Genomic DNA, 72,089 nt, shown 5'->3' on the forward strand with positions numbered 1-72,089 from the left:
TCAAGATGATTGTGACTTGCAGTAAAGGCCTTTTAAATATTCCAAAGGTGTGTGATTGGCTGTGTGTCTAATTGGTGTTTCTCATTCACAGGATAGTTTAAGGTGGTATATACTTCTTCCTCTATTTCAAGTTAAAGTATCTCAAAATAAAAACATATTAATAGTAAAACAGAATCCTATGGTACATATCTTTACAAATACACAAAATCTATATTACAGTGTGTTCCCTACAAGATTTCCTATTTTAAGACATTGTATATTAAAATTGCAACATGCCAAAATTGAATATAAATGAAGTTGGTTTATCCAATGTATATACAGATCTTATTGATATGGTACATCCTTCGTAGAAAACATACGAAACCTAATGTCATTCCGACATATATATACACATAGATAAAATATTTACATATGCCCTATTTTAAAAGGTAAGCAAACTTGTTCTAAATTTATGAAACACGATATACAGTTTAGTTAAATGACAGTGCTACCCATAAGTTAATGTGATATTATAAAAAATAATGATAAAAAATAAAAATAATAAAATGAAAAAGATATAAATGAAAAGAGAGAAAGAGAATGAAGAAAGCAAGTGAGGTTTAATTATAAATTTAAACGTGGTTCATTCAAATAAAAATGGTGAAAGATCTAGTTCTGAGTTAAGTCCTAGTGGATATAAAGTGCTATATTTATAAATTAATTCCGCTTCTTTAATTAATAGAGTTTTCTCTGTGTTACCCCCCCTCCAGTGTCCTTTAATTTTTTGTACCCCCCAATAGTTTAGATCTTTGGTATTCCCATGATGAGTGTCTTTAAAGTGCTTATATAATGAGGTGTCATCTCTCCCTTTTTCTATGTTTAACAAGTGTTCCCTTATTCTGTCTTTAAGACATCGGGTAGTTTCACCAAAATAGAACAGATTGCACGAGCATTTCAATACGTAAATAATATTTTTGTGTGTACATCTTATGACTTCTTTTATGATAAGAGTATTTTTGGAGTTATTAATTATCAGAGCCTTCATTTTTGAGCTGTGTTTACATGATTTGCATGTATAGCAGGGAAAGAAACCGGTAGGTTTCTTTCCCATCATATCTGTCTGAGAGTTGATTGTTGTGCTTCTCCTAAGTTCACTTGGAGCTAGCATTGTTCTAAAATTCCTTGCTTTTTTAAAAATAAATGTGGGTTTATCTTCTAGTTGTGCACCAATTATGTTGTCTTCTTTCAGCAAGTACCAATTTTTTCTTATTATATTTTTGATAATGGAATGATCAGCATTGTAATCAGTAATAAAAGGGACTTTGATTTTGTCAGTAATATCTTTAGTTCTAATTTTGTAGTCCAAAAGATTTTCTCTATTTGTCTTTCTGGCTTTGTCAATAGCTATATTTACATTGTTAGCTTCATAACCTCTGCTGTGGAATTTTTCTGTCAAGATTGTAACCTGGTTCTCAAAGTCCTCTACTCTAGAGCAATTTTTTTTAATCCGTAAGGTCTGTCCATATGGAATATTATCTTTCCATATTTTCAAATGGCAGCTTTCTGCGTGTATTAAGTTATTGCACTCTACTTCTTTAAAGTGCGTTTTGGTTTCTATCTCGCCATTAATGACCATAATTTCAAGATCTAGAAAATTGACTTGCTCTTGACTATACTGGTTAGTGAATTTGAGACCATAATTATTTACATTCATTTTTTTAAAAAGCTCAATTAAATCTTTCTCTGGACCTCTCCAAACGATCAAGAGATCGTCTATGTACCGTTTATACAGTACGAGGCTCGCACCGAGTATGTCATCTTTGAAGAAATTCTCTTCCCAAAAACCCATAAAGAGATTGGCATAACTCGGTGCGAACCTCGTACCCATGGCGGTCCCTTCCACTTGTATATAAAATTGGTTATTAAAAGAAAAGAAATTATGTTCTAAAATGTATTTAATGCTATCAAGAATAAAATCTTTTTGTTGTTGTTCCATATTTTCGTCTTTGTCTAAGTAATATTTTATTGCCTGTAGTCCTTGTGAATGATTTATCACAGTATACAGAGACGATACGTCACAGGTAGCTATTAACATTTCTTTTTCCCATTTTAGTGAATTCAAAGTATTCAGTACCTGAGTTGAATCTTTAAGATGTGATTTAAGTTTGGACACATGTGGCTGTAAGAACCTGTCGACATACTGGGAGAGGTTGGCTGAGATGGAATTAATGCCAGATATGATCGGCCTACCTGGTGGGTTTGTGAGGCTTTTATGGACCTTGGGTAGAAAATAAAAAATTGGTGTTTTAGAGTGTTTTGGAGTTAAATAATTAAATTCTTTTTCATTTAATACACCTTTTTTACTTCCTTCACTTAAAATTTTGTTTAGAGTGTTAGTAAACTTCAAAGTTGGATTTAGGGGTAATTTTTTATAAGTTTTCTCATCTCCCAAGAGACGATATGCTTCTACCAAATATTTTTCTGTATCCATTACAACAACCCCCCCACCCTTGTCCGCCGGTTTTATAGTTATTTCAAGGTCTTTTTGAAGTCTATTTAATGCCTCCCTTTCTTTTTTGTTTATATTTTGTTGTCTTATTTTAGGTAGTTGACATTTCTTTACTTCATTAAGTACTATTTTTTCAAACGTATCAATGTAGTTCCCCTTAGCATATGTTGGGTAAAACTTAGATTTTGTTTTTAAATTGGTATGTTGAAATTTATTTGTCTCAGTATTATGTGTGATACTTTGTTTCTCTAGTGGACTTTTCATAAAGAATCTTTTGAGTGTTATGTTCCTAACAAATTTTTTGATGTGAATATGTGTGTTAAACTTGCTCATCCTTACTGTTGGAGCAAATGAAAGTCCTAAGTTAAGTAATTTTTCTTGTTCCTGTGTTAGTACTTTTTTACTTAAATTAAAGATTCCACTTTTATTTTTATTTATCTCCATCTTTTTGCATCTTTTGGTGTTTCTCCCTCCTCTCTTTCCTCTAAATTTCTTTTTCGTCTTTGTTGATGTTCTGAGTCGATTTGTTGTAATTTTATAGAATTGCCCTCTTTTAGAGGGCTGGGACCTAAAAAAGAACTTTGTTCAACAGTGGACACTTTGTCAAAGGTTATGGACTCATCTCTTAAAGGTAGGAACCTATTTTGTGTAGGTGTATTGTATTCTCTTTGTTCTTGTCTATTATTTTTCCAACCATTACTGTTTCTATATTTGGGGTATTCCCATTCATTATCTCCGAATCTTTGTTCAGAATGAAAATGACTATTATAATTTTGATTATTTTGATGATAATCATATTGCCTAGGTGTAAAATTACGGCTATGATAATTGGGATGATTATATTGATTTTGTCGATTAGAGTAATAGTAATTTCTATTTTGACCATTATAGTTTTGTTTATTATAATATGGTCTATTATAATTGTTTTGACCATTGAAACCCTGTTTGTGATGATATGGTCTATTATTATCATTATAGTGCATATTGTTGTGATTATAATGATGGGATTGGTTTTGGTAGTCATTACTTCTTACCCCATTCTGAATATTTTTATTGTGAGTATTATTAGATCTTTCAGTATCTTTTTGTTCTCTTTGTTCATTGGTATTAGCTGTTGGCTCTATACTGTCTTTAATATCTCTCTCCATTTTGCCCCATTTGGATCTTAAAAGATCTTTATTTAAGTTATCTAACTTATTTATGATTACTCTTTGTTTTTCTTTAAATTCAGATTCATCTTTCATCCCTTTTAATTTTTCTTTTAAATCAGTGATATTTCCTTCTATGACCGTTAGGGTTTCTTTCCGTGATTTTTTGAGTATTTCAATCAACCCTATAGATGCATTTTTTAAAGTGTTTTTCCATTCCAACTGTAATTCTTCACTTAAGGTGAAGGTGCAGTTTTTATTAAATTGTAGTCCCCTTGGAATAATTCCTTTATTAATGTATCTATTTAAAAACACTAACTCCATTTTTTGTTTAAGTTCTTTCGTCATAGCTGTTTCTAGATCTGTCATTAGATCTGATAAATTCATAAACTGTTTGTGGCTATGTGAACTAGGAATACTTTCATTGTCTAGCTCCAAATATATTTTATCTCTAAAATCAAAAAGGTCCTCCATAGAAAATATATGTATTGTATGGATATAGACAAAGGATTTGCCAAATGGTGGCCTATGCTGCACGACTAAGAAGGGATAAAACAAGTTAAGAGAAAGCGAGAGTTTAGAAGTGCGCTTAGGAACTAATACCAAGCACCTCTCTAAGAGACACTATCCCTAAAAAGTGTCAAGATGTGATAAAAATGGTGTGTTAAGCTTTTTAGGGCTTATAGATAGAGAGGGCGCCAAGGGCTAAAGGTATCAGACACCAATATAGTGTAAAAAATTATTTATTTAATAAAAATCAAACTATAAACATAAGAATCAACAAATAAACATAAAATCAACCAATCTAAATAGGGACGTCTCCCTAGGTATTTATAAAATCCTATGTAACGGCTAGTTGCTAAAATGTATTAAATATAAGAGTTCAGATAGACAAAAAATACATGTATGATCTGTAAAATTGCATAAATCAGTCAATAGCTAAAACTCAAGATAGATAAAACAAACACCTTTATGCATAGGTTAAAAAATTAGAAAAGCATATGCCCAAAGGATACAGCAGATATTCACTGTATGATATAGATTAGCGTGTTATTTTCCAATAGAGGAGATTAGTCCTGTATATGTCCAGTATATTTGAAAACGTAAAGTGCTTAGTGTCAAAGTTATAACATTGTTGAAGCAGTATTTTACTTTACTTTACCACCTGTGAAGTCTTCAGTCACACCAGGGACTAATACTAATGAACAAAGAGAACAAAAAGATACTGAAAGATCTAATAATACTCACAATAAAAATATTCAGAATGGGGTAAGAAGTAATGACTACCAAAACCAATCCCATCATTATAATCACAACAATATGCACTATAATGATAATAATAGACCATATCATCACAAACAGGGTTTCAATGGTCAAAACAATTATAATAGACCATATTATAATAAACAAAACTATAATGGTCAAAATAGAAATTACTATTACTCTAATCGACAAAATCAATATAATCATCCCAATTATCATAGCCGTAATTTTACACCTAGGCAATATGATTATCATCAAAATAATCAAAATTATAATAGTCATTTTCATTCTGAACAAAGATTCGGAGATAATGAATGGGAATACCCCAAATATAGAAACAGTAATGGTTGGAAAAATAATAGACAAGAACAAAGAGAATACAATACACCTACACAAAATAGGTTCCTACCTTTAAGAGATGAGTCCATAACCTTTGACAAAGTGTCCACTGTTGAACAAAGTTCTTTTTTAGGTCCCAGCCCTCTAAAAGAGGGCAATTCTATAAAATTACAACAAATCGACTCAGAACATCAACAAAGACGAAAAAGAAATTTAGAGGAAAGAGAGGAGGGAGAAACACCAAAAGATGCAAAAAGATGGAGATAAATAAAAATAAAAGTGGAATCTTTAATTTAAGTAAAAAAGTACTAACACAGGAACAAGAAAAATTACTTAACTTAGGACTTTCATTTGCTCCAACAGTAAGGATGAGCAAGTTTAACACACATATTCACATCAAAAAATTCGTTAGGAACATAACACTCAAAAGATTCTTTATGAAAAGTCCACTAGAGAAACAAAGTATCACACATAATACTGAGACAAATAAATTTCAACATACCAATTTAAAAACAAAATCTAAGTTTTACCCAACATATGCTAAGGGGAACTACATTGATACGTTTGAAAAAATAGTACTTAATGAAGTAAAGAAATGTCAACTACCTAAAATAAGACAACAAAATATAAACAAAAAAGAAAGGGAGGCATTAAATAGACTTCAAAAAGACCTTGAAATAACTATAAAACCGGCGGACAAGGGTGGGGGGGTTGTTGTAATGGATACAGAAAAATATTTGGTAGAAGCATATCGTCTCTTGGGAGATGAGAAAACTTATAAAAAATTACCCCTAAATCCAACTTTGAAGTTTACTAACACTCTAAACAAAATTTTAAGTGAAGGAAGTAAAAAAGGTGTATTAAATGAAAAAGAATTTAATTATTTAACTCCAAAACACTCTAAAACACCAATTTTTTATTTTCTACCCAAGGTCCATAAAAGCCTCACAAACCCACCAGGTAGGCCGATCATATCTGGCATTAATTCCATCTCAGCCAACCTCTCCCAGTATGTCGACAGGTTCTTACAGCCACATGTGTCCAAACTTAAATCACATCTTAAAGATTCAACTCAGGTACTGAATACTTTGAATTCACTAAAATGGGAAAAAGAAATGTTAATAGCTACCTGTGACGTATCGTCTCTGTATACTGTGATAAATCATTCACAAGGACTACAGGCAATAAAATATTACTTAGACAAAGACGAAAATATGGAACAACAACAAAAAGATTTTATTCTTGATAGCATTAAATACATTTTAGAACATAATTTCTTTTCTTTTAATAACCAATTTTATATACAAGTGGAAGGGACCGCCATGGGTACGAGGTTCGCACCGAGTTATGCCAATCTCTTTATGGGTTTTTGGGAAGAGAATTTCTTCAAAGATGACATACTCGGTGCGAGCCTCGTACTGTATAAACGGTACATAGACGATCTCTTGATCGTTTGGAGAGGTCCAGAGAAAGATTTAATTGAGCTTTTTAAAAAAATGAATGTAAATAATTATGGTCTCAAATTCACTAACCAGTATAGTCGAGAGCAAGTCAATTTTCTAGATCTTGAAATTATGGTCATTAATGGCGAGATAGAAACCAAAACGCACTTTAAAGAAGTAGAGTGCAATAACTTAATACACGCAGAAAGCTGCCATTTGAAAATATGGAAAGATAATATTCCATATGGACAGACCTTACGGATTAAAAAAAATTGCTCTAGAGTAGAGGACTTTGAGAACCAGGTTACAATCTTGACAGAAAAATTCCACAGCAGAGGTTATGAAGCTAACAATGTAAATATAGCTATTGACAAAGCCAGAAAGACAAATAGAGAAAATCTTTTGGACTACAAAATTAGAACTAAAGATATTACTGACAAAATCAAAGTCCCTTTTATTACTGATTACAATGCTGATCATTCCATTATCAAAAATATAATAAGAAAAAATTGGTACTTGCTGAAAGAAGACAACATAATTGGTGCACAACTAGAAGATAAACCCACATTTATTTTTAAAAAAGCAAGGAATTTTAGAACAATGCTAGCTCCAAGTGAACTTAGGAGAAGCACAACAATCAACTCTCAGACAGATATGATGGGAAAGAAACCTACCGGTTTCTTTCCCTGCTATACATGCAAATCATGTAAACACAGCTCAAAAATGAAGGCTCTGATAATTAATAACTCCAAAAATACTCTTATCATAAAAGAAGTCATAAGATGTACACACAAAAATATTATTTACGTATTGAAATGCTCGTGCAATCTGTTCTATTTTGGTGAAACTACCCGATGTCTTAAAGACAGAATAAGGGAACACTTGTTAAACATAGAAAAAGGGAGAGATGACACCTCATTATATAAGCACTTTAAAGACACTCATCATGGGAATACCAAAGATCTAAACTATTGGGGGGTACAAAAAATTAAAGGACACTGGAGGGGGGGTAACACAGAGAAAACTCTATTAATTAAAGAAGCGGAATTAATTTATAAATATAGCACTTTATATCCACTAGGACTTAACTCAGAACTAGATCTTTCACCATTTTTATTTGAATGAACCACGTTTAAATTTATAATTAAACCTCACTTGCTTTCTTCATTCTCTTTCTCTCTTTTCATTTATATCTTTTTCATTTTATTATTTTTATTTTTTATCATTATTTTTTATAATATCACATTAACTTATGGGTAGCACTGTCATTTAACTAAACTGTATATCGTGTTTCATAAATTTAGAACAAGTTTGCTTACCTTTTAAAATAGGGCATATGTAAATATTTTATCTATGTGTATATATATGTCGGAATGACATTAGGTTTCGTATGTTTTCTACGAAGGATGTACCATATCAATAAGATCTGTATATACATTGGATAAACCAACTTCATTTATATTCAATTTTGGCATGTTGCAATTTTAATATACAATGTCTTAAAATAGGAAATCTTGTAGGGAACACACTGTAATATAGATTTTGTGTATTTGTAAAGATATGTACCATAGGATTCTGTTTTACTATTAATATGTTTTTATTTTGAGATACTTTAACTTGAAATAGAGGAAGAAGTATATACCACCTTAAACTATCCTGTGAATGAGAAACACCAATTAGACACACAGCCAATCACACACCTTTGGAATATTTAAAAGGCCTTTACTGTAAGTCACAATCATCTTGATAAAGCCCACAGGTGGGTGAAACGCGTCGATTACCTTGTGACTTTGTAGCAGCTTACTAAGAGTGAATAAAGTTCACCCCATCTAGGAACAATATCGCTATTTTTAACCCGGGTTAATTTCTTCACTACAAATTTCTGACAGTGTGGATGAATCTGAATATCCAACTGTACCTGCAAGCTTAAACCTATGAATAGAGGGCTTGTGCATCGAAGAAGCTGAAAAAATCTACAATTTGGTTACACTGAATATCAGTACGCTACTATACAGCCTACATAAGAAACAATACGGACCAGGCGTGACGTCAGACGCCGTCCGTAAACGGCCGTTCATACACACGTGTGAGATCTGTGTTTGCAACTCGGGAGAGACTGTCTTGGCTCCCGCAGCGGTCCCTGGTGTGACTGAAGACTTCACAGGCGGTAAAGTAAAGTAAAATACTGCTTCAACAATGTTATAACTTTGACACTAAGCACTTTACATTTTCAAATATACTGGACATATACAGGACTAATCTCCTCTATTGGAAAATAACACGCTAATCTATATCATACAGTGAATATCTGCTGTATCCTTTGGGCATATGCTTTTCTAATTTTTTAACCTATGCATAAAGGTGTTTGTTTTATCTATCTTGAGTTTTAGCTATTGACTGATTTATGCAATTTTACAGATCATACATGTATTTTTTGTCTATCTGAACTCTTATATTTAATACATTTTAGCAACTAGCCGTTACATAGGATTTTATAAATACCTAGGGAGACGTCCCTATTTAGATTGGTTGATTTTATGTTTATTTGTTGATTCTTATGTTTATAGTTTGATTTTTATTAAATAAATAATTTTTTACACTATATTGGTGTCTGATACCTTTAGCCCTTGGCGCCCTCTCTATCTATAAGCCCTAAAAAGCTTAACACACCATTTTTATCACATCTTGACACTTTTTAGGGATAGTGTCTCTTAGAGAGGTGCTTGGTATTAGTTCCTAAGCGCACTTCTAAACTCTCGCTTTCCCCTGAAGATCTCCCTACCTTGAGTCGTCTTCACTCAGCCGAGCCGAATTCTTCATCCAAGGTGTGCAGAGGAGGTCCATCATCCGGTAGAAGTCTTCATCCAAGCGGGGCAAGAAGAGGTCCTCCATCCGGTAGAAGTGTTCATCCAGGCGGCGTCTTCAATCTTCATCCATCCGGAGCGGAGCCATCTTCAAAAGAGCCGACGCGGAGCCATCCTCTTCTACCGACGGACTAACGACGAATGAAGGTTACTTTAAGGGACATCATCCAAGATGGCGTCCCTTCAATTCCGATTGGCTGATAGAATTCTATCAGCCAATCGGAATTAAGGTAGAAAAAATCTGATTGGCTGATGCAATCAGCCAATCAGATTGAAGTTCAATCCGATTGGCTGATCCAATCAGCCAATCGTATTGAACTTGCATTCTATTGGCTGTTCCGATCAGAAGAAGACCTAGAAGAGGATGGCTCCTCGTCGGCTCCTTTTGAAGATGTCTCCGCTCCGGATGGATGAAGATTGAAGACGCCGCCTGGATGAACACTTCTACCGGATGGAGGACCTTTTCTTGCCCCGCTTGGATGAAGACTTCTACCGGATGATGGACCTCCTCTGCGCACCTTGGATGAAGAATTCGGCTCGGCTGAGTGAAGACGACTCAAGGTAGGGAGATCTTCAGGGGGTTAACGATAGGTTTTTTTAAGGGGGGTTTAGGTGGGTTAGAGTAGTGGTATGTGGGTGGTGGGTTATAATGTTGGGGGGGTATTATATTTTTATTTTCATGCAACAGAGCTGATTACTTTAGGGCAAGGCCCTGCAAAAAGCCCTTTTAAGGGCTGGTAAAAGAGCTGATTACTTTTGTATTTTAGAATAGGGTAGAGAATTTTTTATTTTGGGGGCTTTTTTTATTTTATTAGGGGGCTTAGATTAGGTGTAATTAGTTTAAACTGCTTGTAATTCTTTTTTATTTTTTGTAATTTAGTGTTTGTTTGTTTTTGTATTATAAAATAGTTTATTTTATTGTATTTTATTTTATGTAATTGTAGGTAATTTATTTAATTAATGTAATGATAGTGTAGTGTTAGGTTTAATTGTAACTTAGTAACCTATTTAATAGCTATTGTACCTAGTTAAAATAAATACAAAGTTGCCTGTAAAATAAATATAAATCCTAAAATAGCTACAATGTAACTCTTAGTTATATTGTAGCTATGTTAGGGTTTATTTTATAGGTAAGTATTTAGTTTTAAATAGGAATAATTTAGTTAATTTTAGGAATATTATTTTGTTTAATTTAAATTATATTTATGTTAGGGGGATGTTAGGGTTAGAGTTAGGTTTAGGGGTTAATGAATTTATTATAGTAGCAGCGAAGGTGTTTGCGAGGCGGGTGTGCGACGGTTTAGGGGTTAATACATTTATTATAGTAGTGGTGAGGTCCGGTTGGCAGATTAGGGGTTAATAAGTGTAGTTAGGTAGCGGCGACGTAGGGGGGGCAGATTAGGGGTTAATAAATATAATATAGGGGTCGGCGGTGTTAGGGGCGGAAGATTAGGGGTTCATAGGGATAATGTAGGTGGCGGCAGTGTCCGGTCGGCAGATTAGGGGTTAAAACAATTATTACAGTGGCGGCGATGTGGGGGTCCTCGGTAATACTTACCTATAAAATAAACCCTAATATAGCTACAATATAACTAAGAGTTACATTGTAGCTATTTTAGGATTTATATTTATTTTACAGGCAACTTTGTATTTATTTTAACTAGGTACAATAGCTATTAAATAGTTAATAACTATTTAATAGCTACCTAGTTAAAGTAACTACAAAATTACCTGTAAAATAAATCCTAACCTAAGTTACAATGAAACCTAACACTACACTATCATTACATTAATTAAATAAATTACCTACAATTACATAAAATAAAATACAATAAAATAAACTATTCTATAATAAAAAATAAAAAAAACACTAAATTACAAAAAATAAAAAAGAATTACAAGCAGTTTAAACTAATTACACCTAATCTAAGCCCCCTAATAAAATAAAAAAGCCCCCCAAAATAAAAAATTCCCTACCCTATTCTAAAATACAAAAGTAATCAGCTCTTTTACCAGCCCTTAAAAGGGCTTTTTGCGGGGCATTTCCCCAAAGTAATCAGCTCTTTTGCATGAAAATAAAAATACAATACCCCCCCCAACATTACAACCCACCACTCACATACCCCTACTCTAACCCACCCAAACCCCCCTTAAAAAAACCTATCACTAACCCCCTGAAGATCTCCCTACCTTGAGTCGTCTTCACTCAGCCGAGCCGAATTCTTCATCCAAGGTGTGCAGAGGAGGTCCATCATCCGGTAGAAGTCTTCATCCAAGCGGGGCAAGAAGAGGTCCTCCATCCGGTAGAAGTGTTCATCCAGGCGGCGTCTTCAATCTTCATCCATCCGGAGCGGAGCGGAGCCATCTTCAAAGGAGCCGACGCGGAGCCATCCTCTTCTACCGACGGACTAACGACGAATGAAGGTTACTTTAAGGGACATCATCCAAGATGGCGTCCCTTCAATTCCGATTGGCTGATAGAATTCTATCAGCCAATCGGAATTAAGGTAGAAAAAATCTGATTGGCTGATGCAATCAGCCAATCAGATTGAAGTTCAATCCGATTGGCTGATCCAATCAGCCAATCGTATTGAACTTGCATTCTATTGGCTGTTCCGATCAGAAGAAGACCTAGAAGAGGATGGCTCCTCGTCGGCTCCTTTGAAGATGTCTCTGCTCCGGATGGATGAAGATTGAAGACGCCGCCTGGATGAACACTTCTACCGGATGGAGGACCTCTTCTTGCCCCGCTTGGATGAAGACTTCTACCGGATGATGGACCTCCTCTGCGCACCTTGGATGAAGAATTCAGCTCGGCTGAGTGAAGACGACTCAAGGTAGGGAGATCTTCAGGGGGTTAACGATAGGTTTTTTTTAAGGGGGGTTTAGGTGGGTTAGAGTAGTGTTATGTGGGTGGTGGGTTATAATGTTGGGGGGGTATTATATTTTTATTTTCATGCAACAGAGCTGATTACTTTAAGGCAAGGCCCTGCAAAAAGCCCTTTTAAGGGCTGGTAAAAGAGCTGATTACTTTTGTATTTTAGAATAGGGTAGAGAATTTTTTATTTTGGGGGCTTTTTTTATTTTATTAGGGGGCTTAGATTAGGTGTAATTAGTTTAAACTGCTTGTAATTCTTTTTTATTTTTTGTAATTTAGTGTTTGTTTGTTTTTGTATTATAAAATAGTTTATTTTATTGTATTTTATTTTATGTAATTGTAGGTAATTTATTTAATTAATGTAATGATAGTGTAGTGTTAGGTTTAATTGTAACTTAGTAACCTATTTAATAGCTATTGTACCTAGTTAAAATAAATACAAAGTTGCCTGTAAAATAAATATAAATCCTAAAATAGCTACAATGTAACTCTTAGTTATATTGTAGCTATATTAGGGTTTATTTTATAGGTAAGTATTTAGTTTTAAATAGGAATAATTTAGTTAATTTTAGGAATATTATTTTGTTTAATTTAAATTATATTTATGTTAGGGGGATGTTAGGGTTAGAGTTAGGTTTAGGGGTTAATAAATTTATTATAGTAGCAGCGAAGGTGTTTGCGAGGCGGGTGTGCGACGGTTTAGGGGTTAATACATTTATTATAGTGGTGGTGAGGTCCGGTTGGCAGATTAGGGGTTAATAAGTGTAGTTAGGTAGCGGCGACGTGGGGGGGGCAGATTAGGGGTTAATAAATATAATATAGGGGTCGGCGGTGTTAGGGGCAGAAGATTAGGGGTTCATAGGGATAATGTAGGTGGCGGCAGTGTCCGGTCGGCAGATTAGGGGTTAAAAAAATTATTACAGTGGCGGCGATGTGGGGGGGCCTCGGTTTAGGGGTACATAGGTAATTTATGGGTGTTAGTGTACTTTAGAGCCCAGTAGTTCCGCTCACTTCTCCCAAGACTCCAAATACCAGCGTTAGGCAGATCCCATTGAAAAGATAGGATACGCAATTGACATAAGGGGATCTGCGGTAGCCTGGAATCGCGGTAGGTAAGTGAGCGGTAGACCTGTACCTGCCTGACTCTAAATACCAGCGGGTGGCCAAAAGCAGCGTTAGGAGCCCTTAATGCTGCTTTTGACGGCTAACGCAAAACTCTAAATCTAGCCGAAAGACTTTAAACCATTATCTTTACTAACCATTTCGCACTCGCCAGTCCTATTGTTATTCTTATAGGAACATTGTTTAAAGAAAAATAATCCATCATCCATATAAAAATAATGATAATTTATATATATATATTTTATATATATATATATATATATATATATATATATATATATATATATAGTAACAATATATAAACACATAGCAAGCTGAGCCCTCCTCAGGGCCGCCATCAGGGGGTGACAGGGGTGACTCCTGTCAGGGGCCCAATGGGGCAGGGGGGCCCCATGAGGCAAGAACTAAAAAAAAAACTACATTTCTGAGTGTGCAATAAACCACTATGCACAGTGTGAGACAGACTTGGCACTTTGTTTGTACAGTGTGTGCCTGAGTCAGATGGCAGATCACTTTCATTTGCAGAGGAGGTAGGACTTACTTAGCAAATGTTTTTTTATTTCTTTGTGCAATTTCGGATCGTAACTTCAGTGTGGTAGTATGGTGGGGCCAGGGGTCCATAAAAACACATTTTTTTAGCAGCAGTGAATTTATGATTATTTGACAATGCTGTAGAAATTCTATATTTAAAACCATGCAGAAATAGTTCTTCTTCAATACACAAATGGTAGGTGCCCTTTTTGCAGATATGCATTTTTTAATTTATATATATATATATATATATATATATATATATATATATATATATATATATATATATATATATATATATATATATGTATATATATATATATATATATATATATTACATTCCAGTTTACTGCCCCTTTATGCAAGGACTTTCCAGATGCAAGTTTATCTAATATTTTTACATCTGCATAACATGTTATACTCTCAGACTAAAATTGCTCAGTGTTTGAAATGAGGTTAACTTAAAACTGTTCAGTTTATACTACAGCTGACTAAATTTTGAAATACATACCAACAAGCCTAAATCCTGCATTTAACCATATCTAATGGTATGAGTACCACAGCTTATGGTTCCACCAAGACCATATAGAGTACAGCATTTTCAAAATCCATAAGTACAGCTGACAGATGGAAATATTTGTACACTATATTTGAAGTGGTGCTCTTGGTTGGGGGAAAAATAAAAAAAACATATGTCAACCTTTTAAAAGAATTTTTCTTCATCTAGCCATCTACCCAGATCTTTAATGTACAATTTTGAATTCACAGAATTATTTTTGTTTGCACATTTACAAATATGATTCTTTAAAAAAGTGATCTCTTAATTTCTGCTATTTTTTTTATCATGCATGTCACACACTGTTGATCTAGGCCGATGCAAGGTGCATAAGTGTTTCCTCCTGTTGAGTGTTTCTGTGGGTGTCTGTGTTTATGTCTTTGTGCTTTGGTTTGTGTCTCTATGAGTGTGTATGTATTTTTTCTGTGGTTCTCTCTGTGAGGGTGGGTGTGTATGTATTTGTGCATTTTCTGTGGATGTCTGTGAGGGTGTGTGCATATGTCTTTCAGCTTTTTCTATGGGTGTCTCTGTGAGGGTGTGTGCATGTTTTTCTTTGTGTATTTTCTCTGGATTCCTCTGTGAGGGTGGGTGTATATGTCTATGTTTTCTGTGGGTGTCTCTGTGAGGGTGTGTGTGTATGTATGTATGTCTGTGTTTTCTGTGGATGTCTCTGTGAGGGTGTGTGTTTTCTGTGGGTGTCTCTGTAAGGGTGTGTGTATGTCTTTGTGTGTTTTCTGTGGATGTCTCAGTGAGGGTGTGTGTATGTATGTCTTTGTGTGTTTTCTGAGACTGTCTCTGTAGGTGTTTCCTTGGGTGTATATATGTATGTCTTTCTGTGTTTTATGTGGTTGTCTCTCTGTGTGTGTATGTCTTTCCTTGGGTGATGTACAAGTTTGAGTTTGTGTGTGTGTGTCCATTGTCTGTTCCTTTTTAGGACATTTTGACCTTACTACTGATTATTCACATCTTTCTACAGACTTTGAGACTAATGAGACCTTTACGGAAGTCACCAATCTACCATTTAACCTTTAAATTACTGTTTAGGCAGTTCAGGGTCCTTCCTTTCAGTCACTGCATGCTGTTGTCATCATTTAGTTGCCATCTTCCTTTACAAAAAGATAATCAGAACTCCATATTTTGTTTTCTAAATCTCCTTTTTTTACAAAACTGTAGTTTACCTCATTACTTGTCAGGTCAATGTAAACCAGTGCTAAGTGTCTGTTTGGATGTCTGTGTCTGAGTGTGTTGCTTTGCGTTTCTGCTAGAGTGTCTATATGTGAATCCTTATGGTCAAAAATTGCACATGTCAAAGGAGGGGGGGGGGGGGGCTGATCAATGGTTAAGTCAGGGGCCCCAAAATTTCTAGTGGTGGCCCTGGCCCTCCTCCTTTACTATATTTGTTTAGTCTCATATCACAATTTCTTGTCATTGTATACCCCTATTTCTGTGCCCAGTGCATAAATTAGCCAAAAGCTTTAGAATGTGGAGTTCTTAACCACCTCACACACTTTTTTTCTCTTGTAGCCTCTCCCAATACTTTCATGCCCATGAATGGCCCAATTGTGCCCCTAAATTGCCCAACCAATAACAGACTTACCCTTACTCATTCCTTCTTACAACTTAGACACATTTTTTTTAAATGTTGGAGGTATGAGAATGTTTTCCTAGTTTCAATATCTTTAGAGCTAGTAATCTTAAATGGTAAATCAGATGCAGCAAGATTACAAGCCGCACGGCAAATCCATTGCAAAAACCCCTGTGTGCGACATGGCTTTTCACATTTTGCATAACGCTGCCATTACAAGTTTGGAAAAAAAAACGTATTTAACATGTGTCTTATGCTGCATACCGCACAGAAATCAAGTTTCAACTTGGCGTGTATGTGCATGTGTTCCCCCATAGAGATCAATGGAGAAATGCTGAAAAAACACCTGTGATTGCGAAACCGCCATCCCATTTTCGCATTCCCCATTGAAGTCTATAAAGAAAAAGTGGACCAAATACCTAACACCCTACCCCTAAACAACCATCCCTTGTGGTTATTATAAATGTATATCTAGATTTTTAAATTTAAACCACTAAATATATAATTCTATGTAAAAACCCACTTAACCATTACAATTAAGTGAAATAAACACTGTAAAAGGGTCTCCATTGTTTCCAAAGAATTTATTAGGAATCAATATATGTTAACAATAAGAGAAATATTTACAGGTATATATACACATCTATTTTACAGCAAAACAGTCTAAATAATTAATACAGGGCAACTGTGCAACACTGCTAAAATAATCCCAGGAATATACTTAGCCAAATTCTTTAATGTGTGCTTTCTTGCCTTTCCAATATCAGCCATTTTCATCCGGAGATGGAAGAGGAAAGAGAGAAATATAGGTTTTGGTGTTCCATTTTTTTATACCCCAATTCAATAGGGAGTGGTTTATCAAATGCCATTCAAAGGCTATTGGGAGTGTCCTTCTTAGACAGAGACTAGGCCAAAGCCTAAGTCTATAGTTTTACATTTGTTTGAATAAGAATTAACTACTTGAATATTCAATTTTAAAACCAGCTATGTGAATTGCCAGGGATAAAATCTGTGAGCTATATTTTAATAACAGTTAGATTAATATTCCAGTGATAAAATGTCACCACTTCCCCCCACATCGCAAAGTATCTAAATACATCTATTAACCCTTAATCAACCTTCCCCCCCACATCACAAACAATAAATAAATCTATTAACCCCTAAACCGCCATCCCCCCACATCGCAAACAATAAATAAATGTATTTACCCCTATTAAGAGAGAGAGTGCTATGAAACCCTAATCTTTTTTCCTAAATCTCTGTTTTTAGGGTGTTGCTTCTAGTAGTTATTACTTAAGGGTAGCACCGGTCCTGTCTGTCTCAGTAGGGCCATATTTTCTCTATGTTCACTGTATCATAGTGCTAGTTATAACCACCATTCCCCCCACATCGCAAACAATAAATAAATCTATTAACCCCTACACAGCCATCCACAACACAAAGTATTAAACTAATAACTAAATCCCCTAACCTAACACCCCATAATTTAACCCCAATTAAAATACACATAAATTACCTTAAAATAATTTTAAAAAATAGTATTTGTGATGTAGGGGGATCGCGGTTTAGGGGTTAATAGATTTATTTAGTGTTTGCGATGTGGGGGTGGCGGTTTAGGGGTTAAATTGTAGTTCATGGGTGTTAGAGTACATTCAGCTAGATTACGAGTTTTGAGCGCTAAAGGGAAATTAACGACCGCCACAAAAGCGGCGATATTTCACTTCCCTATAGCGCTGATATTACAGGTTTTGAAAAAGCAGGCTTGCGCGGGTGATATGGTGGCGTTGAGCTCCATACCTCACCCAAATATAAGCGCTGCTTTGACGTGCTCATGCACGATTTCCCCATAGACATCAATGGGGAGAGTAGGCAAAAATGCCTCGTAACGCAGCCCCATTGATGTCTATGGGGAAAGAAAGTTATGTTTAAACTTAACACCGTAACATAAAAACCACGTCTAAACACCCCTAATCTGCCGCTCCCGATATCGCCGCCACCTACATACAGTTATTAAACCCAAATCTGCCACCCCCAATGTCGCCGCCACTATACTAAAGGTATTAACCCCTAAATCTCTGGCATCCAACATCACTAACACTAAATAAATATATTAACCACTAAACCTAACCCTAACGTAACCCTAAGCATAACCCTAACCCTAACGTAAACCTAACACCCCCTAACTTAAATATAATTAAAATAAATCTAAATAATTACCTAAATAATTTGTATTTAAAACTAAATACAAACTTACCTGTAAAAAGAAAACCTAAGCTAGCTACAAAATAACTAATAGTTACATTGTGTCTATCTTAGGTTTTATTTTTATTTCACAGGTAAGTTTGTATTTATTTTAACTATGTAGACTAGTTAGTAAATAGTTATTAACTATTTACTAGCTACCTAATTAAAATAAATAGTTACCTGTAAAATAAAACCTAACTTGCCTTACACTAAAACCTAACATTACAATCAAATAAAATAAATTAAATTATTAAAATACAATTATCTAAATTACAAAAAAAAATAAACACTAAATTACACAAAAAAAATCTAATAGCCCTATCAAAATAAAAAATCCCCCCCCAAAAAAAAAAAAAAAACCCTAGCCTACACTAAACTGCCAATGGCCCTTAAAAGGGCCTTTTGCGGGGCATTGCCCCAAAGAAATCAGCTCTTTTACCTGTAAAAAAAATACAAACAACCCCCCAACAGTTAAACCCACCACCCACCCAACTAAACCCCCCAAATAAAAACCTATCTAAATAAATCTAAGCTAACCATTGCCCTGAAAAGGGCATTTGGATGGGCATTGTCCTTAAAAGGGCATTTAGCTCTTTTACATTGCCCAAACCCTAAGCTAAAAATAAAACCCACCCAATAAACCCTTAAAAAAACCTAACACTAACCCCCGATAATCCACTTACAGTTTTCGAAGACCGGACATCTATCCTCATCCAGGCAGCAGAAGTCCTCATCGAAGCCGGCAGAAGTCTTCATCCAAGCGGGCAGAAGTCCTCCTCAAAGCCGGCAGAAGTCTTCATCCAAGCAGGCAGAAGTCTTCATCTAAGCGGCAGAAGTCTTCATCCAGACGGCATCTTCTATCTTCATCCATCCGGTGCGGAGCGGGTCCATATTCAAGACATCAGGCGCGCAGCATCATCTTCTTCCGATCGTCGCTGGAAAATGACGTTTCTCTTTAAGTGACGTCATCCAAGATGGTGTCCTTTATATTCTGATTGGCTGATAGAATTCTATCAGCCAATAGGAATTAAAGGGGAAAAAATCCTATTTGCTGATCCAATCAGACAATAGGATTGAGCTTTAATCCTATTGACTGATCCAATCAGCCAATAGGATTGAGCTTGCATTCTATTGGCTATTCCAATCAGCCAATAGAATGCGAGCTCAATCCTATTGGCTGATTGGAATAGCCTATAGAATGCAAGCTTAATCCTATTGGCTGATTGGATCAGCCAATAGGATTAAAGCTCAATTTTATTGGCTGATTGGATCAGCCAATAGGATTAAAGCTCAATCCTATTGGCTGATTGGCTCAGCCAATAGGATTTTTTCCCCTTTAATTCCTATTGGCTGATAGAATTCTATCAGTCAATCGGAATGTAAGGGACGCCATCTTGGATGACTTCACTTAAAGGGAAACTTAATTTTCCAGCGACGATTGGAAGAAGAGGTTGCTCTGCGCGGGATGTCTTGAAGATGGATCGCTCCGCGCCGGATGGATGAAGATAGAAGATGCCGCTTGGATGAAGACTTCTGCCTGCTTGGATGAAGACTTCTGCCAGCTTTGAAGAGGACTTCTGCCCGCTTGGATGAAGACTTCTGCCGGCTTCGATGAGGACTTCTGCCACCTGGATGAGGATGGATGTCCGGTCTTCGAAAACTGTAAGTGGATCATCGGGGGTTAGTGTTAGGTTTTTTAAGGGTTTATTGGGTGGGTTTTATTTTTAGCTTAGGGTTTGGGCAATGTAAAAGAGCCAATAGGATTGAGCTTGCATTCTATTGGCTATTCCAATCAGCCAATAGAATGCAAGCTCAATCCTATTGGCTGATTGGAATAGCCAATAGAATGAAAGCTCAATCCTATTGGCTGATTGGAATAGCCAATAGAATGAAAGCTCAATCCTATTGGCTGATTGGATCAGCCAATAGGATTAAAGCTCAATCCTATTGGCTGATTGGATCAGCCAATAGGATTTTTTCCCCTTTAATTCCTATTGGCTGATAGAATTCTATCAGCCAATCGGAATGTAAGGGACGCCATCTTGGATGACGTCATTTAAAGGGAAACTACATTTTCCTACGACGATCGGAAGAAGAGGATGCTCCGTGCCGGATGTCTTGAAGATCGACCCGCTCCGCTCTGGATGGATGAGGATAGAAGATGCCGTCTGGATGAAGACTTCTGCCGCTTGAATGAAGCCTTCTGCCCGCTTGGATGAAGACTTCTGCCGGTTTCGAGGAGGATTTCTGCCCGCTTGGATGAAGACTTCTGCCGACTTCGATGAGGACTTCTGCCGCATGGATGAGGATAGATGTCCGGTCTTCGAAAACTGTAAGTGTATCGTCTGGGTTAGTGTTAGGTTTTTTTAAGGGTTCATTGGGTGGGTTTTATTTTTAGCTTAGGGTTTGGGCAATGTAAAAGAGCTATATAGGTTTTTATTTGGGGGGTTTGGTTGGGTCGGTGGTGGGTTTTACTATTGGTGGGTTGTTTGTATTTTTTTTACATGTAAAAGAGCTGATATCTTTGGGGCAATGCCCTGCAAAATCCCCTTTTAAGGACCATTGGCAGTTTAGTGTAGGCTAGGGTTTTTTTTATTTGGGGAAGCTTTTTTGTTTTGATAGGGCTATTAGATTAGGGGTAATTTGTTTTTGAGTAATTTAGTGTTTTGTTTTGTTTTTGTAATTTAGATAATTGTATTTTAATAATTTAATTTATTTTATTTGATTGTGATGTTAGGTTTTAGTGTAAGGCATGTTAGGTTTTATTTTATAGGTAACTTTGTATTTATTTTAATTAGGTAGCTAGTAAATAGTTAATAACTATTTAATAACTAGTCTACCTAGTTAAAAAAAATACAAACTTACCTGTGAAATAAAAAAAAACCTAAGATAACTACAATGTAACTATTAGTTATTTTGTAGCTAGCTTAGGGGTTTTTTTACAGGTAAGTTTGTATTTAGTTTTAAATAGGAATTATCTAGGTAATAATTATAAGTTTTATTTAGATTTATTTTAATTATATTTAAGGTAGGGGGTGTTAGGGTTAGGGTTACGTTAGAGTTAGGGTTACGTTAGGGTTAGGTTTAGGGGTTAATATATTTATGTAGTGATGTGGGAGGCCAGAGGTTTAGGGGTTAATAGTTTAATTTAGTATATTTTGTTGTGGGAGGCTTGCGGTTTAGTGGTTAATAGGTTTATTATAGCGGCGGTGTGGATGGACGGAAGATTAGGAGTTAATAATATTTAAATAGTGTTTGCGATGCGGGAGGGCAGCGGTTTAGGGGTGAAAAGGTTTATTATAGTGGCGATGATGTCGGGGAGTGGCGGAATAGGGGTTAATACATTTTAATAGTGGCGGCGATGTCTGGAGCGGCGGATTAGGGGTTAATCATTTTATTTTTAGTGTTTGCGATGCGGGAGGGCCTCGGTTTAGGTGTTAATAAGTAGTTTATGGGTGTTAGTGTACTTTGTGACAGTTTTGTTATGAGTTTTATGGTAAAGCTTTGCAACGTAAAACTCATAACTACTGACTTTAGATGGCGGTACGGATCTTGTCATTTTAGGCTGTAACGCTCACTTTTTGGCCTCCCAGGCAAACTCGTAATACCGGCACTATGGAAGTCCTATTGAAAAATTACTTTTTTAAAAGTGCGGTACTGACGTTGCGTGATGGCCAAAAAGGTGTGCGGTACACCTATTCTGCCAAGACTTGTAATAGCGGCGTTAGGGAAAAAGTATCGTTATGAAGCATAACAATGAATTTTCACTCATAACGCAAAACTCGTAATCTAGCTGATTGTAAGGTATTTTGGATGTGTTTTGTGAAACTTTTTTGTTTTGCAAAACACATAACTACAGCTCTTTGAGTGAGGAATGGATTGTTGCGTAAAAGACCATATCGCACAAAAGATAGAACGCGCAACTTGTAATATCAGGGGCCCAAAGACCATATCCCTTGCAGAAAAGAAATACCGCACGTAATCTAAGTCATACATTTGTTTAAAAACTAGGGCCTAGATTTAGAGTTCGGCGGTAGCCGTCAAAACCAGCGTTAGAGGCTCCTAACGCTGGTTTTGGCCGCCCGCTGGTATTTGGAGTCAGTGATAAAAGGGTCTAACGCTCACTTTACAGCCGCGACTTTTCCATACCGCAGATCCCCCTACGCCATTTGCGTAGCCTATCTTTTCAATGGGATCTTTCTAACGCCGGTATTTAGAGTCGTTTCTGCAGTGAGCGTTAGAGCTCTAACGACAAGATTCCAGCCGCCTGAAAATAGCAGGAGTTAAGAGCTTTCTGGCTAACGCCGGTTTATAAAGCTCTTAACTACTGTACCCTAAAGTACACTAACACCCATAAACTACCTATGTACCCCTAAACCGAGGTCCCCCCACATCGCCGCCACTCGATTAAAATTTTTAACCCCTAATCTGCCGACCGCCACCTACGTTATACTTATGTACCCCTAATCTGCTGCCCCTAACCCCGCCGACCCCTATATTATATTTATTAACCCCTAACTTGCCCCCCACAACGTCGCCGCAAGCTACTTAAAATAATTAACCCCTAATCTTCCGACCGCAAAGCGCCGCCACCTACGTTATCCCTATGTACCCCTAATCTTCTGCCCCTAACATCGCCGACCCCTATGTTATATTTATTAACCCCTAATCTGCCCCCCACAACGTCGCCGACACCTACCTACACTTATTAACCCCTAATCTGCCGAGCGGACCTGAGCGCTACTATAATAAAGTTATTAACCCCTAATCCGCCTCACTAACCCTATCATAAATAGTATTAACCCCTAATCTGCCCTCCCTAACATTGCCGACACCTACCTTCAATTATTAACCCCTAATCTGCCGACCGGAGCTCACCGCTATTCTAATAAATGTATTAACCCCTAAAGCTAAGTCTAACCCTAACACTAACACCCCCCTAAGTTAAATATAATTTTTATCTAACGAAATAAATTAACCTTTATTAAATAAATGATTCCTATTTAAAGCTAAATACTTACCTGTAACATAAATCCTAATATAGCTACAATATAAATTACATTTATATTATAGCTATTTTAGGATTAATATTTATTTTACAGGTAACTTTGTATTTATTTTAACCAGGTACAATAGCTATTAAATAGTTAAGAACTATTTAATAGCTAAAATAGTTAAAATAATTACAAAATTACCTGTAAAATAAATCCTAACCTAAGATATAATTAAACCTAACACTACCCTATCAATAAAATAATTAAATAAACTACCTACAATTACCTACAATTAACCTAACACTACACTATCAATAAATTAATTAAACACAATTGCTACAAATAAATACAATTAAATAAACTATCTAAAGTACAAAAAATAAAAAAGAACTAAGTTACAGAAAATAAAAAAATATTTACAAACATAAGAAAAATATTACAACAATTTTAAACTAATTACACCTACTCTAAGCCCCCTAATAAAATAACAAAGACCCCCAAAATAAAAAATTCCCTACCCTATTCTAAAATTCAAAAATTACAAGCTCTTTTACCTTACCAGCCCTGAACAGGGCCCTTTGCGGGGCATGCCCCAAGAAGTTCAGCTCTTTTGCCTGTAAAAAAAAACATACAATACCCCCCCCAACATTACAACCCACCACCCACATACCCCTAATCTAACCCAAACCCCCTTAAATAAACCTAACACTAATCCCCTGAAGATCTTCCTACCTTGTCTTCACCATCCAGGTATCACCGATCCGTCCTGGCTCCAAGATCTTCATCCAACCCAAGCGGGGGTTGGCGATCCATAATCCGGTGCTCCAAAGTCTTCCTCCTATCCGGCAAGAAGAGGACATCCGGACCGGCAAACATCTTCTCCAAGCGGCATCTTCTATGTTCTTCCATCCGATGACGACCGGCTCCATCTTGAAGACCTCCAGCGCGGATCCATCCTCTTCTTCCGACGACTAGACGACGAATGACGGTTCCTTTAAGGGACGTCATCCAAGATGGCGTCCCTCGAATTCCGATTGGCTGATAGGATTCTATCAGCCAATCGGAATTAAGGTAGGAATTTTCTGATTGGCTGATGGAATCAGCCAATCAGAATCAAGTTCAATCCGATGGGCTGATCCAATCAGCCAATCAGATTGAGCTCGCATTCTATTGGCTGTTCCGATCAGCCAATAGAATGCGAGCTCAATCTGATTGGCTGATTGGATCAGCCAATCGGATTGAACTTGATTCTGATTGGCTGATTCCATCAGCCAATCAGAAAATTCCTACCTTAATTCCGATTGGCTGATAGAATCCTATCAGCCAATCGGAATTCGAGGGACGCCATCTTGGATGACGTCCCTTAAAGGAACCGTCATTCGTCGTCTAGTCGTCGGAAGAAGAGGATGGATCCGCGCTGGAGGTCTTCAAGATGGAGCCGGTCGTCATCGGATGGAAGAACATAGAAGATGCCGCTTGGAGAAGATGTTTGCCGGTCCGGATGTCCTCTTCTTGCCGGATAGGAGGAAGACTTTGGAGCACCGGATTATGGATCGCCAACCCCCGCTTGGGTTGGATGAAGATCTTGGAGCCAGGACGGATCGGTGATACCTGGATGGTGAAGACAAGGTAGGAAGATCTTCAGGGGATTAGTGTTAGGTTTATTTAAGGGGGTTTGGGTTAGATTAGGGGTATGTGGGTGGTGGGTTGTAATGTTGGGGGGGGGGTATTGTATGTTTTTTTTTACAGGCAAAAGAGCTGAACTTCTTGGGGCATGCCCCGCAAAGGGCCCTGTTCAGGGCTGGTAAGGTAAAAGAGCTTGTAATTTTTGTATTTTAGAATAGGGTAGGGAATTTTTTATTTTGGGGGTCTTTGTTATTTTATTAGGGGGCTTAGAGTAGGTGTAATTAGTTTAAAATTGTTGTAATATTTTTCTTATGTTTGTAAATATTTTTTTATTTTCTGTAACTTAGTTCTTTTTTATTTTTTGTACTTTAGATAGTTTATTTAATTGTATTTATTTGTAGCAATTGTGTTTAATTAATTTATTGATAGTGTAGTGTTAGGTTAATTGTAGGTAATTGTAGGTAGTTTATTTAATTATTTTATTGATAGGGTAGTGTTAGGTTTAATTATATCTTAGGTTAGGATTTATTTTACAGGTAATGTTGTAATTATTTTAACTAGGTAACTATTAAATAGTTCTTAACTATTTAATAGCTATTGTACCTGGTTAAAATAAATACAAAGTTACCTGTAAAATAAATATTAATCCTAAAATAGCTATAATATAAATGTAATTTATATTGTAGCTATATTAGGATTTATGTTACAGGTAAGTATTTAGCTTTAAATAGGAATCATTTATTTAATAAGAGTTAATTTATTTCGTTAGATAAAAATTATATTTAACTTAGGGGGGTGTTAGTGTTAGGGTTAGACTTAGCTTTAGGGGTTAATACATTTATTAGAATAGCGGTGAGCTCCGGTCGGCAGATTAGGGGTTAATAATTGAAGGTAGGTGTCGGCGATGTTAGGGAGGGCAGATTAGGGGTTAATACTATTTATGATAGGGTTAGTGAGGCGGATTAGGGGTTAATAACTTTATTATAGTAGCGCTCAGGTCCGCTCGGCAGATTAGTGGTTAATAAGTGTAGGTAGGTGTCGGCGACGTTGTGGGGGGCAGATTAGGGGTTAATAAATATAACATAGGGGTCGGCGATGTTAGGGCAGCAGATTAGGGGTACATAGGGATAACGTAGGTGGCGGCGGTTTACGGAGCGGCAGATTAGGGGTTAAAAGTGTAATGCAGGGGTCAGCGATAGCGGGGGCGGCAGATTAGGGGTTAATAAGTGTAAGGGTAGGGGTGTTTAGACTCGGGGTACATGTTAGGGTGTTAGGTGCAGACGTAGGAAGTGTTTCCCCATAGGAAACAATGGGGCTGCGTTAGGAGCTGAACGCTGCTTTTTTGCAGGTGTTAGGTTTTTTTTCAGCTCAAACAGCCCCATTGTTTCCTATGGGGGAATCGTGCACGAGCACGTTTTTGAGGCCGGCCGCGTCCGTAAGCAACTCTGGTATCGAGAGTTGCATTTGCGCTAAATATGCTCTACGCTCCTTTTTTGGAGCCTAACGCAGCATTTGTTTGAACTCTCGATACCAGAGTTAAATTTATGGTGCGGCCAGAAAAAAACCCGCGGAGCGTTAACAGCCCTTTTACCGCCAAACTCCAAATCTAGCCGTAGGAAAATAAAGAGTGAAAGTTCATTTCAAACTTTTTTTTTTACTATACACAATTAAAAATGTTATAAAAAAATATTATATTTTGAATGTAAAGATTTACTATCCGTGTACAGAATTCCTGTTGTACATGTTTGTATATACAAAACTTTATTACAAAGAAACACACTCAAAGTCAATAAGAACTGTCCCATTACCTAAATCTATTTGGATTTCTTCTTTTCTTTTTTTATCATGCTATAAAACTAAAATAAATTATACAAATAAATATTATGCTGAAAACCATCCTGTCTGGTTTACCATACAGTAAGACTATTTTGTTAAAATCAACAATATTGTCAACCCATCCTATTTCTTCTCTTATTTAAAAACTTATTTTATCTCCCAGTCAAATGTCATGTGTGAGAGAATTGCTATAGAATTTGCCTTTTAAATAGATAAGTCAAGATGTTCTGTCACATGATTACTTCACAGTTCTAAATTCTTTATGTTGGAGGCTATAAATATGCACATTTGTGTAATTACATAGAGAGTCACAACAGAAAAGATGCCCTTGTTTACTTAGCATCTTTTTGTTATCTTACACAGACCAGTGACAAGAATGTCTACCATACGTTTTATTTTAGTACACCAAACTTGGCCCTCCAGAGGTTTTGGAACTACATTTCTTATTATGCTCAGCCAGCATATCAGCTTGCTGAGCATCATGGGAAATGTAGTTCCAAAACCTCTGGAGGGCCATGTTTGAGGATGTCTGATCTAAATTTTCAGTTTACTTTTGTTATCAAATTAACTTTGTTCTTATGATATCCTTTATTGGAGAGATATCTTGACAGGTATTGTGCACATTTCTGGAGCAGTACATGGCAGGAAACACTGCTGCTGCCTACTGTTCTTGCAAATGTATAACATGGTTATAACACTGCAGACATATATTGCTCCAGTGACGTGCACGCTCCAACCACTTCCTGCATGCTTTTCAATAAAGGATACTAAGAGAACAAAATCAATTTAATAATAGAAGTAGCTTTTTTTGTTTTCTTTTAACTTTACATTTTATCTGAATTATGAAAGAATTTTTTGGGGGGGTTTATGTACCTTTAATATGATATAAGTTTTTGGCCTAAATGGTCAGTAATGCATTGCTTTATAATTTCAAAAGCACAAAACAATTACCCAAGTAGCATTAATGAATCTTGATCGCTGTCTTCAGAAATAAATACTAATTGTTTATACTTTTTACATTTTTACATTTAAATATTTATCACTGTTTTAACATTTTCAAGAATTATATATGTAATAACCCTTCATTTATTAACTGTTATAAACAATATTTTTTACATTAAAGACATATTTTTTGAGCATTTTTTTACAATACATCGTGGTCACTATCCTCCCATAATTTATTGATTATTGCATTTATGTTAAAGGGATATGAAACTCAAAGTCTTTCTGTCATGATTCAAATTTAAACAATTTTCAAATTTACTTCTATTATTAGTTTTTCTTTGTTCCTTGGAATCTTTTGTTGAAAAGCGGGGATGTAATGCTTAGGAGCCGGACTTTTTCTGGAGCATTAGATGGCAGCAGTTTTACAAGAATGTTATCCATTTGCAAGAGCACTAGATGGGAGTTGATAAGGGATTGAATGTTAGGACTTAGTCTCACTAAAGCTGTTGAATGGAGCACCGTATCAAAAGATTTTATTTAAAGGTCATTATAGTCAAACAATGACATGATATAATCTGTGTATGTAATTTTAAGACCATTAACCCTACACTACTGTTTGTTTAACTGCCGCAAATGGGTTAAACACACAGTAGAAATACCACTTGGGACGCGTAGATCACTGCTGGTCCAGAGCGGAAAACTCTGTTGATTGGATTCAATCAGCAGTGCTAGTTCCAAATATGAGTCGTGTCACTATTACTGTTGATTGGATCAGAGCCATTTTCCAATCTGTCATGAGTGGTGCTTCTACTGTGTTTTTAACCCCTTATGGTCAAAATAATGTGAACTCCTGGTCATCACACCTATATGAATTGTGTGGGATAGCCCATTTCGATACCTTGGGCATTAATATGGAGTTGCCCACCCTTCTGGTGGTTGACACTCTACTGGGAAGGCTTTGCACACGATTTTGGAGTGTTTCTGTGGGAATTTGTGCACACTGAGCTAAAAGAGCATTTATGAGGCCTGGCACTTATGTTGGACGAGAAGGTCTGGCTCTCCAATTCATCCTAAAGGTGTTCAATGGGATTAAGGTCAAGGTTCTATGCAGGTCACTCAAGTTCATCCACACCAAACTTGACAAAGCTTGTCTTCATGGACTTTGCTTTGTGCACAGGGTCCAAGTCATGCTGGGACAGGAAAGGAACTTCCCCAATCTGTTTCCACAAATTTGGAATCTTCTAATTGCCTAAAATATTTTGTATTCTGTAGCCTTAGCATTAGCTAAAGGGCCTTGCTTGTTACAGGCACAGCATGTATTCATGTTTAGAAGTCTACAGTACAACTCCAAAAATCAGGACTGCTTGGGGATTTGCCCGGTCCGTATTTTTGCATTTTCCGGATTTTCGGACATCGCTGATAAAATACCTGTAAATAATAAAAAAGACGTGTTAATGTTTTTTTTTATAAATAATTAATGTACAGATTGCCTTGTTTATTAAAATAGAGTACAGTATTGTACCTGCATATGTACATTCCTTTCGGTTACAGGTATTTCTTCGGCACATGCTGAACTGCTTGTTCACCGAACGCTAACATCTGCTACACCTGGTGATCCGCTTGTGAACAGAGCTTCTGCGGTGCAGGATGGCTATTAGCAGATTATTTCCTCTGTTTTAAAAGATAACAAGAGATGTTTTTTTTAGTAAATACTGCACTGTGTAAAGCATTTTATTTTTATTAAAATACAGTACAGTTCTGTACCTGCATATGACATGTTTACTTCTTCCTGCTGTGCAAGGGGATCTGTTTGTGGATTGAGTGTTGTGATGTTTGCTGCACCAGTTGATTGGTAGTTTGGATGACAGATGCTTCTGTTAATTTCTGTAAATATCTTCGTATGTCACATTGTCTGCAACTTTGTAATTTCTTTGGGAAAAAAAAACTTTTTGCACCATGTGCACTTGCATGACGTCTTGGAGTGTAAAGCTATGGTTGTGTTCCACATGCATTTTTCAGCAGTAGCCCAAGATACCTTTTCAATTTCAAGTCTGTCATCTTCTTCGTCAGAATTATCTATCTTATCTGGATTTGTGATGCTGTCAATGATTTCTTGATCTGTAAAAGTGGATGCCATCTCAACATCATCTTCAATGCATAATCCACTTTTCTATGTCATCTTCATACGTTTGCATAGAGGGTTGTCATCCCGAGCTAATATGACAGATTTCATGAGTTCATTCACTTCAGATGCTCTCTGCTCTACAAGATCTTCATTTTCGTCCCACTCTAGCTCTCATGCATCACATTTGGCCATAACTTTCGCCATGCTCTTAAAAGAGTGGCTTGACTGCGTTCCATGCATTTACAAGAGAAAACACTGCATCTTTTATTTTAAATTTGCGTTGAAATTCTATAGAATCAACATCCTTGTTTAACATTTGCATCATAAAGTCATTTTTATAATGGCATTTGAAGTTCCTAATGATTCATTGGTCCATGGGCTGAATTAATTATGTAACATTTGGTGGCAAGTAAGATGCAAAAATATTTCCACAATCAGACGCTAATTTTGATTCATGGGGGTGAACCCTACAGTTGTCAAGAAGCAGCAAGCACTTTGTGTTAGCAGGCTTTCCCAAAGCAAACTGATGGAATAAAATCCATAACAAACCAATCTTAAAAAATGTCTTTGTCCATCCAAGCATTTTTTTGAGCTTTATAAGTCACAGGGAGGTGCAAAACTCCTTTAAATGCCCGTGGTTGCTTAACTTTGCCAATCACCAGAAGCTTGATTTTATGCTGTCCAGAAGCATTAGCACAGGTGAGGACAGTTAGGGGCCGATTTATCAAGCTCCGTATAGAGCTTGATGCCCCTGTTTCCGTGCGAGCCTTTAGGCTCACCGGAAACAGAAGTTATGAAGCAGCGGTCTAAAGATCGCTGCTCCATAACTTGTCCACCTGCTCTGAGGCCTCGGACAGGAATCAACCTGATCGAATATGATCGGGCTGATTGACACCCCCTGCTAGCGGCCAATTGGTCGCAAATCTGCAGGGGGTGGCATTGCACAAGCAGTTCACAAGAACTGCTGGTGCAATGATAAATGCCAGCAGCGTATGCTATCAGCATTTATCGATGTGCGGCGGACATGATACGCTACATTGTATCATGTCGGCTCCCACTATGATAAATCTACCACTTAGTCTTTCTTTATTCATCTTAAACCCTTTTGATCTTGGTTTCCAGCCAGAGTTTTAGTGGGCAGACATTTCCAGAAAACTCCCGTTTCATCTGCATTGTAAATTTGATCAGGTGTGAGATCATAGTCCATGAAAATGTTTTCAAATGTTGCACTATAGTCTGCTGCAGCATGTGTATCAGCCGACTGTCTTTCTCCAACAACATTTAGCTGTCTAATACCATGACGCATTTTGAAATTCCTAAGCCATCCACTGCTAAAGTTACATTCAGAATCAATGTTCATTTGCTCCTTAAAAGATTTTGCTTTGGTGATAAGCATTGACCCAGAAATTGCCATACCTTCTGATCGTTTAATCAAAAACCATTCATGCAAAACCTTATCGAGGTTTTCTAACTTTGGCTTAGGTAAACTTTTTCTTTCTGCAATTTTGTTGTAAGGCTCAGATGAGGCTGTAAACTGTAGAATTTTATTTTTTGCATTTTTTATATTATAAATGGTAGACTTCCCAATGTCATACGTTTCCATTAGAACAGAAATACTAACTCCTGATTTGAGTTTCTTGATAATTTCAAGTTTATCACTCGATTTCAGAGTGTTTCTCATCTGCTTCTGTTTAGACCCCTTATCCACTTTAGGAGACATTGGTACAGTACACTACTGTACAATACAATACTACAGTACAGTATACAGGTATAACGGTACTGTGCAGTGTAAAGATGGTAACTACCTGCACAGGTACCGGTCATGTATGGCAAACTGTAGTGCGCAGTTGTGGAGCTCAGATTTCTCTCTGCCTTTGCGTGACGTCGCTTGTTGCCTCTCTGAACTTGCGCATGCCCAGTGACATACCAACACCCGGAAGTTGTAATCACTCCAGAGTCTGGATTCTCGTGTTGTCCGGTCCGGATTTTCGGAGTTGTACTGTATATAGTTTAGCTATAGGGAGTTTATTAGTAAAGGTAGTTATGCCTATTGAAAACGTGCCTTATGAATGTCTTAATACATGCATTTATTTCTGTGTAATGTTTTATTATGATATACATTATTAAATATAAAAGTTTTAAATAAAATAAATAAAAAAATCCAGTAAAATGTTATGCTATTGTGAAATTAACTTATAAAATTGTTTATGTCTTATAACCAGTTTCAATGGCGCCAATATTCTACTTGTGTTTTAGCTCAAGGTTATAGGGTTGTTGGTTTTTGTTTGTTTGTTTTTTGCTGATTACTCATGATGTAATGCCAAAGAATTGTTTAACCCTTTGAGTGCTAACGAGGGCTCTGAGCCGCCGCAAATTGTCAGGTGCTGATGACGGCTCAGAGCCGTCGCTAGCACTCACCCACCTTGACTCCCACCCCGGCAATTTGGCCTGATAGTGACAGGCTTCACCAGGGCTTCATGTTTGGCGCAGTGACGTCATGTGCAATGACGTGATGACCTCACCGCACAGCTTTATTTAAAGTTGACAATGGACATGTATAGGGAGATGGGGCATGCTGCTTAGAAGCCTGTATCTCAGGCATCTAAGCAGCTACAGATCCTCAAGACCCACCGTTGGTAAGGTAATCGCCTAACCTTTCCAATGGTTTAAGTCTTTGGTATCTAGAAAAAAAATTAAAAATAAATATATTTAAAATTTTTTAAAAAAAAGCTAAAAACCAGCTTAGCACCCATGTGGGAAATGGCTTAGCAGCCAAATGGTTAAAAGGGTATAGATACCCCTTCCCTGAACTTATAAGGGGGCAGAAAATATTATTTGAACAAAAATGCTGTCAAGACTGTCGGGTATGGTATAATATTTATTTATATACAAGCATGATTAAAGTAGTGTAAGTTTGCAATATTGTATTTATACTTTTTCATATTTAGAAAAATAAATTTTTCTTTTTGTAATATTATACTGCATATTTGTAAAATTAGTCATCACATGATAACACTGTAATGCAAATGGATCTTAACGGGTATTTAAAGCAGGTGAAGGTACGGTGGGGTATGTATATTTGTTTGGGGTTCCATTTTTTGGGAGCTCATTTTTCATGACATTTGACAAAGGTATGAAACTACACTGAAACATTATGTTGTTTTACTGATAATTTAGAATAAAAGTTACTTTTTATAAAGACCAGCGAGTGCCTTTTTTTTTTTTAATGGAATTCTGGATTTATGGATAAAGTGCACCCTGGCAGCTGTGTGAAACTGTAAGACTGTGCTTATCCTGCTTTGGGGATTTGTAAAATTAGTTTTTTATATATATATATATATATATATATATATATATATATATATATATATATATATATATATATATATATATATATATATATATACAGTGTATATATATATATATATATATATATATATATAAAACTGATTTGTAAAATTAGTTTTTTTTATTTATATATATATATATACTTTATATATATATTGTACAGGTAGCCCTCAGTTTACGCCGGGGTTAGGTTCCAGAAGGAATGGCTGTAAATCAAAACCGTTGTAAATTGAAACCCAGTTTATAATGTAAGTCAATGGGAAGTGAGGTTCCAGGCCCCTCTCAAAATTGTTATAAGTACATTATTTTTAAAGCTTTGAAATGAAAACTTTAAATGCTAAACATCATTATAAACCTAATAAAATAATCACACAACACAGAATATATAAGTAAACTAAGTTAAATGAACAAAACATTTGCTAAACAGCATTATAAACCTAATAAAATAATCACACAACACAGACTTCACTTGCATTTTTCTGCAAACAGTTCTTTCTATGCATTCCAATCTGGACGGATTTATATTTGTTCCTTTGAAATCTGCTCGATAGCTCAGGTCTGGTTAAAACTGATTAATTTCAGCTTACTTGGCTTTGCTGCAACACAAGCGGACAGCTCCCCCTACTGGCTATTTTAATAAATGCACTGCTTCTCAATGCTTTTCAATAGCAGTCACATGACTGGAAAAAAGGTTGTTATTCTGAAACGGTGTAAATTGAACCGTTATAAAACGAGGGCCACCTGTACTCAAAATCTTTCATAAGATATAAGACCATTTTTATTTATATATTAGAGATAGGTGCCTGGAATTTAGATTTCAGAATAACCTTTCTGTAAGGCATTATAAGGGGGAAAAGGTATTACACGCTCAAACCCTAAAAAATATTTACAAATCATTATCTCTCATCCATCAAACTTTACAGTATTCACTATGCATTCTAGTAGGTAGCCTTCTCTTGACATCCACCACACCATACCACATCCAGCACACAGCTCCTTCCATTAGACTGCCAGATAGTGAAATGTGATTTATCAATTCAGAGAACACATTTCCACTGCTCCAGAATCCAGTGGCATAGTATTAAAACTATATATATGCCGGGGGCGGAGCCAGCTTGGAAGGAGAGCGGACGTGTCTTTATGGAGCTCTGAACCAAGATAGCTTTATGGGGGTTAATTAACGTTATATATTAATGGAGACTCCTGCAAATTTTCCTACTTCTACAAGAGTTCACCCGGTGTAGAGGCAGAGGGTCCTATGAACAGATTGCTTATAGGTAGATCGACCTGTAGCTTTTGGGCCTTCGATTTCAGTAATAGTCACCTCTGACGCACTTATTCTTCGAGCAAGACACGGAGCAGCACGGAACAGACAACCTGTTTAGTTTTATATAGAACTGTCGGAACACACACGCTTTATGTGGCAGAGATCTAAGGATCGCCAGCGCCTAACAGAGCCCAGGGCTATTTAAGCCAAAGCATTGAATCATAGCAGCATACGGCGGTCAACCAGCAGCTTGAACATGGAGGAGGATAGCTACATGCAAATACAAAATCTCCTTAAGGGTCTAGAGCAAACTATGATTAGAAATTTCAACAGTCTAATCCATGCAGTGAGAGCGTCTGAATCAGAGGAAAATAATCTCCTACCCGAGGCGACTGCAGGGACGGAAGTATTTGAACAACGTGTGGAACCTCAAAGGGGTGATCATCTCCTTTCTCACGGGATTAGAAAACAAACTGAGGAACAGAAAACTTCCCTATACTCCAGTGAACCTGAGGGTTACTTTACAGAAGTAGACTTACACATTTTTGAGCTAGCGCAGCAGCACTATTTGGAGCCTTCTCAAGCCGTCTGCCTAGACGATGTGGCCGATATCCGGGTACCCCAAGCTACCTCAGACAATGAACAGGGTTTTGCTGTCTGGATCCATACAGTTCAGAAGAGGCGAGTAGATTACCGGCGATACACTGGTAACGCTGAATTGCAGAACGCCGCTACTAACAGTTTTCATTTCAGTCCTTTTCCCGCATCACTCGATGCTGCAGCCCAGCCACACATAATTACCTCGCTGCTCCACATTGAACTGACTCTCATCTCGTTACTCTTCTATTATGCTTCTGATCAACAAAACAGGAGAGGTATTGGATAACTGAGCTGATATGTATGGACATCTAATAGAATAACCTGATAAGGATTTTATTTTATATATCCCCGCAGAAATTCAAGTGACTATAGTAGTTTAAACAGACTGGCCCCCATAACTCTGTTGGACTCTACCCATATAGTACGGCTATCAGTTTTACTAGACTCACTGATCTGAATCAAACGTATCAGGCATGCTTACATGTTAGTTAGCTGCACCTTAATGTTTTTGTGTGTTATAATACATGCCTATATGTTAGTTTTTGATGTACTGCCTAATTTTATGTTCCTATTGATAGACTTAAAAAGCGTACCATAGATTCATGTGTTATTTAGCTTGGGAGTTAACAATACTAGTTGTGTAATTTGTTATGTGTTAGTCACTTTGGCAATTGTTTACCCCCCTGTAAAGATCTCTGCCCCACCACAATAATTACCACCTTTTATAAACGAACATATTTAATTAGATTACATGAGCACAAAAGTGTGTACTTAAGGTTAATGAAGGGATGCAACGCTTCTTCTGCTTGCTGTCCCTACAACAGATGAAAACTCTATATGTGATTTCTGCAGTGCTTTCAGTTTTCCCCAAGCTCCACAGGTCACTGTTAATGATGACACATTTAAATTGTCTGATGAGGAGTCCCATGGGTATTGGTTGTGTTTATTTATTTATTGTTGGGACAGTTTTCCTTACCATTTAGACCTGAGCTTGTTAAGACTATGCGACTGTTTGTCTTACCACAGCTTTTCTAACATTTTATGCTTCCAAGCTACTACCTTCCTTCTTTTAAAGCTCCCCACTGTATAGAAACACTTTATTATATATGCCTTAGTTAGATAGAGAGTTGATCTGCTCCTTAGTGAAATATTTAGAGCTTTGATATTACCAAACAGTTCCCTTAATTTCAGAGATACTTTGTCTGGTCACTGCAGTGTTTCCATGCAGGCATCACTAGACATTGCTGGGCAGTGCTTACTGGGAAGGCACGGTCTGGCATACAAGTTTTCATCCTTTCCTTAGTTAGACGCATGGGCTCTTTCTGCAGGGTGCTGGATATATGTTCCAGTATAAGATATAGGATAAATTTATCACTAAACAGAGTTATCTAGCTTTACAAAGCTTATTGTTGACATTATATCTCTTATGATGATGTATAGTTTAAAGTCCTGTGCTCTATATTACCTCTTTTAGATATTTATCTCCCATGGCACAGCTACTCACTATGCACTAGTGCTTTTGGGTTTCATCTTACCTTTTCTAGATGGGTAGTTCGCATGGCACATATACACTGCATCCCACTAGTATATCCGTGGTTTATTTTACCTCAGCAACATATTTCACTCTTCATAATATCCATAAGTAATATCATTGAGTATATACGTAAGTCAGACTCTCCCTAGTATATCCTGGTTTTCTATTATGTATTTAATGGTTATTGTTGTTTATATGGGTACACTTGACCTCTCTTTTACCTGAATCTTGTGTTATGTTTATATCATTTGTTACAAGCTATCATTTTCTGTGACTATACGACTGTCACTCCTAATTTATCTATGTTCTTACTCATATTACTAGCACATAATAGTTGTATTGATTGAGCCCCTCTCCTCCCTTTCCCGCCGGTACTTATATCTGCGGGTCATATCCCTTTTCCTTTTCCAGCATCGCCTATAGGCGGCACTCCCCTAGGAGAGGGGCTCACCCAGAAGTTCCCCAAGCCCCTCAGTCTCTAACTACTTTTACGTCCCCCTTCCACTTGATAATGTATTATAGGATTCTAGGCCCCCTCTTTAGGAATACAAGGGTTTAGATGAATGGGATTTATTTTTTATTACGTAATAATACTCTAGTCCAACCTAAATTAGTCCCTGGTGTTGACATACTAACTGGCTCCGCCCCCCGCCACCCCCACCCCACCCTCCCTATTACATTTTGAGCAGCTCTTGCCCGCTGCGTCCCTCTTCCCTATATAACTATAGAGTCACCTCCTCCCTAGTCTTACCTTTACCTGATCGGCTACCTTGCTTTTCTATACATTCAGCTAGGAGAGGATCATTTTTGCTTATATTATATTTGTCATACTCTAAAACAAAACTGAAGTCTCTTTATGTGATAGCCCATATTTTTTTGGAAATGTTTGAGATACTTGAATATATTGTCTCCTATGTATGCTCTGTATATATTGTCTCGTGCCTGTTTTGAGACATACCCTATACTCTGTATTGGTTTTTGACTTCAATAAAAAATAATTTAAAAAAAAAAAAAAAAAAAAAAAACTATATATATGCCTATAAACAAGGGAATTACTTTGTAATTTAAAAATAAAATAAAAACACGTACAAATCCCCAAATCCGGAATTCCAAAATCCAGTATTATTCCAAAATCCAGACTTTTTTTTATTTAAAAAATATATAAAACAACTATTACCTGTTTAAAGTACTATACTATCTTTCTAATTATACAAAAGTATTTAAAAATTATATAAATCTACCTTTAGGTTGCATATATAAGATGTATTATGACATGTAAATATTGCCTATATGCCATAAGATATTGCTACTGATGCCAAATTCTAACCTTTTCTGGTCCTAAGCATTATGGATAAAGGGGTTTCTTCCTGTGTTTCATATGTGAATAAGTTTAGTCTTACTAAGACGTGATGTGTTAATTTGAACTTTTGTAATTGATTAGTTCCTCGTATGCTTTTTGTCATTTTTAGCCTATATAAGTCAAAAATCTATTTAAATGTATCATCAGCGTTAATATAGAGAGATTTTAAATTATCTGTTTAAATATTTTTATGTAAATTGTTAAATTTTATTTTTCAAATAGTTATATTTGTTAATGAATACAATGAAATGTTTGAATGTGTGCCTATATTGTTATATGTATATTTACATTATTAAAGGAATACAGAACCCAAATTTTTTCTTTCATAATTCAGATAGAGCATACAATTTTAAGCAACTTTTTAATTTACTCCAATAAGCCAATAGGATTGAGCTGGTATTCTATTGGCTGTTCCAATCAGCAAATAGAATGCAAGGTCAATCCTATTGGCTGATTGCATCAGCCAATAGGATTTTTTCTACCTTAATTCCGATTGGCTGATAGAATTCTATCAGCCAATCGGAATTGAAGGGACGCCATCTTGGATGACGTCATTAAAAGGAACCTTCATTCAGTCTTAGCCGTCGGATGAAGAGGATGCTCTGCGCCAGATGGATGAAGATAGAAGATGCCATATGGATGAAGACTTCTGCCCGTCTGGAGGACCACTTCGCCTGGCTTGGATGAAGACTTCTCCCAGCTTTGTTGAGGACTTCGGCCCGGTTGGATGAAGACTTCTCCCGGTAAGGTGATCTTCAAGGGGTTAGTGTTAGGTTTTTTTAAGGGGGTATTGGGTGGGTTTTAGAGTAGGGTTGGTTGTGTGGGTGGTGGGTTTTAATGTTGGGGGGGATTTGTAATTTTTTTTACAGGTAAAAGAGCTGATTACTTTAGGGCAATGCCCCGTAAAAGGCCCTTTTAATGGCTATTTGTAATTTAGTGTAGAGTAGGGCTTTTTTTTTTTTTTTTTAATTTTGTTAGGGGGATTAGATTAGGTGTAATTGGTTTAAAAAATCTTGTAATTTGTTTATTATTTTCTGTAATTTAGTGTTTGTTTGTTTTTGTACTTTAGATAATTTTATTTAATTGTATTTAATTGTATTTAATTTAGGGAAATAATTTAATTATAGTGTAATGTTAGGTGTAATTGTAACTTAGGTTAGGTTTTATTACAGGTAACTTTGTATTTATTTTAGCTAGGTAGTTATTAAATAGTTAATAACTAATAACTATTCTACCTAGTTAAAATAAATACAAACTTGCCTGTAAAATAAAAATAAATCCTAAGCTAGCTACAATGTAACTATTAGTTATATTGTAGCTAGCTTAGGCTTTATTTTATAGGTAAGTATTTAGTTTTAAATAGGAATTATTTAGTTAATGATAGGAATTTTTATTTAGATTTATTTTAATTATGTTTAAGTTAGGGGGTGTTAGGGTTAGACTTAGATTTAGGGGTTAATAACTTTAGTACAGTGGTGGCGACGTTGGGGGCTGCAGATTAGGGTTAATAAATGTAAGTAGGTGTTGGCAATGTTAGAGTCAGCAGATTAGGGGTTAATAATATTTAACTAATGTTTGCGAGGCGGAAATGCGGCGGTTTAGGGGTAAATATGTTTATTATAGTGGCGGCGATGTCCGGTTCGGCAGATTAGGGGTTCAAAATTTTATTTTAGTGTTTGCGATGTGGGAGGGCCTCGGTTTAGGGGTTAATAGGTAGTTTATGGGTGTTAGTATACTTTTTAGCACTTTAGTTAAGAGTTTTATGCTACAGCGTTGTAGTGTAAAACTCTTAACTACTGACTTTAAAATGCGGTACCAGTATTGACAGGAGAGGGTCTACCGATCACTTTTTTGCAGACTCGTAATACCGGCGCTATGCAAGTCCCATTAAAAAAGAGGATACGCAATTTACGTAAGTGGATTTGCGGTATTTCCAAGTCTGGCCAAAAAAGTACCTGCAAGACTCATAATACCAGCGGGCGTTAAAAAGCAGCATTAGGGCCTCTTAACGCTGCTTTTTAAACCTAACACACAACTCATAATCTAGCCGCATATTTGGTTGTTGATTGGTGACTAAAAGTAGCCGCCAATAAGCAAGCGGTACCCAGGGTGCAGAACCAAAAATGGTCCGGCTTGTAAGCTTACATTCCTGCTTTTTCAAATAAAGATAACAAGAGAATGAAGAAAAATTGATAATATGAGTAAATTAGAGAATAGCATGCTCTATCTGAATCATGAAAGAAAAAATGTGGGTTTAGTATCCCTTTAATCAAGCAAAACTGTGAATGATTTTTATATCCTTATGATTTGGAAACCAAGGTGTAATAAAATAGCCTACATTGTTTTTTTTTCTTTTCATGACCAGATAATTTAAAAATTTGGATAACAAATTATCTTTTTATAGACAGGCCCTGAATACATACAAAACAGGAAATTAGAATTTCATAAATATTGATGGCAACAAAGTTTAATTAGACCATCTTAGAAAATTCTCACGTAAACAGACAACACAAAGAACTTAATAAGTATGCAATAGTAATGCATTGCTCAGTCAGTAAGGATTAGCAAAGCTATGCTTCTCAAGGACAATGAAACACTGAAATTCCGCAACATACTTCAGATAACAACATTTTTGTGCTTTGGCATGGGAAACACTTAACTCGTTGTGCTTTGCATGGGAATGTTCAGTAATCAGAATATTTCCACTACTCTCTCAATTATATTCTTCTTTAGATGGTTATTAATTAAGTTTTGATAATGTAAACTAGTTACTATAAAACAGAATTTCTTTTGAGAGTCTAAAAAGTAATCTACTTAGAGACACATGGTAGATTATATCAACGTGAAAACGTTTATCACAAACTTAATCTACAAAGATGACTTTAGATTTTATTGAATGCATTTTAGCAGAAAAATGTAATATTTTCAGGAGGACTAGAATCAATTTGAATTTAAACCTTTCCTTCTGGTTGTAGCCACAGTATTTTGCAGCTATACCCAAGCAATTTTTTTTTTTGCTCTTAGATAAATAAAGTCACTGCACACATCTATATAGATGGCTATTCTAATTATAGAACTAATAAGTTATTTTCAGATATCAAATTAAAATGCATGTTTGAAACAACAGAACAGCAAAGCACACTTACTGTATATTTACTTATGTATACATTTACAGTTACATAGTTCCTCTAAATTGGCGCGCACTTTTACTTGTGCACTTATAACTAATGCATGATGAGAGGTGGTTGTTTTGTTTTTGATTTTTTATCTCATTTAAACTATGTCCTTATCATTTTATTTATTTGCTCTATGTAAGCTTTTATTATACAACTGACTATTCTGGTTGTTGCCAAAATATTGTTCTATTATGTAGCATGGAAATTGTTATTTTTTAAAAATATATTTATTTGTTAGTTTATTTCAAGGTCGGTTGTACTTTTGCTATATCATTAATAACATTAAAAGGGATACATTTTACAGCAGTATTTTGGATTGCACTCGAGTGGCGTGCTAATAATTATGTGCGAGCGATATCGGGTTTATTCTGGCTGTTTGCGTGCCGGATGTAGTGCTCGTATTACAATTTGAAAGTAAACACGATTGCTTGAGTGCAATTAAGGTTAATGCGAGTAAGCATCCTCAGAGCTCTGGTTAATTATTTCACAAAACAAAAAGTGTCACAAAACATATCAAAAATACATTACAAAGTATACTTACCTACTGTGTTACTAATTTCAGCGAGTGGTACACACTAATTATTATTATTTTTATCAGCCGGCCCAAGCAGATTCACAATATGCCATTATTATATTTATAATGTATGGCATGTGAGATATCTGCGGCAAAAACTGTAAAAAGTATGTATAATTTTTGTATAGATTTTGATAAATAACATTGAAAATAGCCCAGTGACAACTGGTGTTACTGTGATCACCTTACTAAATTGTCATTAAGGGTAGCCACATGTGAAATAATGACCCATGCGGGTTTTGGGGGTTTTAATATAGATTAGACTAAACATACATTTTATTATGTATACAATGTAACATCCTAAAGGAAATCCCCAAGTTTTTTTGTATAACTTTTTTTTTTTTAATTCTGTTTGACATTACTACTCCAAGACCACTATCATGTGAATGAGAAGACAATTCTCCTTCAAATGAGGGGTCTTGGATGGTTTTAGCTAAAATAGCAGAGATTGTCAGATTTGAATAATTTCCCTCCATCCAGCTCCCTTGCAGCTACTTGATTCAGCCCCTTTGTGATGTCACCGTGTGCATACATTGTGACGTTACCGGCACTCCCATGAGTGCCACCCACTAGGCCACCAATGATCCCTGTACTGTAAATATTTCACATTCCAATGTTCTGCACATAGCATATGTTCTATGTATTTATAAATAGGTATTCCTATATATACTGTATATCTATATATATCTATACCTATAAATGATCATCTATACTATAATCGCGTTTATAACGCGCCCGTCGCCGTCGCTAGTTGTGCACGCATCCTCAAAGTAATGTTGGCTGCACGAGGCAGCCAAAAGAATGTTGGCTGCATGCGCAGCCAAAAGAATCCACCTGGATGCAGCGTAGGCAAACCCGAAGCCTTAAAAAAAAGAAACACGCAACCGCCCGCACAAAATAACTAAAAAACACGTAACCACCTGCAAGAAATTTAAAAAAACAAGTAACCGCTCTCACAAAGTATAACAAAAAAAACCTAACCTCCCGCACAAAGTATTAACAAACACCTAAACCGCCAACCCCCAAATCGCAAAACAATAAAGTAATTAACCACTAATCCGCAAATAACATGATTAAAATATTAACCCCTAAACCGCAAGCCCCCACATCACAATAAACCTAATTAATCTATTAACCCCTAAACCGCAAAACCTCCACATTTCAATAAACCTATTTAACCTATTAACCAATAAACCGAAAAAACCCCACATCGCAATAAACCTAATTAATCTATTAACCCCTAAACCAACAAAACCCCACATTGCAATAAACCTAATTAATATATTAACCCCTAAACTGCCAACCCCCCACAACGCAAATGACTAACGGCTAGATTACGAGTTTTGCGTTATGAGGGGTGCGATGCTAACTTGCACGTCATTGTCACCGCTCACTTACCTACAGCACTGGTATTACAGGTTTTTATAAACCTGGCGTTAAAAGACAAGAAGTGAGTGTAGAGCAAATCTGTGCTCCATACGGCACTCTAATACCAGCTCTGCTTAAGTCAGCGGTGATCTGGTTGTATGTGCTCATGCACGATTTCCCTATAGACATCAATGGGGAGAGCCGGCTGAGAAAAAGTCTAACACCTGCAATAAAGCAGCGTAATGCTCAGTAACGCAGCCCCATTGATTCCTATGGGGAAACTAAAATTATGCTTACACCTAACATCCTAACACGAACCCCGAGTCTAAACACCCCTAATCTTACACTTATTAACCCCTAATCTGCCACCCCCGACATCACCGACACCTACATTATACTTAATAACCCCTAATCTGCTGCCGCCAACATCGCCGCCACCTACATTATACTTATTAACCCCTAATCTGCCGTCCCTAACATTGCTGACACCTACATTATATTTATTAACCCCTAATCTGCTGCCCCCAACATCGCCGCCACCTACATTATACTTATTAACCCCTAATCTCCTGCACCCAATGTCACCGCAACCTACCTACACTTATTAAACCCTAATCTGTTGCCGCCACTATACTAAACATATTAACCCCTAAACCATCGCACTCCCGCATCGCAAACACCAGTTACCATAACGCAAATCAACTTACGCAAATTGTGTAAAGTCTTTTTTCAATGGGATTTTCATAGCGCCGATATTACAAACTTTTCCTGGGAGGCCAAAAAGTGAGCAGTACACCCTATACCGTCAAGATTCGTAACGCATTCTAAAGTCAGAAGTTATGAGTTTTACGCTACAAAGCTGTAACATAAAACTCATAACTAAACTGCTAAAAAGTACACTAATACCCATAAACTACCTATTAACCCCTAAACCGAGGCCCTCCCGCATCGCAAACACTAAAATAAAATAATTAACCCCTAATCTTCCGCTCGGGACATCGCCGCCATGATAAGGAGCATATTAACCCCTAAACCGCCGTACTCCTGCATCACAAACACTAGTTAAATATTATTAACCCCTAATCTGCCACCCCTAACATCGCCGCCACTTACCTACATTTATTAACCCCTAATCTGCCGTCCCCAACGTCGCTGCTACTATACTAAAAATATTAACCCCTAAACCTAAGTCTAACCCTAACCCTAACACCTCCTAACTTAAATATAATTAAAATAAATCTAAATAAAACTTACTATCATTACCTAAATAATTCCTATTTAAAACTAAATACTTACCTGTAAAATAAACCCTAAGCTAGCTACACTATAACATAGTTACATTGTAGCTAGCTTAGGTTTTATTTTTATTTTAGAGGCAAGTTTGTATTTATTTTAACTCGGTAGAATAGTTAGTAAATAGTTATTAACTATTTACTAACTACCTAGCTAAAATAAATACAAATTTACCTGTAAAATAAAACCTAACCTGAGTTACACTAACACCTAACATTACACAATTAAATAAATTACCTAAATTAAATGCAATTACATAAATTACAAAAAACAAATAAACACTAAATTACACAAAATAAAAAACAAATTATCAGATATTTAAACTAATTACACCTAATCTAATAGCCCTATCAAAATAAAAAAGCCCCCCCAAAACAAAAAAAAAACCCTAGCCTAAACTAAACTACCAATAGCCCTTAAAAGGGCCTTTTGTGGGGCATTGCCCCAAAGAAATCAGCTCTTTTACCTGTAAAAAGAAATACAAACATCCTCCCCAACAGTAAAACCCACCACCCACACAACCAAACCCCCCAAATAAAATCCTAACTAAAAAACCTAAGCTCCCCATTGCCCTGAAAAGGGCATTTGGATGGGCATTGCCCTTAAAAGGGCATTTTGCTCTATTTCTGCACAAACCCTAACCTGAAAATAAAACCCACCCAATAAACCCTTAAAAAAACCTAATACTAACCCCCGAAGATCTACTTACAGTTTTGAAGAGCTGACATCCATCCTCAACAAAGCCAGGAGAAGTCCTCAGCGAAGCAGCAAGAAGTCCTGAACGAAGCCGGGAGAAGTCTTCATCCAAGCCAGCAGAAGTGGTCCTCCAGACGGGCAGAAGTCTTCATCCAGACGGTATCTTCTATCTTCATTTATCCGGCGCACAGCGGCTCCATCTTCAAGACATCCGGTGCGGAGCATCCTCTTCTTACGTCGACTCCCGATGAATGAAGGTTCCTTTAAATGATGTCATCCAAGATGGCGTCCCTTAGATTCCGATTGGCTGATAGAAATGTATCAGCCAATCGGAATTAAGGTTGAAAAAATCCTATTGGGTGATGCAATCAGTAAAAAGGATTGAGCTTCAATCATATTGGCTGATCCAATCAGCCAATAGGATTGAGCTTGCATTCTATTGGCTGTTCCAATCAGCCAATAGAATGCGAGCTCAATCCTATTGGTTGATTGTATCAGCCAATAGGATTTTTTCACCTTTAATTCCAATTGACTGATAGAATTCTATCAGCCAATCAGAATCTAAGGGACGCCATCTTGGATGACGTCACTTAAAGGAACCTTCATTCATTGGGAGTCGACGTAAGAAGAGGATGCTCCGTGCCGGATGTCTTGAAGATGGTGCCGCTCCATGCCGGATGAATGAAGATAGAAAATGCCATCTGGATGAAGATAGAAGATGCCGTCTGGATGAAGACTTCTGCCCGTCTGGAGGACCACTTCTGCCGGCTTGGATGAAGACTTCTCCCGGCTTCGTTGAGGACTTCTTGCTGCTTCGCTGAGGACTTCTCCCGGCTTCGTTGGATTTTTTCAACCTTAATTCTGATTGGCTGATACATTTCTATCAGCCAATCAGAATCTAAGGGACGCCATCTTGGATGACATCATTTAAAGGAACCTTCATTCATCGGGAATCGAAGTAAGAAGAGGATGCCCCGCACCGGATGTCTTGAAGATGGAGCCGCTGCGCGCAGGATGGATGAAGATAGAAGATGCCGTCTGGATGAAGACTTCTGCCCGTCTGGAGGACCACTTCTGCCAGCTTAGATGAAGACTTCTCCCGGCTTTGTTCAGGACTTCTTGCCGCTTCGCTGAGGACTTTTCCTGGCTTCATTGAGGATGGATGTCGGCTCTTCAAAACTGTAAGTGGATCTTCGGGGGCTAGTGTTAGGTTTTTTTAAGGGTTTATTGGGTGGGTTTTATTTTTAGGCTAGGGTTTGGACAGCAATAGAGCTAAATGCCCTTATAAGGACAATGCCCATCCAAATGCCCTTTTTCAGGGCAATGGGGAGCTTAGGTTTTTTTAGTTAAGGTTTTATTTGGGGGGTTGGTTGTGTGGGTGGTGGCTTTTACTGTTGGGGGATCATTTGTATTTTTGTACTGGTAAAAGAGCTGATTTCTTTGGGGCAATGCCTCACAAAAGGCCCTTTTAAGGGCTATTGGTAGTTTAGTTTAGGCTAGGGTTTTTTTATTTTGGGGGGGATTTTTATTTTGGGGGTGGCTTTTTTATTTTTATAGGGCTATTTGATTAGGTGTAATTAGTTTAAATATCTTGTAATTTTTTTTTTAATTTGTGTAATTTAGTGTGTTTTTAGTTAATTGTATTTAATTTAGCTAATTGTATTTGATTGTAGGGTAAGGTTAGGTGTTAGTGTAAGGCAGGTTAGGTTTTATTTTACAGGTAAATTTGTATTTTTTTTAGCTAGGTAGTTAGTAAATAGTTAATAACTATTTAGTAACTATTCTACCTAGTTAAAATAAATACAAACTTGCCTGTAAAATAAAAATAAACCCTAAGCTAGCTACAATGTAACTATTAGTTATATTGTAGCTATCTTAGGGTTTATTTTATAGGTAAGTATTTAGATTGAATTATGTATTATTTAGTTATTAATAGTAGGTTTGATTTAGATTTAATTTAATTATATTTAAGTTAGTGGGTGTTAGGGTTAGACTTAAGGTTAGGGGTTAATAACTTTAGTATAGTGGCGGCGATATTGGGGACGGCAGATTGGGGTTAATAAATGTAGGTAGGTGGCGGCGATGTTAGGGGCATCAGATTAGGGGTTAATAATACTTAACTAGTGTTTGCGATGCGGGAGTACGGCAGTTTAGGGGTTAATATGTTCATTATAGTGGCAACGATGTCCGGAGAGGCAGATTAGGGGTTAATAATTTTATTTTAGTGTTTGCGATGTGGGAGGGCCTCGGTTTAGGGGTTAATAGGTAGTTTATGGGTGTTAGTGTACTTTTTAGCACTTTAGTTATGAGTTTTATGTTACAGCTTTGTAGCGTAAAACTCATAACTACTGACTTTGGAATGCGTTACGAATCTTGACGGTATAGGGTGTACTGCTCACTTTTTGGCCTCCCAGGAAAAGCTTGTAATATCGGCGCTATGAAAATCCTATTGAAAAAAGACTTTACACAATTTGCGTAAGTTGATTTGCGTTATGGCCAAAAATGTGTGCGGTGCCCCTAAACCTGCAAGACTTGTAATAGCAGCGGTAGTGAAAAAGCAGCATTATAACCTGATAACCCCCTAAATTAACCCCAATTACTACTAATTTACAATTAAAATAAAAAATCCTAACATTAAATTACAAAAAAATAAAAAAAGTCTAACATTACATAAAAAAATAAACAAAATTATCAAAAATAATCCCTATGAAAACAACCCCCCCAAATAAAAACATCCCTTAATCTAAACTAAAGTAAACTACCAATAACCCTAAAAAAGGGCCTTTTGTAGGGCATTGCCCTAAGTTAAACAGCTCTTTTACATTTAAAAACACAAAGTCCCCCTAACAGTAAAAACTCCCCACCCACCAAACCCCCCAAAATAAAAAAACTAACACTAAAAAAACCTAAACTACCCATTGCCCCTAAAGGGCCATTTGTATGGGCATTGCCCTTAAAAGGGCATTCAGCTCTTTTACTGCCCTTAAAATCCCTAATCTTAAAAATAAAAATAAAAACAAAAATACAAAAAAATCCTAAAACTAAACCGCAAATAGGTACTCATTGTTCCTGAAGTCCGGCGGAGAAGGTCTTCTTCCAGGCGGCTTCATCATCTTCAATCTTCATCTGGAGCGAAGGCGGCATGCAGGGATCCTCAGCGGCAGTCCTCAGCGGCGTGGAGGCTCCTCTTCATGCGATCATCCATCGCACACTGAAGATTGAATGCAAGGTAACCCATATTTTTTGGGATACCTCGCATTCCTATTAGCTGCAATTTTAATATCAGCCAATAGGATGAGAGCTACTGAAATCTTATTGGCTGATTTGAACAGCCAATAGGATTTCAGTAGCTCTAATCCTATTGGCTGATTTCAAAATTTCAGCCAATAGGAATGCAAGGTACCCCAAATTGAATGCGGTACCTTGCATTCAATCTTCAGTGTACAACGGACATCACATGCAGAGGAGCCTCCACTGCACAGAGGATCGCCGCTGCCGAGGACCGCCGCTGTTGAGGACCACCACTGAGAATCCACGTAGGAGAAGACAGCTCCGCACCTCCGCTCCACGCTGCACCTCCGCTTCATGCCGTGTTTGTTCCGGATGAAGATAGAAGATGATGGAGCCACCTGCAAGACATTTTTAGTGTTCGTTTTTTTTATTTTGGGGGTTTGGTGGGTGGGTGTTTTACTGTTAGGGGGGATTTAGTCATTTTTAAATGTAAAAGAGCTAACTTACGACAATGCCCTACAAAAGGCCCTTTTAAGGGCTATTGGTAGTTTAGTATTAGATTAGGGGGTGTTTTTATTTTAGGGGTATTAGTTTAGGTTTACTTTGTTTATTTTTTTCTGTAATTTTACTTTTTTTTATTTTTTGTAACTTTAGCTTGGGGGTTTGTATTTTTTAAACATAGACTGTTCAATTGCTTGGTAACACAAATTGCTAATCAGCCAATCACATGGCAGCAAACTCATTGCATTTAGGCATCTAGACGTGGTGAAGACGAGCATCAGAATGGGGAAGAAAGGGGATTTAATTGACTTTGAATGTGGCATGTTTGTTGGTGCCAGACGGGCTGGTCTGAATATTTCAAAAACTGCTGATCTACTGGGATTTTCACACACAACCATCTCTAGGGTTTACAGAGAATGGTCTGAAAAAGAGAAAATATCCAGTGAGCAGCCGTTGTGTGGACGAAAATGCCTTGCTTATGTCAGAGGAGAATGGGCAGACTGGTTCGAGATGATAGAAAGGCAACAGTAACTCAAATAACCATTTGTTACAACCCGACGCATGCAAAAACGTACTTCTAACAGAGTTAGCGAGCAAGATCTGGCCCTAAATAGCTTTGGTTAAAATATTTAACCATCCACTTGTAACACAAGGTAGTGTGTTATTCTTTGTGTAAGGTTGTTCAAAAGATAATGCACCCTTTGCTGTTGACTGCTCTCCACTTTTAATCTAGCATTTATTGGGGAAAATTGACAGTGGCGCTGTGAGCAGAATTTGGAATGTCTAAAAGTAGAAATATACTGTTTAAAGGAACATGAAACCCACATTTTTCCCCTCATGATTCAGATAGAGCATGCAATTTTAAACAACTTTCGAAATAACTTCTAATTTTGTTCATTCTCTTGGTATCTTTTTGTTGAAAGGCAGCACTATTTCCTGTCATGTAGTGCTCCTAGGTATATTTTCAACAAAGAATATCATAGGAACAAAGCAAATGTAATAATATAAGTTGGAATTTGTTTTTAAATGGTATGCTTTGTCTGAATCGCATAAGAAAACTTTTGGGTTTCATATCAGTTTAATAGAATCTCCATGGTAGCTAATTCAGCTATCTACCACATCTTTTCCTTTCACCTCTTCCATTATTTATGGTTTCTCTCCTTTTGATAGGACAGTAAACATACTTCTGTATCTCTGATCAAGCTGTCTTTTAATAGCTGGGATGGGATGCACCTTTTAGTAAAGAACTTTAGAAGAAATACAACACAGTCGTCATGACCCTTCATGTCTGTTACCTTTGTGTTGCTTTTGACTCAACACTTTAATTTGCTTCTCACATCCAGATCTTTACTAATTCTTTCTTAGTTACAACTTCAGAATATCTGTAAAATGTGTCACTTCCTCAAACAATACACAACTAAGATTCTAATTCATTTACTCATCACATTCTGTCTTGACCACTGCAATGTAATCATTTATTGAATCCCAAGCTTCTGTGTCTCCTATATACAATACATCACAAATGCCTCAGCTACATTCATATTTCTTGCACATCACACTTCATCTGCTACACCTCTCAGTCAAGGCCTCCACTGACTTCATTTCACTTTAAGAATAATATTTTACATTTTGACCTTAAAGGCACATTAAACACAAGATTTTTATTTATGAATAAATGTGTTGTAGATTATCCATTTATATAGCCCATCTGGGGGGTGTTTTTGAAAAAAAAAATGTATAGTTTTGCTTATTTTTAAATAACATTGTGCTGATTTTCAGACTCCTAACCAAACCCCAAACTATTAGATGTATACTTAAGTATACAGATTTCACATTGCTTCTGTTTGTATAATGGGTCTATTCATATGCAGGGGAGGGGGGAGAGTCTGCTCTCTGCCCCCTTCAGTGGGTGTTCCAGACTATCCTCATCAACAGTGTCAAATTGGGAGCTTCTAACTAACGGCTAGATTACGAGTTTTGCGTTATGAGCGACTCGGTGCTAACTTGCAAGTTATTTCCACCGCTCACCTCCCTATAGCGCTGCTATTACAGGTTTGCAAAAACCCGGCGTTAGCAGGCAATATGGCAGCATTGAGCTCCATTGACCCAAATACCAGTGCTGCTTTGATCTGGTTTTACGTGCTCGTGCACGATTTCCCCATAGACATCAATGGGGAGAGCCGGCTAAAAAAAAAAATAACACCTGCAATAAAGGAGCGTGAAGCTCCGTAACGCAGCCCCATTGATTCCTATGGGGAAAGAAAAGTTATGTTTACACCTAACACCCTAACATAAACACCCCTAATCTGCTGCCCCCAACATTGCCGCCACCTACATTACAGGTATTAACCCCTAATCTGCCGCCCCCAATGTCACCGCCACCTACCTACACTTATTAACCCCTAATCTGCCGCCCCCAATGTCGCCGCCACCTACCTACACTTATTAACCCCTAATCTGCCGCCCCCAATGTTGCCGCCACCTACATTACAGTTGATAATCCCTAGTCTGCCATCCCAGACATTGCCGCCACCTACCTACAATTATTAACCCCTAATCTGCCACCCCCTACGTCACTGCCACTATACTAAAGTTATTAACCCCTAAACCTAACCCTAAGACTAACCCTAACGTAACCCTAACCCTAACACCACTAACTTTAACATAATTAAAATAAATCTAAATAAAAATTACAATTAATACCTAAAAAAATCCTATTTAAAACTAAATACTTACCTGTAAAATAAACCCTAAGCTCGCTACAATATAACTAATAGTTACATTGTAGCTATCTTAGGTTTTAGTTTTATTTCATAGTTAAATTTGTATTTATTTTAACTAGGTAGACTAGTTAGTAAATAGTTATTAACTATTTAATAACTACCTAGTTAAAATAAATACAATTTTACCTGTAAAATAAAACCTAACCTGTCTTACACTAACACTTAACATTACACTAAAAGTAAATCAATTACATTAATTAAATACAATTAACTAAATTACAAAAAATAATAAACACTAAATTACACAAAATAAAAAAGAATGATGATCAAATATTTAAACTAATTACACCTAATCTAATAGCCCTATCAAAGTAAAAAAAAAACCTAGCCTAAACTAAACTGCCAATAGCCCTTAAAAGGGCATTTTACTTTGGGGCAAAGAAATCAGCTCTTTTACCTTTAAAAAAAAATACAAACAACCCTCCCAACAGTAAAACCCACCACCCACACAACCAAACCCCCCAAATAAAATCTTATCTGAAAACCCTAAGCTCCCCATTGCCCTGAAAAGGGCATTTGGATGGGTATTGCCCTTAAAAGGGCATTTAGCTCTTTTCCATTGCCCAAAGTCCCTAATCTAAAAATAAAACCCACCCAATAAACCCTTAAAAAAAACTAAAAATAACCCCTGACGATCCACTTACAGTTTTTGAAGACTGGACATCCATCCTCATCAAGCCGGGAGAAGTCTTCATCCAAGCAGGCCGAAGTCCTCAACGAAGCCGGGAGAAAGTCTTCATCCAAGCGTCAAGAAGTGGTCCTCCAGGCGGGCAGAAGTCTTCATCCAGACAGCATCTTCTATCTTCATCCTTCTGACGGCTCCATCTTCAAGACATCCGCCGCAGAGCATCCTCTTCTTTCGACGGCTACTGAAGAATGAAGGTTCCTTTAAGGGACGTCATCCAAGATGGCATCCCTTGAATTCCGATTGGCTGATAGAATTCTATCAGCCAATCGGAATTAATGTTGAAAAAATTCTATTGGCTGATGCAATCAGCCAATAGGATTGAGCTTCAATCCTATTGGCTGATCCAATCAGCCAATAGGATTGAGCCTGCATTCTATTGGCTGTTCCAATCAGCCAATAGAATGCAAGCTCAATCCTATTGGCTGATTGCATCAGCCAACAGGATTTTTTCAACTTTAATTCCGATTGGCTGATAGAATTCTATCAGCCAATCGGAATTCAAGAGACGCCATCTCGGATGATGTCCCTTAAAGGAAACTTCATTCTTCAGTAGCCGTCGAAAGAAGAGGATGCTCCGCACTGGATGTCTTGAAGATGGAGCCGTTCCGCGTCGGAAGGATGAAGATAGAATATGCCGTCTGGATGAAGACTTTTGCCCGCCTGGAGACCACTTCTTGCTGCTTGGATGAAGACTTCTCCTGGGTTCGTTGAGGATGGATATCTGGTCTTCAAAAACTGTAAGTGGATTTTCGGGGGTTATTGTTAGGTTTTTTAAAGGGTTTATTGGGTGGGTTTTAGTTTTAGCTTAGGGTTTGGGCTGAAAAAGAGCTAAATACCCTTTTAAGGGCAATGGGGAGCTTAGGTTTTTTTAGTTAGGGTTTTATTTGGGGGGTTGGTTGTGTGGGTGGTGGGTTTTACTGTTGGGGGTTGTTTGTATTTTTTTTACAGGTAAAAGAGGATTTCTTTGGGGCAATGCCCCACAAAAGGCCCTTTGAAGGGCTATTGGCAGTTTAATTTAGGCTAGGGTTTTTTTTATTTTGGGGGGGCTATTTTTTATTTTGATAGGGCTATTAGATTAGGTGTAATTAGTTTAAATATTTGATCATTTCTTTTTTATTTTGTGTAATTTAGTGTTTATTTTTATTTTTTATTTAGTTAATTGCATTTAATTAATGTGATTGATTTAATTGTAGTGTAAGGTTAGGTGTTAGTGTAAGACAAGTTAGGTTTTATTTTACAGGTAAGTTTGTATTTATTTTAACTAGGTAGTTAGTAAATAGTTAATAACTATTTACTAACTAGTCTACCTAGTTAAAATAAATACAAACATACCTGTGAAATAAAAATAAAACCTAAGATAGATACAATGTAACTATTAGTTATATTGTAGCTAGCTTAGGTTTAATTTTATAGGTAAGCATTTAGTTTTAAATATGAATTAATTAGGTAATAATTGTAATTTTTATTTAGATTTATTTTAATTATGTTAAAGTTAGTGGTGTTAGGGTTAGGGTTAGACTTAGGGTTAGGTTTAGGGGTTAATAACTTTAGTATAGTGGCAGCAATTTTGGGGGCAGCAGATTAGGGGTTAATATCAGTAATGTAGGTTGTGGCGATGTTAGGAACAGCAGATTAGGGGTTAATAATATTTAACTAGTGTTAGCGATGCGGGAGTACTGTGGTTTAGGGGTTAATATGTTTATTTTAGTGTTTGCTATGCGGGAGGGCCTCGGTTTAGGGGTTAATAGGTAGTTTATGTGTGTTAGTGTACTTTTTAGCACTTTAGTTATGAGTTTTATGTTATGGCTTTGTAACATAAAAGCCATAACTACTGACTTTCAGTTTACGGTACGGATCTTGTAGTTATAGGCTGTACCACTCACTTTTTGGCCGGACAGGCAAACTCGTAATACCGGCGCTATGGAAGTCCCATTGAAAAAGGATTTGAAAGCTGTGGTAGTTACGTTGCATTACGGCCAAAAAAGTGTGCGGTACAGATATACCTGCAAGACTCGTAATACCAGTGGTAGTGAAAAATCATCGTTATGAGGCTTTTTCACTCATAATGCAAAACTCATAATCTAGCCGTAAGCTTTTAAAAGGTTTTATACTGGATTTTTATATTAGTATCTGGGCATATTATTCTATATAGTAGTGTCTATTTCATGCAGTTAAATTAAAATTGGAATCTTTGCATTAGAAACTGAGCTTACACCTTTCCTTTCAAGTAAAACGTGCAATGATAGATTTGAACAAATTAAAATACAAGCTAAGGAATTAGATGAACAAATTGGGGATTCTAAATATAATAAGTATCTTAGAGACAGCGAGGATTTTAAAAATGGAACACCATATATACAACCACAACTTAATTTACATCACAGAAGGGACATTCCAAAAAGGGACCAGTCGAGAGGGAGAACCACAATATGGAATAATAAAAACACAACACATAGCTCACGTCAAAATCAATATGATTCTAATGATAATTATTCCAGATCTAATAGGGATCATTCTAATCACAACAAAAATCACTCTAACACAGATGTTTCTAATCACCATAGGAACTATTCTAATAATTACAGGGATCACGATATAAGAAACACACACAATAATTATAATCAGAGAAATGATCACAATAGACATCAACAAAATAGAGAGGTTTTTTATAAAAAAAATGGTAATCAAGGTACCCACGAGTATAGAAGAATGAATCAACGCAGATCAGAACACAATCACTATTCCAATTATTCTAATCACTATAAGAACACATATTCACCAAAAGACACAAGACACAAAAGAGAAAGTCACCACACCACTGATAATGTAAGACATGAACAAGATTCGAATCACCCTTTTCCACAGAACACACACAAAGAAAGACACAAAGTAGGAACCAACCATACACCTACCAATCAGGGGTGGACTCACCCCAACAGGTATTCTCCACTTCGCCCAGACAGAATAAATCAGAGAAAAAGAGACAGAACACCAGATCCTTTAGAGGAGGAAGAGGTAGAGGAGGCAAAACACAGAAGAAGGAGCCTGAGAGATTAGGTATACACAACATTTCATCACAGATAATAACTGAACAAGAAAAAAATATTCTTTCCAAGGGTTTAAAGTTTATTCCCACCCAAAGTGTCAACACATTTCAATTGTTTATCGATGCACAGAAATTTATTAGGAATCTAACTGTCAAAAGATTTTTTGCCAGAAAAGATACATTTAGTAAAAATCAAGAAAACCCCCACCAAATAGGGATTCAAGAACTTATTTTAAAAATACCTCCACTTTCTATCCTAGTCACTGTAAAGGTCCAAATATAGAAGTATTTGGTAAATTAATTCTAAAAGACATAGAAAAAATTGAGTCAAGACCAAAGTATTTTAATTTAAATAAACAAGAAAATGAGATATACAAAAACTTAAATAAAAGAGAAGACATCATCATTAAGGAGGCAGATAAGGGGGGAAGTATAGTGATAATGGACTGTAGTTACTATATGGAGGAAGCAAATAGAATTTTATCAGACAAAAAGACTTATCAAATTTTAAAAAATAACCCAAAAAGAACATTCACCTCAGAACTAAATGAAATTTTGTTACAAGCTCTTGATAGAGATATTATTTCTCAAGATGAATTCACATTTTTAAATAAGACAGAGTCTAAGACTCCTATTTTTTTACTTCATCCCTAAAGTACATAAGGATCCACTTAGACCCCCTGGGAGGCCCATAATTAGTGGGATAGATTCCCTGACATGCAATCTATCGGCCTTCATAGATCATTTGTTGCAACCTTATGCACAAACAGCAAGATCATACCTTAAAGATACTAAACAGGTACTTAATATACTCAAAGACACAAAATGGGAATCAGGCTATTCATGGCTAACAATGGATGTAACATCTTTATACTCCATTATTGACCATAAAAAAGGCATAGCAGCCATAAAATGGAAACTTGAACAAGATGAGAATTTATCTACAGCACTATTAGAATTTATTCTTACATCAATAGAATTCATATTGAAGCATAATTTTTTCTGGTTTGATAACCAACAGTATCTTCAGATATGTGGCACCACCATGGGCACCAGGTTCGCCCCAAGCTACGCCAATATTTACATGGACCACTTTGAACACACTTATGTTTGGTCATGTGGCGTGGCTGGGGAGGGCCTGGTGTCCTGGCGGCGGTACATAGATGATGTTTTATGTATCTGGAATCAAGATGAGGAGGCATCAAAAAACTTTGTTTCCCATTTAAACGAAAATCACATGGGTATAATATTAACCCCAGAATTCAATAAAACCCAAATCAATTTTTTAGATTTGACAATTTTTGTAGAAGCAGGAAATATACATACCAAAACTTTTTTTAAAAGCTGTGATATGAATACTTATATCAGGAGAGATAGTGAACACCATCCAATTTGGTTAAAAGCAATTCCCAAAGGGCAATTTCTTCGTATAAGAAGAAATTGTGACACCATAGATGACTTTAATACTCAATCTAGAATAATTAAAGAAAGGTTTGAACATAAAGGTTACGATAGTAACATCTTAGAACAAGACAGGGTTGAAGTGGGAAATAGGAATCAAGACTCTTTAATTTCAAGTACAAAAAAGGAAACTATAAACAATCCAAATTTTCCAAGGTTTATCACCACCTACAATAGTGGTCACAAACAAATTAAACATATCATAAATCAACATTGGAATGTTCTCAAGAATGATGAATATTTAAACAATATTATTCCCAATAAACCAATAATAACTTTCAGAAAGGGAACTAGTTTTAAACAGAGACTAGCACCTTCCCTTATTAAAGGGATGAAGCCTGCAAAACCTATTCAAATTGCAAATCTGACAGGATTTTACACATGTGGACATTGCAAAGCGTGCAATCACACCAAGAAAACACACAAGACGTTTACTTCCACTGTAACAGGCAAATCCTATATAATAAAAGATTTTATTAGTTGTAAAACCAAAAATACAATTTATTTACTACAGTGTAATTGTCAGATCCAGTATTTAGGCCAAACTTCAAGATTCGTAAAGACACGAATACTAGAGCATCTTAACAAAATTGAAAAGGAGAAGGAAGATCATGGTGTTCCATTGCATTATAATAATTGCCCACTATATGATAAAAAAACATCTATCATGGATTGGTATAGAAAAAGTTTCACTACATTGGAGAAGGGGGGAGATAGAAAAGGAACTTAATAAAAGAGAACTATGGTGGATACACACATTAAAAACATATGGACACCACGGTTTAAATAAAGATATCAGAGTGGCAGCGTTCATTTAATACAATACAGAGAGACTACATACTTTTATTTATTTTATTTTATTATATTAGTTGATTTTGTATATCCATATATTTTATTGAATTCAACCATCATTGAAATGTATTTACGGAGAGAAATTTTATTTGATGTAGAATGTGAAATGTTATCAAAATGTTTAAATCTATGTCTGAATCCATGTCACATATGTATGAACGAGACTTAATCAAATTCTACTGATATAAAGTCTCTTATATAATAGTCTAAGGAAGAATTTTATAACCAGTTAATTTTTATTTTTATTTTGATTGTTATTAACATTATCTTTTTGGAGATAACATCCAATATGGTTAGAATTATAATTGTTTAAGTTGGTTTTTAGGAATTAATTTAATTTTTAATTTAAATTATGTTGGTGACTTACTTAAAAATATGATAAATTGGTTTCAAGAAGTGTTTTTATCGTAATTGTTTTTGCATTGGAAATATATTGTCAAATATATGACCCAAAGTGATCTGCACTCTCTATTACATACCCCTTAGAGAAAATTCAGAGTATCGGTTATTATGGGAATATGGCGAAAACATCGCTCACAAAAGGATTGGCCAATTCGGGACATGTGACACAGAACAAATGCCGGAAACACATTTTCACACATAAAGTATCTGGAACAACACTCGCTATCCAATTGGTCTAACTGGAACACATGACAACGCATCCATCGGCGGACCTGAAAGGGAACTGCACAGAATCGGGACTCGAAAGGGAACTATAATATTACTTCACTGTGATTGGTCAAATAACTTTTAATTTGTTTATACCGATCCGATCTGGTAAATTATTGAGATTTTGAGCGAAATAGCTTAAGCATATAAAAAGTGCATTACTCTCAAACACAATCGGATGGGGATAAGAATAAAATGTTTTATTTGTGAGTCCTATTCCGGTGTTTATCACCGGAACAGGAACATTGATTACCTGTATAAATACACCTGTAATACTCCAAGGCAGCACTTCAAATTGTTTTTACTGCTCTTGAAAAAGACGATTTAGTCGTTGAAACGCGTAGAGCCAAAAGAAGAGCTTTTTTTATATGTTTTAATAAATATTTGTTTGTTACAACAAGTATTTTCTGCTGCCTTTTTGGAAGTATTTCAAAGTTACCAACCACTTTTGAAGAGCCGGATTCCGAATTACTCGGCGTGAGTATACTGCACTTTATATCATTTTAAGAGATACAATCACCTGCAGTGTAATTTCCATTGTCTGCAGATACTAAAGCACAATATGGGAAAATCAGGATATAGATCCTTATGAAGAAGCTGAACTGTGAAATTTTCGGAGTAAGTATACTGCACATTATTTTGTTGTTAACTCCTGCGAATCACAAGTTAAGTTTCTTTCTTCAGTGTGCACTACAACACACAGAAGGATTCAAGACCAGCGCCTCTATATACATATTCCAAATTAAAATTGGTGTATACTGTCCCTTTAACATGCAAAGCCCTCAGCATCAATTAACTTTAATTTTAAACTATCTGCATACATATCCCCCCCCCCCCCGTGCATATGGAAACCTTCTAGGGGTTGAATGCCATTTTATAGGCTTGAGGGAGAGCATTAATATAATAGGGAGTTAGAAAATGGATGATAGTGAGTTTTGTAGATGTACTATTAAATATATGTGGAAAAAGTTCACATCTATAAAGTAAAAAAAAAAAACATGCTTGAGGAAAGTTTAAAACTGATGAGTGATTAAAAGAAGAAAATATTTGTGCTTGCTGGTTCTTTTTGCTTTATATTTTATTGACTATCTTATTCATAAAGTACACAACATATAATCCACAGTAATTGCTTTTTATTCTTTGCAACACATATTCATTATTGAGACTCATGTAATGGAATATGACCAGATTTTTAATGTAAGAGTTTTACATTATTAGTGAAGTAGAAAACCAATAGAGTTAATTTTTCTGCCTCTAGCACAAGATTAAAATAGTTTTCTCATTTTAACTATACAGAGTGTGTGGAATTTCTGTAGAACGTGTGAATTCCTAATACGTTCATATGAGAACCATTTAGGTATCAACAGATTCCTATAGATGGCGCTGCTATGCACAAAATAACTAAATATTCACTTGATCACAAACCATTTGAAAAACTAATCAAAGCATTTATCTACAAAATCCCAGATATATTTTAATGGTATATTTTTTTATTTTTTTTTGTAGGAAATCATTAGATACGTTTTTTTAAAGGATTGGGGTCGACCCTTTAGTTTACATATAACTTTGCCATTAAATTCTGTATATAAAGAGACTTAGTACACAAAAAGTATTAACAGGGGGTCTTTCATACTAAGCTTGTGTTTATTTAAAGGGAAATTACACTCAAAATTCAATTCCCCAGAAATGAAATAATGAAAAATTTTAATAAACATTTTTTGAACAATTGTAAAGAATTAGACACGTGTCTAGTTGACTGCAATCTTATTCCATACATATGTAGCTGCATACATTTTATTATATTTTTAATTTTTTTTTAAATTGTATTTCATGTTATTAGCACCAAAAAATCAGATTATACCTACATGAAATATCCATCAGATTCAGACTGGGGTTGTGTTAAATAGAGAGCAATATTTAAACATATAAAAATATATGGCTAGATTACAAGTTGTGCGTTAAGCTGAAAAAGCAGCGTTAACAGGTCCTAACGCTGCTTTTTCACTACCGCTGCTATTACGAGTCTTGCAGGTTTAGGGGCACCACACACTTCTTTGGCCTTACCGCAAAACGACTTACGTAAACTTCGTAAACCCTTTTCTCTATGGGACTTCCATAGCGCCGTATTGCAAGTCTGTCCTGGGAGGCCAAAAAGTGAGCGGTACACCCTCTACCTCCAAGATCAGTAATGCATTCTAAAGTCAGTAGTTAAGAGGTTTATGGTACGCCATAACATAAAACATAACTAAAGTGCTAAAAAGTAAACTAACACCCATAAACTACCTATTAACCCCTAAACCGAGGCCCTCCCGCATCGCAAACACTATAATAAAAATGTTAACCCCTAATCTGCCACTCCGGACATCGCATTGCATTCTATTGGCTGATTGGAACAGCCAATAGAATGCAAGCTCAATCCTATTGGCTGATTGCATCAGCCAATAGGATTTTTTCTACCTTAATTCTGATTGGCTGATAGAATTCTATCAGCCAATCGGAATCTAAGGGACGCCATCTTGGATGACGTCATTTAAAGGAACCTTCATTCAGTAAGAAGACTCTAGATGAAGAGGATGCTCCGCGTCGGCTTGGATCAAGACTTCTCCCGGCTTCGTTGAGGACTTCGGCCTGGTTGGATGAAGACTTCTGCCGCTTCCTTGAGGATGGATGTCCAGTCTTCAGAACAGTAAATCGATCTTCAGGGGGTTAGTGTTAGGTTTTTTTAAGGGTGTATTGGGTGGATTTTATTTTTAGGGAAGGGCTTTGGGCCGCAAAAGAGCTAACTGCACTAAGGGCAATACCCATCCAAATGTCCTTTTCAGGGCAATGGGGAGCTTAGGTTTTATTAGTTAGGCTTTTATTTTGGGGATTGGTTGTGTGGGTGGTGGGTTTTACTGTTGGGGGGATTGTTTGTATTTTTTTTTACAGGTAAAAGAGCTAATTACGTTGGGGCAATGCCCCACAAAAGGCCCTTTTAAGGGCTATTGATAGTTTAGTTTAGGCTAGGGTTTTTTTTTATTTTGGGGGGGCTTTATTTATTTTGATAGGGCTAATAGATTAGGTGTAATTAATTTAAAGATCTGTAATTTGTTTTTTATTTTCTGTAATTTAGTGGGGGTTTTTTTGTGATTTAGCTAATTTAATTTATTTAATTGTATTTAATTGTAGTGTAGTGTTAGGTGTTATTGTAACTAAGGTTAGGTTTTATTTTACAGGTCAATTTGTATTTATTTTACAAAGACAAGAAGAGACAGAAGCGCCACATGGCCCAATATTGTCTGGTCCAAAAACGAATAAATGTGTGTACACAGAGTAAACTCACATTTGTGGAAGCACCTCAATTAGTGCTATAGAAACAGTCTGGGATTTCTTACAGTCACCCAGGGGACCAACCTCGGGTATTGGTATGATGTCTATATCAAAACGAAATAAAGAGACACAGGTGCCTATATGGCCTAGTATTGTCTTAACACAGGTGAGTCAGTGTGTTAATATATATAGAAAGGTACTCACATTTGTTGTAGCATCTCCCTTGATGCTATAGAGGCAGAATGGGATCAATATAGTCACCCACCAGACTTAAACAAAGGCCTGCTGGACACAGATGGAAGTCAGGAACCGCCAGTGGTCAGGAGAGACCCAGGATAGAGAGCCCCTCTCACACCAGAGGGATAGATAGCAACAAAATAGATGGTAGCAAGTGTTCAGAATATAAAATAGTTTTATTAAAATAATAAAAACAAGGCCTTGTTAAATTAAATACAATTAGTTAAATTGCAAAAAAAACCACTAAATTACAAAAAATAAAAAACAAATTACAAGAAGCGGGTCCATCTTCATGACATCCGGTGCGGAGCATCCTCTTCCAACAACTACTACCCGACGAATGAAGGTACCTTTAAGTGACGTCATCCAAGATGGCATCCCTTAGATTCTGATTGGCTGATAGAATTCTATCAGCCAATCGAAATAAAGGTTGAAAAAATCATATTGGCTGATGCAATCAGCCAATAGGATTCAACTTCAATCCTATTGGCTGATCCAATCAGCCAATAGGATTGAGCTCGCATTCTATTGGCTATTCCAATCAAAAGAGGCAAATCCCCTCTTTTTTTTAACTTCAATCCTATTGGCTGATCCAAATAGCCAATAGGATTGAACTTGCATTCTATTGGCTGTTCCAATCAGCCAATAGGATTTTTTCAACCTTAATTCCAATTGGCTGATAGAATTCTATCAGCCAATCGGAATCTAAGGGACGCCATCTTGGATGACGTCACTTAAAGGTACCTTCATTTGTCGGGTAGTCGTCTTTGGTAGAGGATGCTCCGCGTTGGATGTCTTGAAGATGGACCCGCTCCGCGCCGGATGGATGAAGATAGAAGATGCCGTCTGGATGAAGACTTCTGCCCATCTGGAGGACCACTTCTCCCGGCTTGAATGAAGACTTCTCTCTGCTTCGTTGAGGACTTCTTGCCGCTTCGATGAGGACTTCTCCCGGATTCGTTGAGGATGGATGTCAGATCTTCAAAACTGTAAGTGGATCTTCAGGGGGTTATTGTTAGGTTTTTTCAAGGGTTTATTGGGTGGGTTTTATTTTTAGGTTAGGGTTTTGGGCTGCAATAGAGCTAAATGCCCTTTTAAGGGCAATGCCCACCCAAATGCCCTTTTCAGGGCAATGGGGAGCTTAGATTTTTTTAGTTAGGGTTTTATTTGGGGAGTTGGTTGTGTGGGTGGTGGGTTTTACTGTTGGGGGGGTGTTTGTATTTTTTTCAGATAAAAGAGCTGATTTCTTTCAAAAGTTTTTTATTTTCTGTAATTTAGTGTTTGTGTTTTTTTTTTAATTTAGCTAATTGTATTTAATTTAGTTAATTGTATTTAATTTAGGGAATTTATTTAATTGTAGTGTAGTGTTAGGTGTTAGTGTAACTTAGGTTAGGCTTTATTTTACAGGTAAATTTGTATTTATTTTAGCTAGGTAGTTAGTAAATAGTTAATAACTATTTAGTAACTATTCTACGTAGTTAAAATAAATACAAACTTGCCTGTAAAATAAAAAATAAACCCTAAGCTAGATACAATGTAACTATTAGTTATATTGTAGCTAGCTTAGGGTTTATTTTACAGATAAGTATTTAGTTTTAAATAGGAATAATTTAGGTAATAATTGTAGGTTTTATTTATATTTATTTTAATTATATTTAAGTTAGGGGGTGTTAGGGTTAGGGTTAGACTTAGGTTTAGGGGTTAATAAATATAATATAGTGGCGGCGACGTTGGGGGTGGCAGATTAGGGGTTAATAAATATAGGTAGGGGGCAGCGATGTTAGGGACAGCAGATTATGGGTTAATAATATTTAACTAGTGTTTGCGAGGCGGGAGTACGGCGGTTTAGGGGTTAATATGTTTATTCTAGTGGCGGCGATGTCGGGGGTGGCAGATTAGGGGTTAATAATTTGATTTTTAGAGTTTGTGATGCGGGAGGGCCTCGGGGTTAATAGGTAGTTTATGGGTATTAGTGTACTTTTTAACACTTTAGTTATGAGTTTTATGCTACAGCGTTGTAGTGTGAAACTCATAACTACTGACTTTAGAATGCGTTACGAATCTTGCCGGATAGGCTGTACCACTCACTTTTTGGCCTAAAAAAAAAAGCTTGTAATACCGGTGCTATGGAAGTACCATTCAAAATAAACTATACGCAAATTGCGTAAGTTGATTTGCGGTAAGGCCAAAAAAGTGTGCGGTGCCCATAAATCTGCAAGACTCGTAATACCAGCGGTAGTAAAAAAAGCAGCGTTATGAGCCTTAACGCTGCTTTTTCACTCATAACGCAAGATTTGTAATCTAGCAGATAGTTAGTTACATTTTCACTTCCACTAAATCATGTGATAGTCATTACAAAATGCATATATGTATAAACTGTGAATTCTTGCACATGCTCAGTAGGAGCTGGTGTGCTCATATAGTGTGCATATAAAAAGACTGTGCACATTTTGATAATGGAAGTAAATTGGAAAGTTTTTTTAAAAAATTGCATGCTCTATCTGAATAAACAAAGTTTAATTTTTCCTTGAGTGTCCCTTTAAACACTTGCCAGCCCTGAATAAAAAGGTGAATATATTGGAAAATAACAATGCGGTTCAGAATCATAATACAGATCAACTGAAAAGGATTCTACTACACACTCCACAACCCCATTAGGTTTAAATTAAGGAAAATTTTAAACATCCTAATTTTTATTTTAGCCAACAAAAGTGCATGTTAAAGGCACAATCTACACCAGAATTTTTATTGTTTTAAAAGATAGATAATCCCTTTATTACCCATTCCCGCGTTCTGCATAATCAACACAGTTATATTAATACACTTTTACCTTTGTGATTATCTTGTATCTAAGCTTCTGCAAGCTAGACATGTGCAATTCATTTCGGCCGAATTTTGTTTTCAGAAGAATTTTGGCCTATTCGGAAATTCGAATGAATCCGAATTTCCAAATCAGCACCATAACTAAAATCATGGAAAATTACAAAAATGAATAAATCAGTTTCTGAATTTTTTCGGGATCTTTATTCATGTTCGGAGTTTTTCATTGTTCTAATCAAAACCGTAGTTCCCTGACATCGCTGACACTAACTAAATCACTAAATAAAGCTATTAACCCCTAAACTGCCATTCCCCAACATCCCAGACACTAACTAAACCTATTAACCCTTAAACCGCAGTTCTACGACATTGCTGACACTAACTAAACCAATTAACCCCTAAACCGCAGTTCCCTGACATTGCCGACACTAACTAAACCTATTAACCCCTAAACCGCCTTTCCCTAACATTGCCAACACTAACTAAACCTATTAACCCCTAAACCGATGTCCCCAAACATCTCCAACACCAACTAAACCTATTAACCCCTAAACTGCAGTTCCCTGACATTGCCGACACTAACTAAAACACTAAATAAACCTATTAACACCTAAACCGCTGTTCCCAAACATTGCCAACACTAACTAAACCTATTAACCCGTAAAATCGCAGTTCTCCGACATCGCCGACGCTAACTAAACCTATCAACCCCTAAACCGCAGTTCCCTGACATCGCAGACACTAACTAAACCTATTAACCCCTAAACTGCAGTTCCCCGACATCGCCGACATTAACTAAACCTATAAACCCCTAAACCGCCGTACACCCACATTGCCAACACTAACTAAAACAATAAATAAACCTATTAACCCCTAAACCGTCGCCCCCACATCGCCAACATTAACTAAACCTATTAACCCCTGAACTGCCATCCCCCCACATCTCAACAACCTAAATTAAACTTTATTAACCCCTAAACCTAACACCCCCTAACTTTAACATTATTAAAATTGACCTAAATTAAAGTTACAATTATAAACTAACTACCTATTTAAAAATAAATACAAACTTTACTTACCTGTGAAATAAAAATAAAACCTAAGCTAGCTACAATATAACTATTTACTAACTACCTAGAAAAAAAAAATAAAACTTACCTGTGAAGTAAATATAAAACCTAAGCTTAAACTAAAAAAAACTAACATTACTAAAAATAAAAAAAATAAAATTACTAAAAAAACATAATTTATGTAAGAACTTACCTGATAAATTCATTTCTTTCATATTGGCAAGAGTCCATGAGCTAGTGACATATGGGATATACAATCCTACCAGGAGGGGCAAAGTTTCCCAAACCTCAAAATGCCTATAAATACACCCCTCACCACACCCACAATTCAGTTTAACGAATAGCCAAGCAGTGGGGTGATAAAGAAAGGAGTAGAAAGCATCAACAAAGGAAATTTGGAAATAATTGTGCTTTATACAAAAAATCATAACCACCATAAAAAGGGTGGGCCTCATGGACTCTTGCCAATATGAAAGAAATGAATTTATCAGGTAAGTTCTTACATAAATTATGTTTTCTTTCATGTAATTGGCAAGAGTCCATGAGCTAGTGACATATGGGATATCAATACCCAAGATGTGGAGTCTTCCACTCAAGAGTCACTAGAGAGGGAGGGAATAAAACAAAAAACAGCCATATTCCGCTGAGAAAATAATCCACAGCCCAAAAATAAGTTATTTTCACTTTTGAAAGAAAAAAACTTAAATCAAAAAGCAGAAGAATCAAACTGAAACAGCTGCCTGAAGAACTTTTCTACCAAAAACTGCTTCCGAAGAAGCAAATACATCAAAATGGTAGAATTTAGTAAATGTATGCAAAGAGGACCAAGTGGCTGCTTTGCAAATCTGATCAACTGAAGCTTCATTCTTAAAAGCCCATGAAGTAGAGACTGATCTAGTAGAATGAGCTGTAATTCTCTGAGGCGGGGTTTGACCCAACTCCAAATAAGCTTGATGAATCAAAAGTTTCAACCAAGAAGCCAAGGAAATAGCAGAAGCTTTCTGACCTTTCCTAGGACCAGAAAATAAAACAAATAGACTAGAAGTCTTCCTGAAATTTTTAGTAGCTTCCACATAATATTTCAAAGCTCTTACCACATCCAAAGAATGTAAGGATTTCTCCAAAGAATTCTTAGGACTAGGACATAAAGAAGGGACAACAATTTCTCTACTAATATTGTTAGAATTCACAACCTTAGGTAAAAATTGAAAAGAAGTCCGCAAAACTGCCTTATCCTGATAAAAAATCAGAAAAGGAGACTCACAAGAAAGAGCAGATAGCTCAGAAACTCTTCTAGCAGAAGAGATAGCCAAAAGGAACAACACTTTTCAAGAAAGTAGTTTAATGTCCAAAGAATGCATAGGTTCAAATGGAGGAGCCTGTAAAGCCCTCAGAACCAAATTAAGACTCCAAGGAGGAGAAATTGACTTAATGACAGGCTTAATACGAACTAAAGCCTGTACAAAACAGTGTATATCAGGAAGTATAGCAATTTTTCTGTGAAATAAAACAGAAAGAGCAGAGATTTGTCCTTTCAAGGAACTTGCAGACAAACCCTTATCCAAACCATCCTGAAGAAACTGCAAAATTCTAGGAATTCTAAAAGAATGCCAGGAGAAATTATGAGAAGAACACCATGAAATGTAAGTCTCCCAAACTCTATAATAAATCTTTCTAGAGACAGATTTACGAGCTTGTAACATAGTATTAATCACTGAATCAGAGAAACCTCTATGACTTAGAACTAAGCGTTCAATTTCCATATCTTCAAATTTAATGATTTGAGATCCTGATGGAAAAACGGACCTTGAGATAGTAGGTCCGGCCGTAACGGAAGTGGCCAAGGCGGGCAACTGGACATCCGAACCAGATCCGCATACCAAAACCTGTGTGGCCATGCTGGAGCCACCAGCAACACAAAAGAATGTTCCATGATGATTTTGGAAATCACTCTTGGAAGAAGAACTAGAGGCGGGAAGATGTAAGCAGGTTGATAACACCAATGAAGTGTCAGCGCATCCACTGCTTCCGCCTGAACATCCCTGGACCTGGACAGGTATCTGGGAAGTTTCTTGTTTAGATGAGAGGCCATGGAATCTATCTCTGGAAGACCCCACATCTGAACAATCTGAGAAAACACATCTGGATGGAGAGACCACTCCCCTGGATGTAAAGTCTGGCGGCTGAGATAATCCGCCTCCCAATTGTCTACACCTGGGATATGCACCGCAGAGATTAGACAGGAGCTGGATTCCGCCCAAGCAAGTATCCGAGATACTTCTTTCATAGATTGAGGACTGTGAGTCCCACCCTGATGATTGACATAAGCCACAGTTGTGATATTGTCTGTCTGAAAACAAATGAATGGTTCTCTCTTTAGTAGAGGCCAGAACTGAAGAGCCCAGAGAATTGCACAGTTCTAAAATATTTATTGGTAATCTTGCCTCTTGAGATTTCCAAACCCCTTGTGCTGTCAGAGACACCCAAACAGCTCCCCAACCTGAAAGACTCACATCTGTTGTGATCACAGTCCAGGTTAGGCGAACAAAAGAAGCCCCTTGAACCAAACGATGGTGATCTATCCACCATGTCAGAGAGTGTCGTACATTGGGATTCAAGGATATTAATTGTGATATCTTTGTATAATTAGGAGAAAAGGTGGTGATAGACTGCGCTGGAATAAGAGGGTATAGCTAGTGAGTTAAGATAGGACTTCCTCTAAAGGTCCCAAAGGAAAAGTTTAGTGTACAAAGAGGTAACACACCAGTGCCAAAGAATGGCAACAATACCCTAAAGAACACTGAGTCAATGTGTAGATGAATAAAGGTATAAATTTATTACTAAACTTTAAACATAACAGCACTGAGAAAAATATAAAATGGTCTCAAATATAACAATAATCAATTTACCTCACTGTATGTGACGATAAAAGAATGTATAGGTTGGCCAACCTGAATAATAGATAATAAATAATAAATAATAAAATATATGTTTCCTTAAGAAGGTAGTTAATTTAAAACAGATACACAGCGTTAAATAGTAGCAGCACACTGCAAGAGGGCAATTTTAGTTCAATCTAAAATGGAGTAAAAAATGCAGTATAAAATGTAGTATAAAATACAGTATCATACAATCTCAAATTATAGCAGCAAAATAGGAGAGTCTAAGAACAGTGCATAAAACACTGATGATGTAATCCACTGATATTCGTGGTTATACACAGTCTTTGTGATGTATAAGATGCCTCTTAGAATATCGAAATGGAGTTCTTTTAGCAGATTGTATCAATATGTGACAAGCAGTTAAATAATACTAAAACAACTTGTTTTTCTCCGTATGCAGCTGAGAGGTACCTTTAAGAGTGATCCTGGATTGTCCTTTCTGTGTCAAAAACACTATGATGCTTCTAGTAGAAGCTAGGTAAGGTATCCTTGAGTTCCGAAAAATAGCCGATCGTGAAGCCGGTTCAGCGTTCTCCAGCTGTGAGCCTTCAGAGTGCGCGCCTTCTCCGGAAGGCTCTCTGATTGGCCCTCAAGTTTTTGGTGGGAGTGTCCGCTTACGATGTAGGTGCCGGCTCTACGGCTTCAGTTAAGAGTATCTCCTAAGGCGTTCTTAACGTCTTCTCTGGTCTCCTTGGATGATAGAAATGTGGCAGCAACGCGTTTCAACTGAGAGTACTCAGTCTTTGTCAAGCTGCTTGTCAGATGTCTCTATGGGGTTTAAATAGCCCCTAGCAATTCGCTAATTAGTGCAACATAATTGATCAATATAAATATTCGATGGGGCTACAGTTTTATGCAGCAATAATAAACATAGTAACCTGCTTAGAATGATATATTTAAAGGGCAACATAATAACTATTTAAAGGACAACATAATAAACATAGTGACCTGCTAAAAATAATATATTAAAAAGACAACATATATACTAAGGATGAGAGAAATAATTAAAGATAATTAAAGAATATATATTCTATAAATATGTAGCTACGCTATTATAAATAAGGTAGTGACAGAAACTATAAAACAAATTAGAGCGGTGTGCGTATCAAAAAACACCCTATTCAGATGATGTACTTGTACAGAACTATTATATGTATATAAAGGTGACATAAATAGAAATGCTATATTCAAATATTCAAGATCCTCTGATGTGAGTAAGGAAAGTGGACTAATGTATGTTTAATTAGTTGATAAGACACGTATTGCACTCAAGTGTTTAAAAAACAGTTCAGATTAAAATCTAAATTTAAACCTTCAGGTTTAAGTGTACGGAGTTCGAATATCCATTTTGACTAATTTTGCAGTATTAAGTGAGATAGATTCCCTCCTCTTTTCTTTTCATTTATTTTGGCTATTGCTGTGAAGTTAAAAAATTTTAAATTATTATTACAGCATGTCTTAAAATGTTTAGCCACCGGAAGATCTTTATTTCTATCTTTATCGGAGTTTTCAATAGAATTAATATGCTCCCTAATTCTCTCTCTTATTGTTCTCTCCGTTTCACCTATATACTGTATTCCGCATTTTTTACAAGTTATAAAATAGATAGCATTAATATCAATACATCTTATTGTTTCTTTTATAGTGTATTTTTTATTTGTATTTGTAGAAATGAAGCTTTTTGTTTTATTTGCATGCTTACATGCCTTACATGTTAGGCAAGGGTAAAAGCCTTGTAATTTTTCTCCAAATAGGTCTTTGGTGGTTTTGCAAGGATTTGGTTTATAGGTAGGAGCTAGTTTACTTTTTAGGTTTTTGTTTTTTTTGTATACAAATTTAGGATTGAGTGGAAGCCTAGACCCTATGTGAGGGTCAGACTTCAGAATTTTCCAATGAGCTTTAAATATTTTTTTCTAATTTATGCCTATCTTCACTAAACTCAGTGATAAAAGGTAGGAAAATTTCAGCATTTGTAGGGATGTCAGATGTGGTTTCTTTTGTTTTGTATTGTAGAATATCTAGTCTTTCTATCTCTTTTATCTTAATTCTTTCTGTTTCTACTTTATCTTCCGGATATCCTCTTTCGATAAATTTATTTTTTAAAGTCAGGAACTGTCTCTCAAAGTCACAATCATCTTTACAATTTCTTTTTAATCTCAAGAACTGTCCTTTTGGAATATTATTTTTCCATTTGGGTAAGTGACAGCTCGTTTGATGGATGAAATTATTGGCATCCACTTCTTTAAAATAGGTTTTAGTTGTTACAGCATTGTCTTTTATGTTAATTTCCAGATCTAGATAGTGGATATTATCTTTACTGATATCAGCTGTAAATTTTAGATTTAAGTTGTTATCGTTCATACTATTTAAACACTCCAGTAGCAGATCATTACTTCCCTTCCAGATAATAAATAAATCATCAATATATCTTTTGTATACAATTATATTATTTTTATAGGGGCTGTGGTTAAAAAATGTCTTTTCCCAATTTCCCATGAACAGATTTGCGTAGCTAGGGGCAAACTTAGTGCTTAGTTCTTTTATCGTCACATACAGTGAGGTAAATTGATTATTGTTATATTTGAGACCATTTTATATTTTTCTCAGTGCTGTTATGTTTAAAGTTTAGTAATAAATTTATACCTTTATTCATCTACACATTGACTCAGTGTTCTTTAGGGTATTGTTGCCATTCTTTGGCGCTGGTGTGTTACCTCTTTGATATCTTTGTATAATCCCTGCACCATTGATTCAGCATACAAAGCTGTAGAGGTCTCATGTGAAAACGAGCAAAGGGGATTGCGTCCGATGCTGCAGTCATGAGACCTAAAACTTCCATGCACATAGCCACTGAAGGGAATGACTGAGACTGAAGGAGCCGACATGCTGCGGCCAATCTTAAACGTCTCTTGTCTGTTAGAGACAGAGTCATGGACACTGAATCTATCTGGAAGCCTAACAAGGTGACCCTTGTCTGAGGAATCAAGAAACGTTTTGGTAAATTGATCCTCCAACCATGTTTCTGAAGAAACAACACTAGTTGATTCGTGTGAGATTCTGCAGTATGTAAAGACTGAGCTAGTACCAACATATCGTCCAAATAAGGAAACACGGCAATACCCTGTTCTCTGATTACAGATAATAGGGCACCCAGAACCTTTGAAAAGATTCTTGGAGCTGTTGCTAGGCCAAATTGAAGAGCAACAAATTGGTAATGCTTGTCTAGAAAAGAGAATCTCAGAAACTGAAAGTGTTCTGGATGAATCGGAATATGAAGG

The 72,089-nt window shown here is 36.4% G+C and overlaps 1 pseudogene; it reads right to left on the bottom strand.

Annotated features, from left to right (window-relative positions):
• Positions 1 to 30,150: 30,150 nt before the first annotated feature.
• Positions 30,151 to 31,706, bottom strand: LOC128657787 (jerky protein homolog; annotated as a pseudogene).
• Positions 31,707 to 72,089: the final 40,383 nt, after the last annotated feature.

The sequence above is a fragment of the Bombina bombina genome, chromosome 4, assembly GCF_027579735.1.
Source record: "Bombina bombina isolate aBomBom1 chromosome 4, aBomBom1.pri, whole genome shotgun sequence".
NCBI lineage: Eukaryota > Metazoa > Chordata > Amphibia > Anura > Bombinatoridae > Bombina > Bombina bombina.